The 60,657-nt window shown below is 44.5% G+C and overlaps 3 protein-coding genes, 2 long non-coding RNA genes and 1 other non-coding gene across 8 annotated transcripts; 2 read left to right on the top strand and 4 right to left on the bottom strand.

The window, feature by feature from the left end:
• The first annotated feature begins 1,761 nt into the window (after positions 1-1,761).
• LOC121020515 (tubulin beta-4B chain-like) lies at positions 1,762-2,567 on the top strand. Its single transcript, XM_040460572.1, has 2 exons — positions 1,762-2,071; positions 2,428-2,567. The coding sequence occupies exons 1-2, from the start codon at positions 1,777-1,779 to the stop codon at positions 2,544-2,546; spliced, it is 414 nt and encodes a 137-aa protein (XP_040316506.1). The 5' UTR covers positions 1,762-1,776; the 3' UTR covers positions 2,547-2,567.
• Positions 2,568-10,798: 8,231 nt separating this feature from the next.
• Positions 10,799-12,872, bottom strand: LOC121020549 (uncharacterized). The gene is made up of 2 exons (XR_005786189.1): positions 12,681-12,872; positions 10,799-12,111 (listed from the first exon to the last, which is right to left on the bottom strand). It is a non-coding gene; the product is annotated as an uncharacterized LOC121020549 (long non-coding RNA).
• A 1,106-nt stretch (positions 12,873-13,978) lies between these two features.
• On the top strand, positions 13,979-17,937 carry TUBB2A (tubulin beta 2A class IIa). The gene is made up of 4 exons (XM_040460643.1): positions 13,979-14,135; positions 15,421-15,529; positions 15,884-15,994; positions 16,681-17,937. Exons 1-4 carry the CDS (start codon positions 14,079-14,081, stop codon positions 17,739-17,741), a joined length of 1,338 nt encoding a protein of 445 aa, XP_040316577.1. The 5' UTR covers positions 13,979-14,078; the 3' UTR covers positions 17,742-17,937.
• A 1,083-nt stretch (positions 17,938-19,020) lies between these two features.
• BPHL (biphenyl hydrolase like) lies at positions 19,021-57,330 on the bottom strand. 3 transcript variants are annotated; one of them, XM_040460646.1, is made up of 7 exons: positions 57,196-57,330; positions 49,413-49,516; positions 46,221-46,387; positions 44,529-44,682; positions 33,808-33,868; positions 30,343-30,466; positions 19,021-19,154 (listed from the first exon to the last, which is right to left on the bottom strand). In XM_040460646.1, the coding sequence occupies exons 1-7, from the start codon at positions 57,300-57,302 to the stop codon at positions 19,101-19,103; spliced, it is 771 nt and encodes a 256-aa protein (XP_040316580.1). In that variant the 5' UTR covers positions 57,303-57,330; the 3' UTR covers positions 19,021-19,100. The 3 variants fall into 3 exon arrangements, with proteins under 3 accessions (XP_040316580.1, XP_040316578.1, XP_040316579.1); XM_040460644.1 differs by having other exon boundaries at positions 33,737-33,868; positions 57,196-57,329; XM_040460645.1 differs by lacking the exon at positions 57,196-57,330 and adding an exon at positions 56,866-57,021 and having other exon boundaries at positions 33,737-33,868.
• On the bottom strand, positions 36,781-40,190 carry LOC121020567 (uncharacterized). Its single transcript, XR_005786193.1, has 2 exons — positions 39,287-40,190; positions 36,781-36,911 (listed from the first exon to the last, which is right to left on the bottom strand). It is a non-coding gene; the product is annotated as an uncharacterized LOC121020567 (long non-coding RNA).
• LOC121020646 (U6 spliceosomal RNA) lies at positions 53,219-53,325 on the bottom strand. The gene has a single exon (XR_005786246.1). It is a non-coding gene; the product is annotated as a U6 spliceosomal RNA (small nuclear RNA).
• Positions 57,331-60,657: the final 3,327 nt, after the last annotated feature.

Raw genomic sequence — 60,657 nt, forward strand, 5'->3', positions numbered from 1 at the left:
GATGTGGAATCCCAGTCCCAGACAAAGAGGCTTTACCTTCCTTCCTTGCCAGGTTATGAAGAAGCCTTAGAACAAGAGTCTAGGGGATTGAAGGACTCTCAGAAGGCTTGACTGTCACAGCAGATCACACAGGGAAGATTTTTGCACCTGGAGCTGCAGCTGTGTGGGCCAATGACAAGTGTGCCAGAACTCCTACATGTTCCATGTTCTGCTTCAGGAAATGACCAGAACTATGGACAATCTTACCAAAGACGCCAACATCATCACCAGAGAACCAGGGGAAACTCCAGTGAATAGTCCTTAACAATTGTCTGGCATTGGACAGGATTCTGGCTTGCCAAAAGGGTGCCTGGGCAGTGGTCAGAAGTACTACTGGGCATGTATTCCCATAACGTCTATGCCACCACCAGAAATATTCACTGCACACCCAGAAATCCACCAAATTGCCACTGTCATCTTCCTTCTGCCATTAAGTATGCTTCAAGTCCAACATCTCAGAGCCTTCTTAGCTAACTCCCTTCAAATTTCAAATTGTGGTTGTACTCCCTAACTTAATCCTTAATAATTATTCTTTTAGTGTATTCCAAAGTATACCTCTGTGACACCCCTGATCTCAAAGACCCTCTGACACCTGTCAGTCTTAGGACATGCCCAGCAGATGATAACAACTAGTCTTTCTGAGCCAACAAGAACATGGAAGCCAGCCCACCTCTGACAACCAACTGAACCAACACCAACCTCACAATGACTGTTATTCCATCCCGCAGAGCAGATTGTATGCATGAATAAAAGGAGTAATGACCAAGTGTTCACAATTTTCCACTTCTTACCCTCTACTTTACTTCACCCAAACTTATGTAGGCTTTCCCCTACCTACAACCCATAAATTTGGCTTGCGCCAAGTTTAAACAAGCACACTGGTGAACACCGACCTCCTGAACAGTTCAGTGTGAGAATCTGCTGACTTTGGAGAAAAATATTCCCCACTGCACAACCTGATTTTACACCTGCAGCCCCACCATCTTCCCTCCTCATCTACATAGTCCCTGCTGATCCTGCCCACCTCCCTCCTATAAAAGACAAGTCTGTTCTGATGGACATTGGATGCTTGCAACTTTCTGAGATCAGAATGTTAGATAATTTCCCTAATATGAGCACCATCTGGACATGATGATACATAATGTCAGAGTCTGACTTCCTGTCTGGAAGGCGGCAGGTGACCGTCCTGGGGCTGGGACTTCCCACCGCAGTGGGCGAGGCAGGAGCCAGCGTGGTGCAAGGGTGTGGGCGGGCGCCTGGACAAGGACGTGGTCTCTTTCAGAACCGCCATATTGCCCACCCCAACCTCCCCGCCCCCTTTCCTGCTGCAAATTCACAATGGAGCCTGTGCCCTCAGCGTGCCCTGCTCTGGCCCCTGTCCCCAATCGGGCTCCCAGATTCCTCCTGCCTGCCCTTCCCCAACCATCCCCTGCTGGGGGCAGGGGCGACAGGCCACAGGATGTCAGTGGTAGAAAACTGTGCTGCCTGGAGGGCTGGGTGGGGTTTGCGCCAGGAGACATTGATCCCTGGAGGCAGTCTCTCAGGGTGGGGTCCAAGTGGTCCTTGGTCCTGGGTGGCAGGACCCGTCCTTCAGCTGGGATGCTGTGACATTCAGCCCTGCCTGGGGGTGATGGCCTCCCCAGCATCCATAGCTTTCCCTAGAAGGGGATCTGCTGGGCTCACCCTCCTGGTTCAGTGCCCTTCCCAGCTTTGCAGTCTGTCGCCATAATATGGCCGATGCTCTGCAGATTTCCAAGCCCCTCTGCAGCAGCTGCTGGAGGAACAGGGGCTTGGGCCTATAGGACTCCTCCACTGTCTGACCACAATGGCCACTGTTCCAAGGACATGACAGGGAGAAAAGGGCCATCCTTCTTGATATTTAGGATGCTAGGCCGTCATGTGTTTTTTTTTTTTTCTCCCCAGTTTTGGGAGGTCATCAGTGATGAGCATGGGATCGACCCCACTGGCAGTTACCATGGAGACAGTGACTTGCAGCTGGAGAGAATCAATGTGTACTACAACGAAGCTGCTGGTGATTATTACAGTGTTTTTTGTTTGGTTTTGTTTTTTTTGCCCAGTCAACCTTGCTTTGCATACCGTGGCAGACGGAATGTGCTAGGAACATACAAATGCCAAAGACATGCTTCTTGCATTCATTTTAAATGTCAACTGGCAAAAATACACTTTATAGTTCCTTACGACTCCTGCATGTTTGCCATGACTAAGCATGCCATCATCTCTTTTAAAGCAGAAAAGCACCTCTGCTCACTTTTGCCTCAGATGCTAGAATTTTCTCTAATGATTCTGCCATGAAAGGGACATAGAGCACAGTCTTGCCTGTGATTCCCTTGCCCACTGCAGGTCTAAGTCTGGCTCTGTTCCCCACAGGTAACAAATACGTACCTCGGGCCATCCTGGTGGATCTGGAGCCAGGCACCATGGACTCGGTCAGGTCTGGACCATTTGGCCAGATCTTCAGGCCAGACAACTTCGTGTTCGGTATGTAGTCCTGATCCATGGCAAATGGCTCAGTGAGTCTCCTTTCTCAACACTGTGGAAATCATCGTTCTTGGTGCTGAATGCTAAGGTGGAGATTGTGTGTCCATGGACAGCCTTGGGTCCTGGCCACTTCTCTGGCCCCTCTCTGGGCAGCTCAAAGAGCTGTCAGCCTGCAGAGGGCTTCTATGGTGCTCCTACTACAGAGCAGCCCGTGGCAGTAAAGAATACTGAGCAGTGATGAACCTTCCAACAGGAAGGTAACAGGCTGCCGGTAATGTCAGAGGGCCCGAGACAGCAGGTAACCACTTCAGGAAGCCAAAGGCCAAAGGCACAGGTTGTGACCAGAAGTGGAGACAGCAGCTTGGAGCCCATCTTCTTTTTGGATCATATTGTACCCTTGCCCTTGCTTGTTTATTGATTGTACCTACATTAAGTACATTAAATACTGAATGCAGACCTGTACAAACTGGTCATGAACATGGTGCCTTTATCAGCTCCTAATGGTGCCCAAGATCACCTGCAGACAAAATGTCCTTCCCTACAATCCAAATACTAACAGCAGAGGAACAGGAAGAGTGAGATCTTAGCAACTCCGCAAAGAACCAGGACAGCTTCATATGAGTCACCAGTATGATGAGGCTGCCCAGAAGCTGATGTGGTCCGAGCTGCATTCATAGCTCATAGTCAAGAACAATCGAACTAGTTCTGAACTCAAAATCCTGTTTCATGGGGCTGCAGGGAGGGAGTCCAGGAAGAAACTTGAAATGTTTAGCCAGTGAGGCAATACCTTAGGAGTATGAAAACTGCGGGTATCTGAAAAGTGTGGAGAAGATACACATCTTCAGCTGACGAACCAAACCTGAACCAATGGCTAAATGGTATGTACCAATAGATAGGAAGGAACTTTCTAAGGAACTTTGTAGCAGACACTGTTGGTACCAGGCCATGTTCCTGCGACCTTCATTCTTCCCAGAACCCCTACTGCATGTCCTGCCCACAATGCCCCTTTGGAAGGAGGACTGTTAAAGGACAGACTAGAGGCAAAATAGGCCAGCTTTCCTGGCTCTTGGTGTGACAATTCTGGTCCCTTACAGATCCCCCACTGTGGAGCCCTGTGCCCACCCCAGTAACCTGCTTGCAAATGCAGCTTGGGGACTTCCCTTTCCTGGTTCGGTTCCTCACTACCCTCTTGCTGCTTCCTGGAACCACCTCCCTAGTAAACTTCACTCCCTAGTAAACCTTGTCTCAGGTTGGCTTGTGGGGGACTGACCTAAGACACTCACCAAAGAGGAGATCCTGTCGTTTTTTATTGCTGTGGGATAGGTTACCACACAGTGGCTTAAAGCACCATAATCATCTTATAGTTTCTGGGGGCAAGAGTCATGGGTCTCTGCTCATGTCCTCAACTGACCATCCTGGGCAGCTCCATCTAGAGCCCATGGCCCTCTTCCATGGCCTTGGGTGATTGGCAAAAGTCAGTTCCTCGCACTCATAGGTCTGAGGTTCCTGTTTGCTTGCTGGCTGTTGATCAGAGGCCATTCTCTGATCCTAGAAGCTGCCTGATGTTGCCTGCCACCTGGACATCTCCACAACGTGGTAGCAGCTCCTTCAAGGCCAGCAGGAGAGTGTCTCTACTGCTTCAAAATTCTGATGTCTTCTTCTATTACCAGCTGGAAAAAATTCTTTGCTTTAAAGGAGTTCATGTGATTAGAGGAGGCCCACCCACATAATCTCCCTATTTTAAGGTCAGCTGACTGGAATCTTAATTATATGTGCAAAATCCCTTCACAGTAGTACCTAGATTAGTGTTTGAGTAACTGGGAAAAGGTCGTGTACACCCCAGGGCCAGGTGGCTCTCAGATCTGTGTTAGAATTCTGCCCTCTCCAAATGGACAGTTTGGGGAATGGAAAGCACATGGTCTTTGAAACGTCTGGTTCTGACATTTGAATCTATGTTCACAGAGTACATGATGTTTCTACTTACTAGTTGTATGGCCTTGGGCAAGTATTCATTCTCTCTGAGCCTTAGCTTCTTTTTCCAGAAAGTGATCTTAACAGTATGTACTTCAGAGGGTTATTGCAAGGATTAAATGAAATGACATATGTATAGTACTTGTCACACAATAGTGCAACAGTTGGTGCTGCAGTGAGCATCCTACTAAGGCAGGTAGGTGTTCAAGGACAGGCTATATGACTTCTTGCTAGGAATTCTGCAAAGAGGGGGCAGAGACCAAGATAGATTTATTTTGGAATTTCTTTTAATTTTAGAAAATATGATTTTCAGATCCCCTTTGGCCACAGAAGTCTATGGATCAATGTGAATGTTCTTGGAAAAGCTAATATACTTATCAAAATAAGACCTTAATTGACTGATATTAAATGTTTTTTTGGTACAGATTTTCATAAAGGGATAGAGCTTGTGTGCTCAAATTTCAGGAAGAGTAGCAAGAGGTGATAAAAAGAATTAAAAGGGAAATTTAACCACCCTTACAATTTTACTTAGGACTGGTCCCAATTCAGTAAGTTAAGTTTGCAACTACAGGTGGCTATAGTGGAAATTGCTAGCTTAGGCTGGGCTCTGAGTGGCAACATAAGATTTTTTGAGGCAGCCCTGCAGGGTTGAGGGCCCATTCTAACTTTCCTTCTACATGTACTTCCTGTTTTCCTTGTCTTGCTTTTCCATCACTTCCTTTCAACTCCAAATTAAGATTGGACAGCAGGTTCTGGTCCCAGCATCTCATCAGACTTGACAGTTCATTTATTGACTCAGCTCCTAATCTTGCTGGGCCTTTTCCCTCTCTTACTATTCCTGTACTCAGTGTATAGTGGGCTCTCCCCACTATGGAAAGCCTCAGCCTGTGCACTATGTTCAGCTTCATTTCTCCAATATCAGTATTGGCATCTCAACAGGATCCAAATGCCTCATTCATTGCAAAACTATCCAATCTTAAAAGTCATCTGTGAATCAACACAGTATTCCCTGAGTTAACAGAAATTTGACTCTGAAACACCCAGTACATAGTTATGTCTGGTTGCACATTGCTCCTCTATCCTAAAACTCACCCAAAGGCCTAACCCTCCCCTAGTCCCCCAACACACACAGAGCAACAAAGCTGTGCTTGGCCAGTGCACCCCCTGCTGGCCAGTGAGGGGAAATGACTGGTCCAAGACATCTCCTCCCCTTTCATTTTCACCAAGGTAGTTGTGCACACAATGTGCCCCTCCCTTTCCTCTTTCAACATTCTCAGCTCTTGTTAAATCTCTCTCAGAGGATGCCTTTCCCAACATATTTGTCCCCATACCTCCTTCTTTCTTCTGGTTATCAAAAGAATCTAATTATTTCATGTTTACACTAATTGTAATATTTTTATGTTATGATATAAAAGTTAAGTTACATTTGACTAATTGACTGCTATGTTTGGTAGGTATGCAATTAAACATTTATGAATATTACTATTGTAGTATTCTTTTTATATTTTGGAGTTTTCCTCCCCACCCCATCTCAAACATTTTCTTAGGTCTTGAAAACTAGTAAGTGCTATACTTATTGTGGTAAACTTGTAAAATGGGCAAAATTGGCTTACTGGTAATATTAAAAGAGTGGAAATAACAAATATTCCTCATAATTAAGAAAAACAAAAAACTATTGGTAGCATGTTACACAAGCATCAGACTATGAGTGTTCAACAAAATTTGGTATAGTTAAATAATAAATTTAACAACTTTCATCTACCACATATTTGAAATGCTGCCTATTACTATTTTTGTACTACATGACAATTAGGCATAAAGAATAACTGATTACAGGACTATACAGTGGCGAAGACAGTATAGTCCTGTAGCATGACAATAAATGGTATTGGGAAAATTGGTCAGCTACATGCAAAAGAATGAAACTGGACCATTTTCTTTCATACACAAAAATAAATTCAAAATGGATTAAAGACCTAAATGTGAGACCTGAAACCATAGAATTCCTAGAAGAGAGCACAGGCAGTAATTTCTCTGACATCAGCTGTAGCAACGTTTTTCTAGAACTGTCTCCTAAAGCAAGGGAAACAAAAGCAAAAATAAATTATTGGGACTTCATCAAAATGAAAAGCTTCTACACAGTGAAGGAAATATCAACTAAAAGACAACCTACTCAATGGCAGAAGATATTTGCAAATTATATATCTGATAAGGGGTTAATACCCACAATATATAAAGAACTTACACAACTCAACACCAAAAAAAAAAAAAAAACCCACAAACAAACAATCCAATTAAAATATGGACAGAAGACTTGAATAGACATTTTCCTAAAGAAGACATACAAATGGACAACAGGTACATGAAAAGATGAGCATCACTCATCATCAGGGAAATGCGAATCAAAACCACAATGAGATATCACCTTATACCTGTCAGAATGGCTAAAATCAACAAGATAAGAAATAATAAATGTTTGCAAATATGTGGAGAAAAAGGAACCCTTGTGCATTGTTGGTGGGAATGTAAATTGGTACAGCCACTGTGGAAAACAGTATGAAGGATACTCAAAAAATTAAAAATAGAAATACTGTATGATTCAATAATTCCACTACCAGGTATTTACTCAAAGAAAATGAAAATACTGATTCTAAAAGATATATGCACCCCTATGTTTATTGCAGTATTATTTACTATAGCCAAGATATGGAAGTAACCCCGTGTCCATCCATAGGTGAATGAATAAAGAAGGTGTGGTACACACACACACATACATGGACACACACACACACACACGAATATTATGCAGCCATAAAAAGGATGAGTTCATGTAATTTGTGACAATATGGATGGACCTAGACGGTATTGTGCTAAGTGAAATAAGTCAGACTAAAACGACAAATACCACATGATTTCACTCATATGGAGAATCTAAAAGACAAATGAAAAACGGAATCAGACCTATAAATACAGAGAACAAACTGATGGTTGTCAGAGGGTAGATGGGGAATGGGACATACAGGCTTCCAGTAAAAATAAAACAAAACAAAACTGATTACAAAAAAGTAGTAGTATTTCTACTCAGTCATAGCAAGTATTTCTGGGAATTAGTTGGGAAATCATGATGAGAGACAGTTTAGAGTTTTCTCTGAAGACTCCTGGCTGTATGATGGAGGAGGCCCCGCGCGACTATACTATTCTGTAACTTAAATGCGCTAGGTCCAATAAAGCTTTTAAAAAATGTACCTCAGGGGCGCCTGGGTGGCGCAGTCGGTTAAGCGTCCGACTTCAACCAGGTCACGATCTCACGGTCCGTGAGTTCGAGCCCCGCGTCCGGCTCTGGGCTGATGGCTCAGAGCCTGGAGCCTGTTTCCGATTCTGTGTCTCCCTCTCTCTCTGCCCCTCGCCTGTTCATGCTCTGTCTCTCTCTGTCCCAAAAATAAACGTTGAAAAAAAATTAAAAAAAAAATGTACCTCAATATTGTAATTAAAAACAAAAGGCACTTTGTATTTTGAGTGCATTCTCCCCCTAGGTGTTTTCTGAGTGGTGGCGGTTGCTTGCAAAGACCATTCTTTAGAAGTGTTTTATTTTATATATAAATATTTAATTTATTTATCTTTTTGAGAGAGAGTGGGGGAGGGGCAGAGAAAGGGAGAGAGAGAATCCCAAGCAGTCTCCATGCCCAGCACAGAGCCCTGTGTGGGATTCGATCTCATGACCCTGGGATCATACCCTGAGCCAAAATCAAGAGTCAGACGCTCAACCGGCTGAACCACCCAAGCACCCCCAAAGACCATTCTTGAGACAGCTGTACAGCCCGTGTTGGTGGTGGGCAGAGAGGGGGTGATTCCTACATTATGGGCTAAAACACTGGCAGTTTGCGTTGAGGCACTGAGAAGGCCTGGAACACCTTCCAGGATGGCAAAGCCCGGCCAGAGCTGCAGCCACTGGGCCAAGGACGCCAGGGCAACAGGTCCTGGCACTCCCCGCCTATGAGCTCTGGAAGCCTCTCCCTAGCACGCTTTCAGCAGAAGGTAGAATTATTAGGCTCTGCACAACTTAATGGCTTTCTCACCACAGGGAGGAAAATGCTGATGTCAACCTTTCCGTAATCACCATTTGCCTTGATGGTGAAACAGAACACAACTTGAGCCCTGGAGCTTCCAAGAAAATGACCAGCACCTTTTGTGCACCCGGCTTGGCCCCATGGGAGTCAGCATGGCTGGCCTCGCCCAGATTCTTTGCAACTCTGATTTTGGTGTGAAAAAAAGTCTGTATACAGAAAACAGGTGGCAAGGGAGCCAGAAAGTTGGAAATGATGAGAATAGGTTCTCTTGTGTTCCACGCCTCCTCTAGGAGCTGGTAGTGTCCTGTGGGGGTGCTCAGGCTCAGAGCTTCCTGCACGGTGTGGTAACACCCGTTGACCTGTAGGCCCTTGGGGTTTGGGAGGGGAAACAGCATTCAAATGGTGCCTCAGCTCACTGCTTGCCCAGTTCTTCTGTGTGTTTATTTCTGCAATAGTACTTTTCCTTGCTGTAATTCATCTCAGGGACTAATGGTCAAGATGATAACATGAAGGTGTGTACACAATATTATGAGGTACAAAAGAAGGAGCATCACAGAAAAAGTGACATTGGAGGTGAGCCTTGATTTATGGACAGGAGCTCCCTGGAAGGAAGGAAAGAGGGAAGGAAGGAAATAATACCAATTATAATAGCTAATATTTATATAACACTTACTATGGGGCAGGTGGTATTCTAATTGCTTTCACATATTAATTCATTTGGTCCTTGTAGCAACTCTAAGAAGTAGGTGCTATTATGATTACCACTTTACTGATGAAGCAATTGAAGCACAGAGAGGTTAAGTAACTTTCTCTCAGTCACACAGCTAATGAGTGTTAGAGTAAGGATTTGCACCCACTCCATCCAGGGCCTGTGCTCTTAATTCCATCCAGGCAATGTGGGAGTGGGCTGAATGGGGGAAATTCATTCCAGTCATGTGAACAGCCCTGGGTGTGTGAAGCAGAGTTTGGAGAATCTGGTATGTTCCAGATGCTCTAGATTATGGGGAAAATGGTAACAGTTGGGAGAAGGTTACATATGTTTGAGAATTTGTAAGACTGTGATTTAGGTCGTGGCATAAAAAAATATAGTATTTCTTCATTTCTAATGTCCAAGGTGAACGTAACTGAAATGATGTTAAAAAAGAACAAACAGAAACACCCAAATGACCAGGAAAAGGAAGAAGAAAAGCACATACAGAGAAGGGTAGAAAGACACTCAATGTTCTTTAGTATTTTCTAAAATTTCTAATTTCGTAGTCAGAAAGTATGAATATGTAAAATAAGTTTTCTTACCATAATAAAATATATGTGTGTATATAATGTATGTGTATATTATACACACACACACACACACACACACATACACACACACATATTTGTTGTTTTCTATTTTGAAAGGTCCAGATTGACAATTCTAGTAAAAGTAACACATACTGGGAATGAAACATTCTAGAAGGGGCTAAAAAACATTGCCATATATTTACTCCAAATTATTATTATCTGGTGCAAACATTTATAAACTATAACGTGGTGGAAATGACATTTTCAAAGTAAGTTAAATTGGGGCTCAGACTATTTATACTTTAAGCAGTCTTTTAATTTTTTATTTTTATTTATTTTATTTATTTTTATTTTACTAATTTTAAAAAATTTATTTATTTTGAGAGAGAGAGTGGCCAGGGGAGGGACGAGAGAGAGAGAGAGAGAGAGAATCCCAAGCAGGTTCCATGCTATCAGAGCAGTGCCTGACACGGGGCTCGAACTCACAAACCGTGAGATCATAACCTGAGAGGAAACCAAGAGTCAGACGCTTAACGGACTGAGACACCCAGGTGCCCCTATTTAGTTTTATTTTAGAGAGAGAGAGCACGAGCAGGGGAGAGGGGCAGGGGGAGAGAAAGAATCTTAAGTGGGCTCCACACTAGGTGCGGAGCTGGACCCCACAACCCTGGGATCATGTCCTGAGCTAAAATCAAGAGTAGGATAATCAACTGACACCTAGGTGGTCTTTATAAAGAGGAAGCACTTTAGGTGCTTTAAGTAAATTTCCTCCATCTTCATAAAGAAATGCTTTTATTCAAAAGCGTGAAGATGTGTGCTCACAGCACACATATAGCAGGCAAGGCTATTTTAGACGAGTTTCACAGGAAACAGAAGTGGAAGTGCTTTGTCCCCTGGACCTCCTCTGAGGACACAAACAAATACACTGTGAGACTGTTCCAGAATAATTCATACAACTTTACTGCTGGAATGGCTCTTGGGTTTTCATTATTCTACTGATGCTCAAAATTTCAGAATCCCAATTAAATCTCTCTCAACCAGATCACATGTGTCGCGTTAGAGATGGCATCCACTGAGAGCAATGTTCGTCATCATCCCACATCTCCAGGGTGCTTTCACAAGACTCCTCTCATGGAAGGCAGGAAATAAGAACAGCCCAGCAGAGCGAAACGTGAGATCCTGAGTCCCTCTGTAAAATGCAGGCCCGGCCCAGCCTTCTACTGGGAATTCACTCCTTTCCTTTCCAGTCTGAATTTTGTCATCATCACCCCAAAGTGCCTTCAGGGCAGGGATGGCTCAAACACTCGACAGTGACATCAAGTCCAAAGCAGGAAATGACAGGTGGCAGGAGGATGTTGGCTCTCCTCCCCCACCACCCTGCCCAACAGCCAGAAGATCTGCTCCTTTTTATACAGGAGCGTAGGGGAGAAAACCACCTTTCCCCAAAGCTTGCCAAAAGCCTGTTCCAGGGAAGGGGCGGATCAGTGGGCCTCGTGTCCCCTGTTATCATCTGCATGGGTGCTGTGCAGCATAGCTTTGCTGTGTGACAATGTGGTGGTGCTGGCGACGCCCACATGGAGGAGAGTTGGAGCTCACAGCCATCGGATGAGTCACCTGAGGCTGGGCAGGCATTATTTAAAAATCTGCCTGTGTGCTTCTTTGATTATATTCCAACAGACAACAGGGGCGGGGACTGGGGGAGGAGTGAGCAGAGGAGAAAGCAGGCTGGGTGCAGACTGGGTGGCGGGAGGAGGGAGCCTCGGCCAAGGACATTTGTTGCCAGTAATCCACGGGCAGTCCTCATGTGCCTGGGCCTGCTGTAATCAATGTTGTCATTTATTTATTGACTGCATGTTCACTAAACGTCCAGCTCACATTGTGTCTCACATACACAACATAACAAAAACAGATTTCCATGTTTCGGATATGGTAACAGAGGCTCAGAGAAGGTAGGTGATGTGCTTAAGGACCCAACCAAAACAAAGCAGAGGGGGCACCATCCGTGAGGGTGATCTAGCCCTCCACAGGTAGGGAAAAGCACCCGTGTCAGGGTCCCATGTCCCCAGTAAGGTCCCTATCAGGTCACATCTTCTGCTATTTGGCCCCAAGTCCCCATCTTGAAGGCAACAACAAGGCCAGAGGCAATTATCTCCAGAAAATTTTTGTGGCACTGTGCTATTGGTGAAGTTACCTGGGGCAGGGCCATTCTCTGGAGGGGACCAAGCTTGGCTGGTCATGAAGAGTCCAAGATGTCCTAGTTGGAGGCAGACATGGGGAGAAGGTAGGAGGCCAGGCCTTAGGAACCTGGGAACAGCATCAGTGGGATGGACTGTGTACTGGGGGCCCATCTGCAAGGGGAGGGAGGGGAGGAGAGAGCCTAGGAAACCCATCCCTTTCTGAGACAGGGCATCAGGCACCTGACTGGTTCTGAGAGGACCCCAAAGGACTGGCTTCTTAAAGCAGGTGTGATGAAGCCATGGCACTGCCCGCCTCTGATATATGCCCACTATTAACATGGCAAGCAGGCTTCCTACTTATAACGACAGCATCAGCTTGGTTTTATGGGGGGCAGTTTTGCTCCATAAACTTGACTTGCTTTCATATAGAGCTTCTCATTTCCTACTCACAAAGCTGGCTGCAGGGCACCTATAATTATCATCATTTTATAGTTGGAGAAACTGGCCCCAGAGAGGAAAAGGAGTATGTGCAGGGAAACAAAAACAGTCCCCAGGTCCCTGCTCACCTAGCCCAATGTTCAGGATCATCTTTGAGAATAATTAAGATTGGGTGTTACGTCAACCTGACCAAGCCTTTAAAACTCACCTGGGCTTTGTCTTTGTAGAAGGAATCTAGATGTCCTCACTTACTAGCTTTGTAGCTAGTCAGCTCTTTGAGCCTCCTTCTTCGAGCTGCGAAATTGGGAGAGTCATTACATTTACTCTAGAACAGGGCTGTTCAATAGAAATACCACATGAGTCACAAAGGTAACAAATTTTTCCAGTAGTCACTACTAGTGCAGCAGTCATTTAAAAAGGTAAAGAAAAATGAGTGAAATTAATTTTAAAAATAGATCCACAATATTATTTTGATATGTAATCAATATACAAAAGTAGTAATGGAATGTTTTACAGCCGTTTAACGTGCTCAGTCCACGAAATCCAGTGAATACTTACACTTAAAGCACATCTCAATTTAGACTACCTACATTTCAAGTGTTTAGTAGTCACACGTGGCTGGTGGCCTTTGAACCAGACTGGGCAGCTCTATAAGGCTGCGGTGAGCTCCAGGTGACATACTGAATGCAAGGCACACATACCTGGGCTGATGTGTGGCTAGAATATCCTCTCTGACACACACTCTCGCACGCAGAATTTTCCACATTTAAGTGGTTTTTATGAAGAAGACCCAAAGCAGACTGAGACAAATCCAGCACCCTCCCAAACCAACCACCTTCCTCACAAGTAGAAGGAAAATGCCACCCTGCCATCCTTGGTTTCCTTGAACACAGTTCCCATCTGCTCTCACCGAGAAACCCCTCACTCTTCCCCACCCTGCGCCCCCTCCCCTCGTTTAGACTAGCTGCGAATTCCCACCCTAAATAGAAAAAGAATGCGGCCGGGACTCGGGGACCCTGCCTAGAGAGGCAGGCAGGAAAGCTTAGCGAACAGACCTAGAGCCCACTATCACTCCTAGTCTCCCTCCTCCAAAGGGTACTCGCTGCCTCTCGCCCTTCCGAGGAGGCGAGGACCCCTTTTGGAGGCAGCCCCTCCCCCTGGTTCCGCGACCCAGGTTTCCAGCCCCTCTCGGGTATCCAGAGTGGAAAGGTGGGTGTGGATGCAGTTTACTGAAGGACCCAGTTCAAGGGTGGGGCAGCGTCCGTGGATCGAGCCGACCGCGGCTGGCTGGGCCCGATGCCGCGACACCGCCCTTGGCCGCCGGACGAAGGTGCCGGGCGCCCTCCCTGCAGTCAGCAGTCAGGCCGGAGCGCCCCCGCACCTCGCACCGCGCCCCAGCTCCCCCTCGCGGTGCCGCAGTCCCCGCGGCGCCGCCCCCAGCCCCGCCCTCCATTACGTCATCGCAGGCCAGACCGGGGAGGGGACCAGTCCCCCCATATAAAAGGCTGGGCTGGGGGGCGGCGACTGGTCTCTGCTGCGGAGTCCGCCGGTCGCGCCGTGCACAGCTCCGAGGGCCAGCGCCTCCACCCTCTCCGCAGCCGGCACCATGCGCGAGATCGTGCACATCCAGGCGGGCCAGTGCGGCAACCAGATCGGCGCCAAGGTGGGCGCACCGCCCGGCAGGGGCTGGGCAGGGGGCGGCAGGCCCCGAGGGTGCGGACCCGGGTCAGGGGCGGCGGGACCCCAGGGTGCAGGGAAGGGGCCGGGGGGAGGCGGCGGTAGCCCGCCGGCCCGGTGGCGCATTCTCGGCGCGGCCGCCGGGCGGGGCCCAGGAAGCCACACAACCTGCCACGATGCGCGCGGCGACGCAGTTGTGTGTGCCTTTAATCAAGGCCTTTTGAAATTTCCTCGGACACGGCCCTTCTGCCAGACGTAGTCGACATTACCCTGGATGTATTACTCTCTGAAATTTGGGTAGGGGCAGAGGTCTTATTAATCCAGTGGCCTCATGTGGAATTCAATTTGTTTATTTTCCTTTATAGTTTGAATGAAAAAAATGCAATGTCATTGGGGTGACAAGCTAGAGAGACTTCTTGTCGGGTTACAAAGACGAGGATGTTAGATAATTTCCCTAATATGAGCACCATCTGGACGTGATGATACATAATGTCAGAGTCTGACTTCCTGTCTGGAAGGCGGCAGGTGACCGTCCTGGGGCTGGGACTTCCCACCGCAGTGGGCGAGGCAGGAGCCAGCGTGGTGCAAGGGTGTGGGCGGGCGCCTGGACAAGGACGTGGTCTCTTTCAGAACCGCCATATTGCCCACCCCAACCTCCCCGCCCCCTTTCCTGCTGCAAATTCACAATGGAGCCTGTGCCCTCAGCGTGCCCTGCTCTGGCCACTGTCCCCAATCGGGCTCCCAGATTCCTCCTGCCTGCCCTTCCCCAACCATCCCCTGCTGGGGGCAGGGGCGACAGGCCACAGGATGTCAGTGGTAGAAAACTGTGCTGCCTGGAGGGCTGGGTGGGGTTTGTGCCAGGAGACATTGATCCCTGGAGGCAGTCTCTCAGGGTGGGGTCCAAGTGGTCCTTGGTCCTGGGTGGCAGGACCCGTCCATCAGCTGGGATGCTGTGACATTCAGCCCTGCCTGGGGGTGATGGCCTCCCCAGCATCCATAGCTTTCCCTAGAAGGGGATCTGCTGGGCTCACCCTCCTGGTTCAGTGCCCTTCCCAGCTTTGCAGTCTGTCGCCATAATATGGCCGATGCTCTGCAGATTTCCAAGCCCCTCTGCAGCAGCTGCTGGAGGAACAGGGGCTTGGGCCTATAGGACTCCTCCACTGTCTGACCACAATGGCCACTGTTCCAAGGACATGACAGGGAGAAAAGGGCCATCCTTCTTGATATTTAGGATGCTAGGCCGTCATGTGTTTTTTTTTTTTTCTCCCCAGTTTTGGGAGGTCATCAGTGATGAGCATGGGATCGACCCCACTGGCAGTTACCATGGAGACAGTGACTTGCAGCTGGAGAGAATCAATGTGTACTACAACGAAGCTGCTGGTGATTATTACAGTGTTTTTTGTTTGGTTTTGTTTTTTGCCCAGTCAACCTTGCTTTGCATACCGTGGCAGACGGAATGTGCTAGGAACATACAAATGCCAAAGACATGCTTCTTGCATTCATTTTAAATGTCAACTGGCAAAAATACACTTTATAGTTCCTTACGACTCCTGCATGTTTGCCATGACTAAGCATGCCATCATCTCTTTTAAAGCAGAAAAGCACCTCTGCTCACTTTTGCCTCAGATGCTAGAATTTTCTCTAATGATTCTGCCGTGAAAGGCACATAGAGCACAGTCTTGCCTGTGATTCCCTTGCCCACTGCAGGTCTAAGTCTGGCTCTGTTCCCCACAGGTAACAAATACGTACCTCGGGCCATCCTGGTGGATCTGGAGCCAGGCACCATGGACTCGGTCAGGTCTGGACCATTTGGCCAGATCTTCAGGCCAGACAACTTCGTGTTCGGTATGTAGTCCTGATCCATGGCAAATGGCTCAGTGAGTCTCCTTTCTCAACACTGTGGAAATCATCGTTCTTGGTGCTGAATGCTAAGGTGGAGATTGTGTGTCCATGGACAGCCTTGGGTCCTGGCCACTTCTCTGGCCCCTCTCTAGGCAGCTCAAAGAGCTGTCAGCCTGCAGAGGGCTTCTATGGTGCTCCTACTACAGAGCAGCCCGTGGCAGTAAAGAATACTGAGCAGTGATGAACCTTCCAACAGGAAGGGTAACAGGCTGCCGGTAATGTCAGAGGGCCCGAGACAGCAGGTAACCACTTCAGGAAGCCAAAGGCCAAAGGCACAGGTTGTGACCAGAAGTGGAGACAGCAGCTTGGAGCCCATCTTCTTTTTGGATCATATTGTACCCTTGCCCTTGCCTGTTTATTAAACCTATTCACAGAAGCTTCCTGTTCCTAATTTTAAAACCAGTTGGGTTTTGTTAAACCGTCTTCTTGATCAGTTAATAACTCCATGTGAATAAACTTGCTTATGATCTCCAGTGTTTTTGAAGATCATGGATGTATAGAAAATTTTCTGTAAGAAAGCATATCTAAAAGAGAAGAGTCTGCAATTCCAAGATTAGTCTATAGTCAAAATGAAAGAATTCAGATTTCCTTATGTTTTAGTGTCTAATATTCTCCTTTCCCTCTGGCAGGCCAGAGCGGTGCTGGAAACAACTGGGCAAAGGGCCACTACACAGAGGGAGCCGAGCTGGTCGACTCGGTCCTGGACGTGGTGAGGAAGGAATCAGAAAGCTGTGACTGTCTGCAGGGCTTCCAGCTGACCCACTCGCTGGGGGGCGGCACAGGGTCTGGGATGGGCACCCTGCTCATCAGCAAGATCCGGGAGGAGTACCCCGACCGCATCATGAACACCTTCAGCGTCATGCCCTCTCCCAAGGTGTCAGACACGGTGGTCGAGCCCTACAACGCCACCCTGTCGGTGCACCAGCTGGTGGAGAACACAGATGAAACCTACTCCATTGACAACGAGGCTCTGTACGACATCTGCTTCCGTACCCTGAAACTGACCACCCCCACGTACGGCGACCTCAACCACCTGGTGTCGGCCACCATGAGCGGGGTGACCACCTGCCTGCGCTTCCCGGGCCAGCTGAACGCCGACCTGCGCAAGCTGGCCGTGAACATGGTGCCCTTCCCGCGCCTGCACTTCTTCATGCCCGGCTTCGCGCCGCTCACCAGCCGGGGCAGCCAGCAGTACCGCGCGCTGACGGTGCCTGAGCTGACCCAGCAGATGTTCGACTCCAAGAACATGATGGCCGCGTGCGACCCGCGCCACGGCCGCTACCTGACCGTGGCTGCCATCTTCCGCGGCCGCATGTCCATGAAGGAGGTGGACGAGCAGATGCTCAACGTGCAGAACAAGAACAGCAGCTACTTCGTCGAGTGGATCCCCAACAACGTGAAGACGGCCGTGTGCGACATCCCGCCGCGCGGCCTCAAGATGTCGGCCACCTTCATCGGCAACAGCACGGCCATCCAGGAGCTGTTCAAGCGCATCTCGGAGCAGTTCACGGCCATGTTCCGGCGCAAGGCCTTCCTGCACTGGTACACGGGCGAGGGCATGGATGAGATGGAGTTCACCGAGGCCGAGAGCAACATGAACGACCTGGTGTCCGAGTACCAGCAGTACCAGGACGCCACGGCCGACGAGCAGGGCGAGTTCGAGGAGGAGGAGGGCGAGGACGAGGCTTAAGGACTTCTCAAATACATCGTGCATCTTTAGTGAACTTCTGTTGTCCTCAATCAAGCATGGTCTTTCTATTTGTATACTATGGTGCTCAGTTTTGCCTCTGTCAGAAATTCACACTGTTGATGTAATAATGTGGAACTCCTAAAAATTACAGTATTGTCTAAGATATCTATACTAATAAAAAAGCATGTGTCTAAAACGGTGTGGTCTCTTTTTTCATTTCAGGTAATTTTTATTCCACTAAATGCTTTTTTTGGTTTTTAACTCACTACATCTTATCTTTTTTTTTCTTTTTTAATATTTATTTGAGAGAGAGCGTGCGCACAAGTGGTGGAGGGGCAGAGGGAGAGGGAGAGAGGATCCAAGCAGGCTCTGCACTGTTAGGGCAGAACTGGACACCAGGCTCAACATCCAGAACAGTGAGCTCATGACTGAGCCACCCAGGTGCCCTTCCAGTAAATGCTTCTGGGTTTAGTCATCTTAACAAAATTGGAGTTTTGTTAAGTATTTTTAAGTTAATGGCTTCTCTGCTCTTTTAATAAAGACAGATATAAAGACATATTTTTCATTTTCACTGACCCCAAGTATTAAAGTAAATGAATCCAGTAAACATGTCCAGGAGTGAATCGAGATTTAAGGACAAAGCAAACCTTCCTCCCTTACTTGCTGTAGTTCCAGCAACCCTTGTGAAAATGTAGTATGGAGGGTCGTGTTTCTCTACTTTGAACAATGTGATAAACACAAGTAAAAAGACCAGCGAAAACTTGTACCTCTCAGATAAAAAGTACAGCATAAATTCAAGATTCAATGTACCCTGAAATAACAGTGATAAATACTCCAAATGCTTCACCTAAGATACAAGAGAAAGTAAATCACAACCAGAATTTATTTTAACTAATGGTAGAATTCACAACTTAATGTTTAAAAAATCAGATCTAATTTTTGTAGCCTTTATAGCTACAAGACTTTAAGTTTGTTTGTGTTTATTCATTTATTTAGAGGGAGTATGAGGGGAGGAGGGGCCGAGAGAAAGTATCCCAAGCAGGCTCTGAGCTGTCAGCACAGAGCATGATGCAGGGCTCGAACTCATGAACCACAAGATCGTGACCTGAGCTGAAATCCAGAAGCAGACACTTAATCCACTGAGCCACCCAGATGCCCCTAGAAGACGTTTTAATAGGTCATTATTTGTGTATGTCTGAGAGTACTTTGCAGGGAGTAGAAAGCATGGGAGGCAGGTGAGGTGAGGTGTGACGGGTGTGTTTCACAGGTGGCAACAGGCTGAAGCCCCACACTAAGGAATGCCCAGCTCCCAGCAGTGGGCATTCTTATTGTAAGAAGTCTTCTGCTAACTTATTGAATTCATTTGCAAAACGTAGATGCAGGTTGTGTTTGCCTTCTGGCATCAAATGCAACCTAAAAAAAAAAAAAAAGCACTTATGATTAATGGCACACAATTTAATCAAACTCTTACCCTTTCTAACATTTCATGAAAATCTGAAGTGGAAAACCTCCCCTTCTTTTCGTGACTACTATTGGGGAGAAAACATAAGATACGTAATACAAACTTTCCCCGAATATAGACTTAAGGGTGAAAGCTTCTTGGGCGTTGACTTAACAGAGCACACACATGGCAACTGTTGGAACTGTATCCTGTAACAAAGAGTTTGACTTTAAATCTGATGAGAGTGGGGGATGTGATTTGGTCATTACCTAGGGAGAAAAAAAAATCCATTTTAATAAGGTTGACTTTAAGAAAGAAGGTTGAGGAGATGATAAAAATACGAAATGTCCAGACTCCACTGGATTGGAACAGGTGAGCTTCTTGGGGTTTCCTACAGTGAAAGCCCAAATCAGAAATCACAGCCCCCACCAGCCTGTTGTTTAAGGCTCAAAATCACTCAGTCATTTTTGGAGGATTGACTAAGTCTGGATACAAGCCACCAGACAAAGGGCAAGTTAAGTGTTCCTTAGGATTGTGAGGGCAGCTGGAGGCGGCATCAGCAACGCTTTGTTCTGCAGCTGTCACAACATGTCTTGTGGCAAACCTCACTGTGCTCATGAGACTTCTTTCAATAAGCTTTTGGTCAAAAGTGGCTGGTTGCAATTTCTTTAATAAAAGCAGTCTTCTCTGAGTTCTGCATTTATTGGCTATAAAAGCGCAGAAATAATAAAAATTTTAAACAAAGCTTTTAGGATATAAGCACAAGTTCAAGCTATTTTATATACAGTTAACAATAGGGACATTAAAAGGGTCATACTGGGGCAAATTGCCTAATTCTCTGACCTTTCAGCAACTGGGGTTTGAGAGCTCTAAGAACTTCAGTGAGCACTAAGGAGGATTTGCAGGGAAAAGGAGCTGGGGAATAGAGCTGTCCTTGGACAATGTTGGACCCCCTGCAACTCCACCACACTGGGTGTGAGGTAGGTGTATGTAGATACACATGATAATCTACTTGAAAAAGGATATATTGTTGGCATCTTTCTGAGGTCATGGGGAAAGCTAATAATGCCATTAATAGCCAGAACACTCCAAATTCAATTTTAATGTGGTTCAGGAAATAAAGGATAAGCTGCACCAACCCCAAAGACAGGACCCCAGTTGTGCTACACAAGGAACAAGGGCTTGCAGGGATGCTCAGGGTCTCCATTTTTAGAAGGCAGAAAATAACAAACTGCAAGGATATTGAAAGGTCATAGAAGGACATGTCTAGACTAAACTGAATATATACTAACTGAACTCTGAAGCAGAGGAACCCCGACCTGCCAAAGCTGGACGTTTTCCTTCGTGGGTAGTCAAGCTGGTTATCACACGCTCTACCCTGTTGCTACAATTTTCTCAGGATTCCCAAGGAAGAAGAGACACCTACTGTGAATCTCTTCTGTTTTTTAGCCTGTGCTCCTGCACTATTCATGTGGTAATCTCTATAGGTCTCAGGTAAAGAAAAACTAGGTCCCCTTCATTAAAAATAGTGGAGGCCTGTTTTGAGGCATCTACATTCAGAACTGCACTGGACTGTGGATAGGTGGGTGGATGGATGGGGTTATGAAGAAAATCACTCTTCTCCTTGATACATTTGGGAGGTCATTTCAAGGTCCTTAGTATATCCTTGGCCTTTAGGTCTGACACAGGATTCACTACACTTAACACTTACCAAGTGTACCTCTTTGGGAACAGTCACCTGGACAGGCATAAATATGTAGATGTCAAGGCAATGTAGCAGTGTACTGCTGAGGGAGCTTCTCACCCAAATAACAAAAGGAACTAATCCCATGCTCTGTGTTTTCAAACAACCACATTTTCCAGGAAAACCAGTAGCAAGTCCCCCACAATCAAACACATGGCTCAGCTGGAAATGAAGGGGCCTCCTGCTTGCTGGGGCCGGCTCCTGCCTGCATTTGGCTCCTTTAGAAAAAGAGATGTGATTCTAGATCTTCTCAGCAACAGAAATGTGTCTAATCCCACAGTATAAATTCAGTGGTGGTTTTACCTCTGTTTGAGAACACTCCTTCCAGGATGCTCTTCACAGATGAGGTGACGAAGGAGAAACACCCTGGCCCCACTATATTACCTCTCCTTCCTCAGTCTAACCTTCTACAGCTTTCAAGTTAAGCTCGGAGAGCTACAGACAGGAACAGGCAATAAGTAATGCACTATAGTTTTTTCCTTCACTTTGGATATGATAAACCTCTACATCATATATGAACCCATAAAGTTGTTAGTTAAGTCTAAGCATTTCTGTTTTAACCAAAAACCAAAGTAGTCGTTCTTTGTACCTGGAGCTCTTCCCCTATGAAAACTGGACAGCAATGTGACTCACAGGGAGGCCTTCTCTCTTTCAGGCATTCCTCCCCAGGCCATCCAAACCTGGCTGCCAACAACATCCCCTTTCAATTCTTTATTCTCTGCTTGCTATCTATCAATGTATCTATCCATCTATTTATTATGTTCTTTATTTTGAGAGAGACAGCGTGAGCACGGGGTGGGGGGGGGGGGGGACACAGGGAGAGAAGAACAAAGGATCCGAAGCAGGCTCTGTGCTGACAGCAGTGAACCTGATGCAGGTCTCCAACTCACAAACTATGAGATCATGACCTGAGCCGAAGTCGGAGGCTCAACCGACTGAGCCACCCAGGCGCCCTCTCTGTTCCTTTTAGAGAGCCCATCTAAGAAAAGGGTGATAATGGATGGGCCATAATTCCCTTCAAACTGGTAAAGCAGGGGTGTAGAGCATGGCCTCCCAGCCTGCATCTTCCCCAGCAGGCTCTCTCCTCTCAGCCAGAGGGCAGCCAGGCCCAAGTAGATGTTTGGGAAAGGCGGAAGTAGAGATCTTGCTGCGAAGTTTCTTCTCTCAAATGCAACCTTGTCTCAAGCATTAGAAAGAAACAAAACTTCCTCAGAGGCTGTTTTTCTAGTAATGCCACAGCTAGGAACAGACCCCTCTGGGCTGTCGGGGTCTACCAGATGGATGCTTGTAACTCGTGTGTGGAGACACAAGCCTTGCCAAACCTGGGGGATTACAAGGGCCAAGTAGGGGCCTTCTGACTGGACTGAGAGCTTTCTTTGGGTCACAGCTGCATGTTATTGGAAGTGATACCACAGGGTTAAAGGCATGGGCAGTATGGGGTCAGGACATGTCCAGTCTAATCAACATGGGATCTATACTAGCAAGTTACTTCATCTCCTGAAACCACAATTCCTCATCTGGAAAAGGGGGATGAGTAACAGCATCTACCCCCATAGGATTATTCTGATGACAAAATGCATATGAGGCTCATAGTACGGGATCTCTGGGCACACAGTGACCAATAAATGTTTGCTATTGTTTTCTTATTCTTATTGAATTGTACTTTACACTTTACAATGTGCAAAAGTCCTTACAAAGGTTCTAATTATGTATGGCATATTAATGAAATGCTCTGACTTGGGAGCATAATCTATTTACATTTGGCTAACACAATCCACTCCAGTTGGAGAGATTTTACAACATGTCACGGTAAGTCTTGTCTAGAAAGGATGAGACCCCACTCTCACTACAATGCAAAGGATTCAGCTTTGTAAGGATGAGCCTAATCCTGTTTGGAGTTAATCTTGTAACCTGACCCTAAGTGGGATCTTGAGCTGATTGCTTTCCCTTCAACCACAGCAGCAAACAGTTAGAGATGAGGCACTAGAGGGAGCACCTGCAGGAGGAAGGGATGGGGAGAGCTAGAGAGAAAGTCATCCAGGGCAGTTAGAGGGGAGGGCATATCTCCCCTCCCCTGTCACATATTTGGGGTTGGCCTAGAAGTGGAAGCCAAGGCAGCCATCCCTGCTTACTGTCCACCTACTCCCAGTAACCTGGCTCACTTTACCACAGAGCTAAAAACAAACCTTTGTCCTCAGCATGAATCTCTGTCACCTAGGTCAATTCATCTCACCCCCGCTCATGTGCATCTCCTCCTGGCCTGCACTGGAGGTCTGGGGCCATCTGACCTCTGATGGCCAGACTTGAAGAGCCCAGGAAGCTACAGAGAGAAGTCCCTTCCTCTCTTCTTCCCTTCCATGAGTCAGAGGACAGAACCTGGCCCACTGCCTAGACAACCTAATCACGTGTACCCTCACTGCCAGCCTGCTGGCACATCCTCCAGTGAACCTACCACAGGCCAAGACCTCTGTGGAGAATGCCTGTACCTTTGCCCTCCCCACTGTGATGGTTGGTTTTATGTGTAAACTTGACTGAGCCATGGATGCCCTGATTTTTGATCAAACATTGTTCCGGGTGTTTCCATGAGGGTGTTTTTGGATGAGATTAACATTTAAATCATTAGAATTCAGTGAAGTAGATTGTCCTCCCTGATATAGGTGGGCCACATCCAATCAGTTGAAGGTCTGAATAGAAGAAAAAGGCTGGTCCCCCCCACCCCCCCAGATAAGAGGAAATGCTTCCTGCCTGACTGCTTTCAAACTGAGACATCAACTTTTTCTTGCTTTTGGACTCAAACTGAAACACTGACTCTTTCTGGTTCTCAGGCCTTCGGTCACACTGGAACCACACCATTGGCTCTCTCAGGTCTCCAGTTTGCTAGATGTTCCAGCTTGCCCACTGAAGATCTTGGACTTCTCAGCTTCCATAATTTCACGAGCCAATTCCTATTCCATATAGTAAATCAACCTGTGTGTGTGTTATTTTCTTTTAAAAATTTTTAAAATGTTTTTATTTATTTTTGAGAGAGAGAGAGACAGAGCATGATCAGGGGAGGGGCAGAGAGAGAGAGGGGGAGACACAGAACCCGAAGCAGGCTCCTGGCTCTGAGCTGTCAGCACAGAGCCTGACACGGGGCCCGAACTCATGGACTGTGAGATCATGAGCTGAGCTGAAGTCAGACACCCAACCAACTGAACCACCCAGGAGCCCCTGTGTGTGTGTGTTATGTGTATCCTATTGGTTCTGTTTCTCTGGAGAACGCTAATACACCCACACACCTGTATTGACAATGGTGCTGAAAATCCGGTCGAGGGCAGCTTGCCACTGACCTACTCATAAGCCACACCCCAGCTGTCTCCTAGGGCCCCTGATCACCTGAACCCACAGCAGCATTCCACCCACAGAAGTGGCAGCTACTGCATACTGAGCTCCTATTAAATCTTAAATGTACAAACAAATGACAGGTATCATCACCATCTTACACACAGGGAAACAGAGGTATAGAAACAGATGCACACTGCTGAAGGGCACACACTTAGTGACAGAGCCAGCACTCAGACCTGGGTCCATCTCCTTCCCTGCCAGGGCATGTAACCACTGCTATGAAGGGTTCCAGGACTCCAACACACCAGTTCTGCTTTCCAGGAAAGACTCCATTTTCCACCTCTCCCCTTTCGTTGACATTGAACCCCAGCTCTTTGCACACTTTACCCATCATTCTTTCCCACCTGACCTGGCTCTCTGGCCCTGGTCTCAGAACATGCAGTTGGGACTCTGCACCACACTTTCTGGGACTGAGTCACCAGTCAATGGCCCTTGTGTGCCTCTCATGTTCTATTTCTTTCAAAGTGTACTAAGCACTTTAAAATGCACTAGACCACATTCTGGGACTGGTGCTGACATGCTCAGCAGGAGGAATATTAAATTTACATGCTAACAGCGGTTAAAAAGGACCAGGTGATCCCAAAAAGATAAGTAATTGGAGGAGGATACATCTGAGTTGCTACCTGAGGCATGAGCACACTTGGCCAGGCCACAGAAGGGGCTGAGGGCTGGAAGGGGATTCCAGGCAAGGTGCTGGTCATCTGCAGCTGGGTCTGAAACCCAGACCCTCGTCTCCGCTGGTCCTCTCATTCCCAAGATCGGAGCACCTCCACAGAAACATAGGATTATGCCCTGAACTGTATCCTCTACGAATCCATATGCTGAAGTCCTAACCCCCACGACCTCAAAGTGTGACTTATTTGGATAGAAGATCTTTAAAGAGGCGATTAATGAGATCATATGAGTGGGCCCCAATCCAATGTGACTGGTATCCTTATAAGAGGAGATGAAGGCACATACACAGAGGGAAGACCACGTAAGGATATAGGAAGAAGAACTATCCATAAGCCAAGGAAAGAAGCATAAGAAGAAATCAACCCTGCTGATACCCTGATCTCAGATTTCCAGCCTCCAGAACTCTGACGGAATAGATTTCTACTGTTTACGCCGCCCAGTGCGATACTTGTTACAGCGGCCCCAGCTGACCAGTATACACTGTAAGCACACATGTAGCTTACTCAGCTGTGTAGTCACATCCTCTTCTGAGTTGGCTCAGCCCCACTGCCTCCTGGGGCCCATCCACTGCAACCCCAAAGGGTTCTGATGGACGCCAACCTCTGCTCAACACAAATCCTCCGAAAGCGAGCCAGGGCTGACCTTAGGGTGATGCCCAAGAAGAAGCTAGCTAGCCAGGGAGGTGGTGAGCCACATCAGGGCTTTTCAGTCTAGGAGGGAGGGCTGGATGAACAGGGAATGCACAGGGGCTGAGGCAGAACAAGAAGAATCAAAGGGACAGGTCTGCTCCCCATCGCTGCTATTATCAGAATAGCTCTTATTTATGTTTTGTATCTTGGACTCCTGCACCAGAGTTTATTAGGAGGAACGGTTCAGCTAAAAACAAATTTTAAAACCACTGAACACGAATGATCTTTAAGGCCTTTTCGCTTCCAAGAGAGTCTACCATTGTTCCTCACATACACATACACAAAAAGAGAGACAAATTGACATAGGAAGCAGGCCTGCTGAACAACCCTGCCCTTCCTTTAGCCTCCTTTTTTTTTTTTAATGTTTATTTATGTTTGAGAGAGAGAGAGAAAGAGAGCAGGGTTGGGGGGGAAGCAGAGAGAGAGAGAGAGGGGGACAGAGGATCTGAAGCAGGCTCTTTGCTGACAGCAGGGAGCCCAATGCGGAGCTCGAACTCACAAACTGTGAGATCATTACCTGAGCTGAAGTCAGACCCTTAACCTACTGAGCCACCCAGCACCCCCCATTTGGCCTCCTTCTGAGAGAAAGGCATTTGTTTCATATGTAATACCTGTTGATATAATCTCTGAAGGGATAGACTGTATCCTTAAATTTAATTATAAATGTACCTAGCAAGATAATGAAATATTAAGTTCACTGGGAACCTGCCACTCTAACCTGCTTCCCTGTTGTCAAATGGCTGAATCTCAAAGGACTCTGGTGCTCAAAGAACCCATTTTCCTTTTGTGGGGTCCAAAATAAACCACCTGTGTTCCAGGTGGGTTCATATTCATGTCCAACATAAAGGGGTCTTTTAGCAGACAAAGGTAAGAGGTATAAAATGCAAACTAGTTGAAGACAATCATTGCCAATAACACTTCACCTTCAACTCACTTGTTCCAAAGAATACTGCTCTAAAAAAATGATCTTTCACAAAATAGTCCACTGAAATAATTAACATCTGAACGGGAAGGGAAAAATTTTTTCCCATATTGATGTATTCTGTTGCTAGGAGATGGGTTTAGAACAGAATTCCTAAATTAAACTTTCTTGCAGACTGACTTTTATTGAACCTGGTTTTCTGAGGGAACACACTGCATTTACCATGAGCGTCAGTGTGCAAAACCTGTCATTTCTGAAGCTAGAAGATAATTAACCAGGTCAGCAAGTATATAATCCAGGCATCTTACCATCATATTAAAATACGAGTATGTTTATGAGAGGCAGCTGTGCTGTGGGGGAAAAGTGCTATATTAGGAGGGGAAAAAAAAAATCTAGGATTTGTCATTTACTAGCTATGCAACCTTAGAAGATTGCTTAACATCTCTTAGCCTTGATTTTTCTCATCTGTAAATGGGGACAATATTTTTTCATAAGTTTGTTATGAAGAGTTATTAGATATTGTATGTAAAATGCCCTTTAAAATATATAATGCTATATGGATATAAAAATTATACAGTTTTATAATAATTATATGTTATTGTAGAATAAGAAGCATGTCCCCTACATTTAAATATTCTTTAAGAAATCTGCTGAAATGTATCATGGAATAATATGATTAAGAAGCAGTGGGTGGCTGTTGCACCTGGGTGGCTCAGCCATCTGAGCGTCTGACTTCGGCTCAGGTCATGGTCTTGCAGTTTGTGAGTTCAATCCCCACATTGGGCTCTCTGCTGTCAGGGCAGAGCCCACTTCAGATCCTATGTTCCCCTCCCTCTGCCCCTACCCCACGTTCACTCTTTCAAAAATAAATAAACATTAAAAAAAAAAAAAAGTAGTGGATGGCTTACACCACACACAAAGATAAATTTACAATGGATTAAGGACCTAAATGTGAGGCCTAAAACTATAAAATCCTAGCAGAAAACACAGGCAGTAATTTCTCTGACATGGACATAGCAACTTCTTACTAATGTCTCCTGAGGCAAGGGAACAAAAGCAAAAATAAACTATTGGGACTACATCTAGATAAAAAGCTTCTGCACAGGGGCACCTGGGTGGCTCAGTTGGTTGGGCGACTGACTTCAGCTCAGGTCATGATCTCACAGTTCATGAGTTCCAGCCCCACGTCGGGCTCTGTGCTGACAGCTCAGAACCTGGAACCTACTTCGTATTCTGTGTCTCCCCCTCTCTCTACCTCTCCCCTGCTCACACTCTGTGTCTCTCTGCCTCTCAATAATAATAAATGTTAAAAAAAAAATTAAAAAGCTTCTGCACAGCAAAGGAAATGATCAACAAAACAAAAAGACAATCTACTGAATGAGAGAAGACATTTGCAAGTGATATATCTGATAAAGGGTTAGTATCCAAAATATGTAAAGAACTTATAAACTCAGCATCCAAAAAACAAATAATCCAATTAAAAAATAAGGCAGAAGACATGAACAGACATTTCTCCAAAGAAGATATCCAGATGGCCAACAGACATGCAAAGATGCATCACTCACCATCAGGGAAATGCAAATCAAAAAATTGCAGGGAGATATCACTTCACACCTGTCAGAATGGCTAAAATCAACAACTCAAGAAACAACAGGTGTTGGCGAGGATGTAGAGAAAGGGGAGTTCTCTTGTTCTGTTGGTGGAAATGCAAACTGATACAGCTACTCTGGAAAACAGTATGGAGTTTCCTCAAAAAGTTAAAAATGGAACTACCCTACCCTAGTAATCACACTACTGAGTATTTATCCCAAAGAATACAAAAACACTCATTCAAAGAGATACATGCATTATATGTTTATAGTAGCATTATTTACAGTAGCCAAATTATAGAAGCAACCCACGAGTCCATCGACTGGTGAACGGATAAAGAAGAGGTGGTATATACACACAATGGAGTATTGTTCAGTTGTAAAAAGAACAAAATCTTGTCATTTGCAAGATGGATCTAGAGAGTATAATGCCAAGTGAAATAAGCCAGTCAGAGAAAAACAAATACCATATGGTTTCAGTCATATGTGATGTTTAAGAAACGAGTAGTGGAAAAAGAGAGACAGAGAGACAAATCAAGAAACAGACTCTTAAGTACAGAGAACAGACTGATGGTTCCCAGAGGGGAGGTGGGTAGGGAATGGGTGAAATAGGTGAACGGGGTTAAGAGTACACTTGTCATGGGGCGCCTGGGTGGTGCAGTCGGTTAAGCGTCCGACTTCAGCCAGGTCACGATCTCGCAGTCCTTGAGTTCGAGCCCCGTGTCAGGCTCTGGGCTGATGGCTCGGAGCCTGGAGCCTGTTTCCGATTCTGTGTCTCCCTCTCTCTCTGCCCCTCCCCCGTTCATGCTCTGTCTCTCTCTGTCCCAAAAATAAATAAAAATGTTAAGAGTACACTTGTCATAATGAGCACTGAGTAATGTGTAGAATTGTTGAATCACAATATTGTACACCTGTAACTAATATTTAGCACTGTTAAATCAGTACATCTGAAACTAATATTTAACTATCCTGGAATTCAAAAAAAATTAATAATTAAAAAAAGAAGTTGTAGAACTGTTTCTGAGTCTGCTTTCCCTGATGGGCTGTTGCATGCACACAGGGCAGGGGCCAGCAAGGACCATGCCAAGCAGTGCTGGTCCACAGTAGACATCAGAAATCAGCTCATAGGGGCGCCTGGGTGGCGCAGTCGGTTAAGCGTCCGACTTCAGCCAGGTCACGATCTCGCGGTCCGTGAGTTCGAGCCCCGCGTCAGGCTCTGGGCTGATGGCTCAGAGCCTGGAGCCTGTTTCCGATTCTGTGTCTCCCTCTCTCTCTGCCCCTCCCCCGTTCATGCTCTGTCTCTCTCTGTCCCAAAAATAAATAAAACGTTGAAAAAAAACAATTAAAAAAAAAAAGAAATCAGCTCATGGATGGGGAGCCTGGGTGGCTCAGTTGGTTGGGTGTCTGACTTCAGTTCAGGTCATGATCTCCCCATTCCTGAGTTCGAGCCCCGTGTTCAGCTCTGTGCTGACAGCTCAGAGCCTGGAGCCTGTTCAGATTCTGTGTCTCCTTCTCTGTCTCTGCCCCCCACCCCCCCCGGCCCCCTGCTCATGCTGTCTCTCTCTCAAAAATAAATAAATTAAAAAAAAACAAAAAAACAAAAAAACAAGGCTCATGGAGGGAAAGAAGAGGAGGGAGGCAAAGAGGGAGGGAGGCAAAGAGGAAGGGAGGGAGGATTTTCTCATTACTAAAGCCAATTCCAAAAGAATTCCAAAGATGTCCAGAGTAATGACAGCATCTCTGGAATTAATATAGTTTCCCTAGGGTCGAAAGTACCTTTATAATGATAAACTAACCTGAAAATTCCCAAATATATAAAAGTGTTTTAATTAACAATGATTGCTATAAATCTAAACCGTCTGCAGTGTTACAGGGCTTACTACCTATTAGCAGATATGCCTTTGCGGCAACATGAAAATAATCCACCCAAGAATTTCTTTCCCTCTGGATACTGGTTACCCACAAATCAGGGCTCCGTGTGCGCCATGGTTCTCTGGAACCCTAAATAGAGCAGTACTATTTATTGACATGGGCAAAATGAGGGGGCGGGTAATACCTTAAAAAACCCCAATCTTCATGCTTCCTTTCCTTACAAGGCTTCTTCCACGCATTTCCTAAGGCGGTAAGGCAGAGCGCTGAAGCAGAGACTGGACTTACCGTGACCCTCTCACATGTTTGTGTATGAAGTCGGCATGGAAACGTGGGACCAGAGGATCCTTCTCCCCATGCACGATTAAGGTGGGGCACTGAACCAGGGGCAGCAAGTGCCGACAGATATTCCCTGAAAGACAAATAGCAAGGATAATCTGCTTCAACGGGACCATCCCAGGAGGTGAGTCAGAAAAGCAGAGAACTGAGACAAATCATGCTTCTCTCCGGACCTCAGTGTCCCTGTCTGTAGAAGAGGTGGTTTGCCTTAGATGGGGTCTGAGGTGGGGGCCCTGGATGGCCCAGTCACTTAAGCCTCAGATTTCAGCTCAGGTCATGATTTCACTGTTCGTGGGTTTGAGCCCCACATCGGGCTCTGTGCTGAGAGCTCAGAGCCTGGAGCCTGCTTTGGTTTCTGTGTCTCCCTCTCCTGCTCCCACTCTGTTTCTCTCTCTCAAAAAAAAAAAATAAACATTAAAAAAAAAAAAAAAAGATGGGGTCTGAGGTGTCTTCCTGTTTCTCTATTTTTTTCCCCTCTGCTTTGGAAGCTCTATTAGTAAACAAGAAGTTCACTTGATTTATAGTCATAATTCATGTAAAATAGGAAAAATAAACAAAAAACCCCACAATTCTTTATATTATATAGAGCAGTCTCCAATTTGCAAAGTGATGGTAGATGCTTGGCATGTGAAAGCTTTTCCCTTGAAATAATGTCTTAAATGGTTCTTGGGCTTCCAGCTAGCCCTTAAAGCTTACATACCTTACTGTGAGGTTAAAATTTACACATGGCAAACCAGCTTCTCTTCATCCCTCCTGCTTCCATGACATTCCTGACTGACATGCTTCGGAGATTATGAGGTCCTCACCCCCATTTGTAACAACATTTCTAAGGTGAATGTGGAACAACCTGGTTCTGGTCCTGTCCTGCTGTTTCCTGCCTGTGAAATCTTGGTAGTTCCTTAGTTATGAGTTTTAGCCTCCTCCTTGGTCAAACAGGGATAGTTACAGTTCTCTGGGGTTAACCATGAGGCTAAAAAGAGATGTCATATTGAAGGTTCTAGGCACCCAGCAGGTACTCCATAAAGCGAGCTCCTTCCTCTCCTTCCTCCTCCCTGCCTCTGCCTGCGTTGAGAAGAAAGTGCTGGGGCTCTGAGAAAGCTGTCCAGGCACCTGGCCTGTCCCTCCCCCTCACTTGGGGGTCACTGCCTGCTAAATGAGAAGGTGGTGGGTTGGCCAGGGAAGTATTTCCCTAGGTCCCAGAAGCTTCCCTCTCCTACCCCTGAAATGACACACACCCACCAATAGTATAATCACTTATTACTGAGCACTATGTGTCAGAAACTGTTCAAGTGGTTTGATGCCCATGAAACACTTCGTCACGTGTTTTAACTCATTTAGTATGTACAATTATTTGTAAACCAAGCACTTTTCTAACGACAGTAATAATAACCTTTTATTAAGCACTTACTCTGTATTTGGTACCGCACCAAAGCTGAACGTACAGAACCTGGTTGGATCCTCACAACAACCTTATGAGGTAGTTGTTAGTATCTCCAGTTCCCAGATAGGAAACTGCAGCTTTGAGAGAAGCTCAAATGAATGAATCTGCCCAATTCATTCTAACAGCAAGCCAAGTGGCAAGGCCACCGTCTGACTCCAAATCTGTGCAGTTAACTCCTCTGCTAAACTGAGCATCCATAAACATGAGGATACAAGTAGGAAGAAAAGGGCTCCTGTCAAATTAGTGAGTGTGGAAGGGAGATACATGGTTTGTTAACAGTCTTGCTATAAGATCATTTACATACTGCTAGCTCCTCTATATTTTGGCATTTCCCCTCCCTTCTCTTTCATTTTTTTAAAAACTATATTTAATTTTTTTTAATTTTAGGTTTACAGCGAAATTGAGTGGAAGGTACAGGGATTTCCCTTGTCCCCCTGCCCCCCCCCCCATGCACAGCTTCCCCTACTATCAACATCCCCCACCATAGAGTCCAGAGTTTACATTAGGGGCCACTCCTGTTGTTGTACATTCTGTGGGTCTGAACAAATGTATAACGACATGCATCCATCGTTATGGTGTCACAGAGTATTTTCACTGCCCTCAACATCCTGTTCTGGCCATTCTAATAGGTGAGCAGTGGGATCCTGTTATTTGGCTCATCTTTTTAATCAGGTTGTTTGTTTTCTTATTGTTCAGTTGTAAGAGTTCTTGGCACATTTGGATAACAGTGCTTGATCACATGTGTCTTTTGCAAATGTTTTCTCCAGGTCTGTGGCTTGTCTTTTCATTCTCTTGATGGTGTTTTTCGCAGAGTGGAAGGTTTAAATTTTAACAAACACAGGGCATAGTTTTGAACTGCTGATTTAATTCTGCTTCTACCTTCGAATCTTCCTACCACTTCAGCTCTCTTGTCAGGAAAGCAAAAAAGTTTACATTTCAAAAGTTTGCCTTCTTTAATGGAGAACTGTCTTAGACATCTTTTACGGCATTTTTAAGAGCTGAGGGAAACACATTTCCAAGACCTATTTCTATGGGTGGGTACTTCATTTGAACAGGATATATTTACTGTTTTGAACTTAAACCAAAAAAAGTAACATTTTCAAATGCCCTTTTCATTGTGAAAGTTTTGATAGGTGACTCACTCTGGAAATGATTACCTAATAGATCAAACTGGCCCTTCAACTGCAGCCATTCTGTAACTGAATTGTGCTCCCAGATTAGATCTTAGCTACCCTCTATTCTTTTACAGTTAAAATAGAAGAGTGAGAGAGTATAAATGTAAATAGCTGCTTAAAAACAGACTTTAACTCAGAATTTTCTTAAAGAGATCAATTCTTACTGTTATTGGAAATCGTGTTAAATTTTCAGATAAAGACAGGGAGCTATAGTCATTTAACTAAGTTCTGAAGGTGGGAAGTGAACTGAACACTCTTCCTCATGCTTGCTGGGGCTGAAGGTCATGACAAAAAGGTCCTTCTTTCTTTTTTGTCTTAGTAACAGAGTATGTAGCGGGTAACACGTGAAAAAGAAAAAAATATGCTCTGTGTGGTGGCTTGTTTTCTGATTATCCATTCCAGAATTAGAACATATACACTATCTGAGGCTTCTAGAGAATTATTTTGTCATCATACACACAAGGATTAGAAGGAGAAAGGAACAGTCTTCTATTAAAGACTTAACTATGTGAACCTTGATACAACTATATATTTAGTACAGTTTAAGGCAGATGTATTATACAAGGGCCTGTACTGTGTACAGTCACTAGCATCCTCTATTCACACATCAGCATGAAAACAGTGGGTGAATGTGCTAATCACCAGGGAATTCTGGAACACCAGGGGAGGAACTCAAGCAGCCTCTCTGATTAGCAAAGGAACAGCTAAAACAGTTCACACAACCTACCATCTGAAAGATGTTTAAATTGTTTTATGCCATCCACCCACTTCTCACAGGTTTTGCTAAAGTAGTCATACCCATATAAGGTTTCTAGAGGTTTTCTTGTTCTCTCACTCCATTTAGAAACATCTCTGATACCTGAAAAACAGAAGTAGTGACAAGAATAAATCTAGTCTAATGTTAAGGCTTATCTTTAAATATTGCAAACATAGTCCACCCCAGAGTCATCCTGCTTGCTCTTCTGTCTGCCTGAAATGTTTCTCCAGCTTTCCACCTGGCTTACTCCTCACTTTGTCCAGGGCAGTGAGGCCTTCCCCGACCATCCTCTTAGAGCACCCTCCCCTCCATCTACTCTGTTTTGCATCTTTCAGTGCTTTGTAGCATTTTCTGTGTCCATGGCTGAGTGCCTGTCTCCCCAGGAAGATGAAAGCTCCAGGATAAGGGACTTGGCTTTGTTTTGCCTCCCACTTATGCCCAGAGCCTCGGCCAGAGCCTGGCACAAAAGAGGCACAACATAAATTTTTACTAAGTGAAATTAGATCTGCATTTAATGCTTTCTGTTAAAAGTATAAGATATAAGAAGATATTCCTGCAATTAGGGTTATCTGAGTAAAACTGACATGATTTATTAAAGAGAAGGTATCTTCTACGGGCGCCTGGGTGGCTCAGTCGGTTAAGCGTCTGACTTCGGCTCAGGTCATGATCTCACAGTTTGTGAGTTTGAGCCCTGTGTCAGGCTCTGGGCTGACAGCTCAGAGCCTGGAGCCCGCTTCAGATTCTGTGCCTCCCTCTGTCGGCCCCTCCACTGCTTGCACTCTGTCTCTCGCATTGTCTCAAAAATAAACAAACATTTTAAAAAAAAATTTTTAAAAGAGAGAAGATATTTTCTGAATTGCATTCAGGTACACTGAAAAACATACAAATTATTCATTCTAGTTTCTGTTACTGAAGAAATATGACTGTAAAAGGCTAACTATGAACTTGAAACAAGTACAGATGATTCACTCTTAGGAAATAATAGCTAAAAACCACTTATAAAATGCATGAACAAATTCAATTACTTAGCCCAGTTGTGTCCATATTTCTTTAAACACACTGGTAATTCTCATTTTTCTGAGCATATTACATATGGCTTATGGACAGCTTTTAACACAGTGCTTCTGGTACACAATATACCTCAAAGACAACACATTACTAATGATATGAACTCATATTGCACAATAACCCCTCCACAGTGCTCTGGACAGTGCCAGACCCCTGGCAGGCACCCAGTGTGTACTCAGGGAACAGAAATAACAGAGTGAAGGAAAAATTGCTATTTACAACTACAACTGCCTTCTAAGGATGGCAGACTGCCGGATTGGTTCAAATCTGCATAGGTAAGCCCAGAGGTGCATATGGAAGCTGAGGAGAGCTGACCTGCTCTGCACAGGAGTGAAAAGACTTCACAGAGGGGTGCAGAGAAGTCTGGAAATTAAGGGGGTGGGGAGATCTGGGAAGAAGAAAAAGAGTTGGAAGAGAGGAAAGGAGAGAGGAGCCAGTAAGATGTCATGAAGATGGTCAGTAAAAAAATCCCCTGTAGATATCTCTACTTTGGGCACTATTGTAGACAGCACCCTCTGCGAGGTGCCCTTGCAGTGGAAGGACTAGACCTTTCATAAAACATATGATTTGTTGCATTGCTGGAGTTGCAGCGATTAATGCAAACTAGGGTGTGTGTGTGTAAGATGGAAGAGAACCAGAAAACAGGGCAAAGGGTGGTAAGACTACTCAAAGGCAGGGTTGCTTTTGGGGGAAATGTAACTACTAGCTGGAAGCAGTGGGTAGAGCTGAACCTGAGATTCCTAGATTAAACTGAGATTAAAATGGCCCCAGGCTGTGATTATCCCATGGCTCCCAGGCTCCCAAGAATAGCAAATGTAAATCCTCTCTGAAGGAAAACAGTATCAATTTGTGTTCACGGTCTTTTTTGTGGGTTTTCAGATTGAGAGTAAGCAAATTTCACTCCTAATCAAAGATCACAAAACGACCAGAATCTTTATAAAACTAATGAAAAAGTTAGAACACTGGAAGAGAAAGCTTAACATATGATGCAGACCACCACACAGAGAGACAAGAAGATGAACAAGAGACAGAGCAGAATGAAAGCAAGGCCCACAAAGTCCAATCAGTCCCCGAAGGAGAGGAGGAGGAGGAGAATGGAGAAGAAATATGGGAAGAAGGAAACCGCTGAGAAAGGTTTTCAGAACTGATCAGAGAAAAGTCCACAGACAAAACTCAAGTGTAACCCAAACTGGATAAATAAAAAGGAATTTGCATCTAGACAGAGAAGAGCAAAATAGCAGTAAATCAAAGAGAAAGCAAAAACCTGAAAAGCAGCCAGAGGTAAGACACATCTCTCCAAAGGGAGGAAAGCTCGCTGGCAAAAGTTCACAGCAGTGGTTAAGGAATGCAGACAGTGTGCAGTGGAGAAAAGAATTTCCCATTTATATTTCTGTACTTAGCCAAACAATCTTTCAAGAATGAGAGTGAAATAAAAACTGAGTTGACTCTTAACAGATCTCCCCTTAAAGAACTTCCAGGAGCATCTGGGCGGTTCAGTCAGTCAAGAGTCTGACTCTTGATTTCAGCTCAGGTCATGATCTCATGGTTGGTGAGATTCCAGCCCTGCATCCGGCTCTGTGCTCACTGCATGGAGCCTGATTGGGATTCTCTCTCTCCCTATCTCTCTCTCTGCCCCTCCTGCTCACACTTTCTCTCTCAAAATAAATAAATAAACTTAAAAAAAAAAAAAAAAAGAACTCGTAAAAAATAACTTGAGGAGAAAGAGAAGTGATCCTAGAGGGAATATCTGAGACGAAAGAAGGAAAGGTGAGTAAAGAAACTGAAGAATGTGTTTGTAAATGTAAAAACCAACAAAACTTTCCAAGTGAGAAAATAAAACATTGTAACATTTTCTTACATTAAATTTAGTTCTGTCTATAGAGAAAGCAAAAGGACAAGCAACAAGCTGTGTACCACAACTGACACAATTACTAACCACAAGGGGATAGTCATCATATTATTTAACAACAAAAACCCTGCAAATCAATAACGTCATAATAACACTGAAGTGTTCTAGTCTTGAGTGGGTGGAGAGTCCTTGGGTGTTTGCTTTGTTGCTAGACTTCATAAGGTATCCCTGTTAAACACAAGGTTTTATATTTATCAAATATTACATAAAAGTTTTAAAACAAAAAGAAATGAAAAGACATGAATAGGTACAATACAGAAAAAGAAACCCCAATGATGCATAAGTACATAAAAAAAGATTCTCAATCTTACTAGTAATAGGAAAAGGAAAATTAAGTCCCCCAGTAAGATACCATTTCTTGCCCATTTGACTGGTGAAAGATTAAGAAGTCTGATGATTTCAAGTTTTCGTTGAGGATACAAGTTAAGGAATCTTATACACTCGTGGTGGAAACGCAAATTTATTTAGTTGGAAAATAATTGGTCACCTGTCACATGGTGTATTTGCATACCACAATGTTTAGCAAATTTCACATTTGGGCATATACCCCTAGAGAGACACTGTTGCCCAGATGCCCCAGGAGACATGTATAAGAATGTTCACAGCAACAGTGAAAACAGACCTATAGTTTGTTGATAAAAGAGAGGAAAAATAAAATACATTTGCCCAATGGAATATAATACAGAAATATCATGAATGAATCTTAGAAATTCAACGTTCACTGAAAAAAAGTGAGTCACAGAAGATGATGTATACAGTATAAAGTCACTTTGTACAGCTCAAAACCAAATAGAATTAAATTATATACTGTTTAGGAATATAAACATATGTGACAGGCGTGTTTTCAAAAAGGCATAAGGATGATTGTAGGACTCAGGCTAGAGGTAGGGGAAGCCTGGGGAGGAAGCACATGCATACAGTGAGGGTACAAACAGTGATCAGTCTTATGTTCCATGGTGGGCTCATGGGTGTCTATAATTCACAGTGTCACATGTATTGCATTATATGTATCAAATATTATACAATTAAATAAATTTGAATTAAAAATTTAAATATATAATTACAGAATAAAATTTAAATATATATTATATACTTTAGTATATAGTATATATTATTCATGAGATTTATGTTACATATTTATAAGATATATAAATATATTTAAATATTTAATGTTTAATTTGAAGATGTGATATATTATTAGTACTTTATTATTACTATATTTTTACTATGTTAATATGTAATCTAAATGTAATGTTTTAAAGTTATATATTTTATAAAATTATCTATATTTTTATAAAATAAAAAAAAATTCCTCTGTGATAGTAAGGACAAGATCTTTTAAGAACCAAGTTGGCTAATGTTTAATGTGTAGACGTTTTTTTTGCTAAAATGTAAATTCCTCCTCTTGGGATAGTGAGAGATTCTCAAAGTGAGTTAACTCAGTGAAACCAGGCATTTGAAGAGGCATCTATGAGCATGTAAAATCTGGGGCAAGGCTTTAGACTCTAATGGGAAATATTACCGAAATATCGAGGGACAGGGGTATCCAGCTAAGCTGGGGCAAGCCAGATGTTCACATCAAACACTGTGGTTACACACACAGGCTCAGAAGTCAAGCTGGCTGGGTCTGAATGCCAGCACTTGCACCTGCTAGCCGTGTCACCCTGAGCAAGTTCCTTAACCTCTGTGCTAGTTTCCTCATCTGAAAAATGAGAATTATAACAACACTCCGAGATAAAGAGTAAATAAGTCAGACATGGAATGTGCTAGCAACAGTACCCAGCATGTAACAAACATTCAAAAATATTCTGTATATTTACTTACTTCTGTTAATTTTTTTCCAAGAGGAAGCCAGTTTTTCCCCCAAAGCATAATTTCCACCAAAAAAAAATTTAAAAGCAGCAATTATGTTTTAGTTCCTAAAAAAAACCATTTGAACCAAACTGTTTGCTGATGCAACAGATAGGATTTGTATTCCCCCCAAAACTGATACATTTCTCTTTCTGAGCATATAATTTGTGCTAAGCACCAGAAGAAAACTCATTCGCTCGCCACTAATTAGTGAATTATTCTGGTAGGCATTATCTGAAGCCTGTTGAGTGCCAGTCACAGCAGATACAAACCTGAACGAGATAAGGCCTCTGCCCTCAAGGGCCTTATGGTCTAGAGAGTTGTAACTGACCTCTGACCTCTGTAGAGGAGTGGAATAGAATAAATGTCCCAAGAGAAGCTGGGGGAGGACGGGGGGGGGGGGGTCAATGAGCGGGAGTGGCAGTGGTGGGGGGCTTCCCGGAGGATGCACTGCAGGATCTGAGTCCGTGAGAACACAAGCCAGCAAGCAAGTATGGGAGCAGCACACTGGCAGAGACAGCGAGCCGTGCCCCCTACTGCTGGAACTTCAGGGGTTTTCAGGTACCTGAAGAAAACGATGGGTGTGTGGGGGTAGAGGAGACAAAAGTGGCAGGAGATGGACCCAGAAAGGCCTGGGGTTCTGGTTTCCTCAAACTTTGTAGGCAAAGCAGAGGAGTTTGAACTCTACTTACCTAGAAAGCTATGGGAGACCTTGAAGGGCTTCAAAGTAAGGTACGATGAGACTTACATCGTAGCAAACTCCTATCTAAGCAGTCTGGAAAGCACACTGAAAGGAGGCTGAGACAGAGGACAGGTTGGAAAGTGCTGGTCAATCTAAGTGGGGACAGATGGAGGCCTGGCAGGAGGAATGGAAAAGCTGGGAGGGATTCCAGGCACAGCAAAGGCAGAGCGCAGGCAGAACACGGGGCTGGATCACTAGACTGCGGAGGGGAACAGCCACCACACGTCTGTACCATCAGGACAGGTTTCTTCACTTCTCTGTGCCCTGGGTTGAAGTCATACAGGGCTATGTCAGTGTTAGCTCACAGTAGGTGTTCAATAAATCATAACTATCGATTCACTTATCACAAATTATTTTGTGGAAGAAATAGCATATTTCTGAGCATCAGTTACCAAAATGAGAAATGTAGCAGGAAGAAGGGGTGTAGAGGAAAGATTATGAGCTAGACTTTAGGCATAGTGAACACAAGGTGCACGTGGGGCAACCAGGTAAGAAGCTGAATATCTGGAATTTGGGAGTCTGGTGAAGCCAAGACATGTGAGAAGTTCCTCAAGTGTAAGAAAGAGAAGAGGAACAGAGAGAGAGCTAAGGATGGTGTCTGGAGGAGCCCAACATCACAGGGCCCAGCAGAGTGGGGATGTGTCTAAGCCATAGAACAAGCAGAGATAGGAGGACAAGCTGAGAACATGGGGGCAAGAACTTCAAGGCAGAGAAAGCTTCAAGAAGAGGGGTGTGATTGATCTTACATCATGTGTACATTTTCTTTCTTTTTATGTTTACTTATTTATTTAAAATTATAAAAAAAATTTTTTTTAAGTTTACTTATTTATTTTGAGAGAGAGCATGCATGTGGGAAGGTCAGAGAGAGATGGAGAGAGACAATCCCAAGCAGGCTCCACGTTATCAGCACAGAGCCGGACAGCAGGGCTCAACTCATGAACCATGAGACCATGACCTGAGCAGAAATCTAGAGTCCGACATTTAACCAACTGAGCCACCCAGGCATCCCTTCAAATATTTTTTTTTTAAGCTTATTTATTTCAGTTTATTTGTTTTTTGTTTGTTTGTTTGTTTTTGAGAGAAAGAACAGGGGAGGGGCACAGAGAGGGAAAGAGAGAATTCCAACCAGGCTCCACACTGTCTGTGCGGAGCCCCACGTGGGGCTTGATCCCACGAATTGGGAGATCATGACCTGAGCCGAAATCAAGAGGCTGAGCCACCCAGGTGCCCCACGTGTGTATTTTCACATGCTGCAGCATGACCAAGGAATACAAAGGGCAATAAAGCATCCGACGGGCTTGGCAGCAACAAGACACTGCTTTCATGGGGTTCATGGGTTGGAAGCCACCTTGACACAAGTTAGGGAGAGAGTGGGGCATAAGGATGTGGGACTGATGGCTGGGAAATGGAGCCGAGACATAGCAGACAGTAAGTAAAGGGGAGTGTGGGGTTAAGAGGGAGACTTTTTGGTGTGTCTACAAAAGGAAGGGAAGTCAGAGTCACCAAACATGGTGAGTTCACACAGTATTGACTGAGGTGAGCTGTGAAAGGTGGCATTGCCCAGAACACACGGCCATCGTGAAAGTGTGTGCAAAGTGTTCTAGCACCAAACCCCAGCCCCAAAGACTCAGGGACCTCCGACAAAGGCAGTGCTGTGGGAGCTGGGAATGGCGGATGAAGATGAGTTTGGTGAGGAAACTGGGCTAGAAGGGGGGCCAGTGCAGGCGAGCACATCAGCAGATGCCAAGGCAGAGAGGCACAAAGGAGGAAGCTTGCTTCAGGAATGGCAGCTATTCAAGGTGGGGGACACACAGAAAGGCTGAGGGGAAAGGAGGGGCTGGCTACAAGGACTGGATAGGGCCAGGCTGCCCGGGCCAGCCCAGGTGCTTGAACATCACTGTGAGGTTACTGATGGATTTTAAGTAGCAGAATTAAATGACCAGGTTCTTGCCTTAGCAAGGAAACTCATATGGAAGACAAATTGTCCTAAGAGGCCAAGGGTCTGAAGCAGGAAAAGAGTGGGCAGGAAGAGAGGAGGAGGGGTTACCTTTTAAAGGTCTTAGGAATGTGGTATTATCAGAGTCCACTCACAGCTAAATGAAGAGGGCAGAGAGGAGGGCTTAGTCCTCCAGGGATGACCTGGTAGACCGTGGACCACTGCATGAGACAGAGATTGTAAGCTGGGGTGTGGGAAGAGTCATGAGGCAATGAGTTCAATGTAGACACTCTAGTTATGACTAACTTCCAGGCTATCAAGAGGAAGGTGCTCAGCAAGTAGATAGAAATATGGCTCTAGGCCTCAGGGGGAGTCTGGCTGAATAGGAGTTTAGAACATATCACCCCCTAGTCATAGCAGAAGCCCTAAGACATCTGCTCAAGTGAGTACCGATCTCTTGGGCTTTGGTGCTGGCTCAGCTGGAGCAACGCCTCTCTCACTGATTACAACTAGACTCCAGGTAGAATACACCACAAGCAACTACCTGAGGACTGTCCCAAGGTGTAAGAGTAAGAGATTGAACGGAGCCAAAACTTGAATAATGACCCATAAAAGGGATGAGTTTCATTTTCCTTTTCTTCCTTTGAGTCCCGATTTTGAAATATGGGGTACAGGGTGAATCACACAACTGCATGGCAGGCATTAAAAACAGAAACTGGAGAAGACCCTTAGAGGTAGCCAGAGGACAAGGACCAGGTTGCCCTGCATGAGGGAGACTGCTTTTTCTTTCTCTCTTTCTTCTCACCCTAGTCCAAGCTGTGAAAGTACACAGCCAGGGGCCTGCACTCCTAGTACAATGTCAGGGCAGCTACCCAAAACCCCAAGACAAGGCTGGCTCTTTGACCAAAGGTACCAGAAAAAGGGGCCCCTTGTATCTGAAGACTGTAGGTGAAATCCCTATTATTTTGTCCATCTCTTTTTTCTGGCCGCTTTGCCCTAAAGACGGTTCCAGATGCACAGAACTGTACAACAGAGGAGGGGGTTACTAAAACCTGTCTTTATGAGAGAAATCTTTCTTTCTGGTCATAGGAGCTTTGAAGGGGGTTTCTAAGTCTGCATATGAACTGATGAAGTGATTCACCCCTAGGCTCTGCATGCATGGGGAAGATGCAAAAAAAAAAAAAAGCATAGAGCATAAGCTTCAAGAACTAAACTACCATATAAACCACCGCCTAAGTCCCAGCATAGCCTGAGCGGGGCTTGTGTGGGGCAGACATGAAGAAGCTTTGAGAACTGACCTGATGCTGGAACTAAGACCTGCAGAAGGCTAAACAGAATTTGTAGTATGAACCTAACCAGGTTGACTGCATGCCAAGGAAAAACAAAACGGGCAAAACAAACAAACAATATTTCTCAGAGTTCTAACAGGATGATACCGAAAAGACAGCCAACAAATGCCAACCCCCAAAATGACCCAGATATTGGAATTATCACACAAACACCTCAGGGCAGGCATTATCACATGCATTTCATTCAGTTTAAAATATTTTCGCTCCTCTGAACCCAGTAGGGGTAAAACAAGGACAGGCAAGAGTGTCAATTAGGATGGGTCACTAGATCAGACTCATCACTTAAGAGTTTCATAGTTCTGGGGCACCTGGGTGGCTCAGTTGGTTAAGTGTCCAACTTTGGCTCAGGTCAGGTTCATGAGTTTTAGAGACCCGCATCAGGCTGTCTGCTGTCAGCACAGAGCCTGCTTTGGATCCTCTGTTCCCCTCTCTCTCTGCTCCTCCCCTCTGGTGTTCGCACGTTCTCTCTCTCTCTCTCTGTCTCTCTCTCTCTCTCTGTCTCTCTCTCAAAAATAAGTAAACATTAAAAAAAAAGTTTCATAGTTCATTACCAAATGGTGTAAGGGCTAAGATTCTAAAACAGAGCACTGCCATGAAGTAGCTTCCTTAAATCATGTGAATTGCAGAACAGCTGAATAAAAGCAGACTTGTGATATTCCAGGGCTTGTGTCTGCAAATGCTTTCTGTCAAGGGCCAGAGTGTAACTTATTTTAGCTTTGCAAGCTAAGAGGTAAAATCACAGTTACCAGGTAGGTAGGTTAAAGGTGAGAAACCTCTGACCTGCTTGACCCTGACTGCCTGGGGTGGGCCATCTGGGATCCAATGGAAACACACCCAGGATAAAAAGCTACCAGACTGAAGAGGGTCCTGGTGGGTCAGGCAGACGTTGGTGGGGACCAGGTCACTTTTGCTTTTTGCCTCAGATACCCCCAGATCCCAATGTGCCCTTCTCCTGAGAGCTAAGCAGTTTCAGTTTGGTCAGCTTGCTGGAGGCTAGGCTCCTGAGTCGCTGACTGAAATTCCACAACGGAGTGCCTGGTAATAGCCAACAGTCACCAGTGTGTAAGTGGCCACCAGCACAGGCCCTGGGCAGCAACACTGGGAGCGGAGGAGGAAACGGGGATGGAGGGGACACCCCAGATTGATCTCCAGGTCTTAAAGCGCTAGCCTTCTCGATCAGTGCCTGGCCTTACGAAAACAGATGGTGGGCCGGATTTGGCCCACAGGCTGCCAGGTTTGCTGGCCCCCGTTCTTCTGCCACTAAAAACTTCAAAGATAAGCTTGAAGGACAACCTAATGAAATGTGAATCGCAAAAAATTTCTTTATCAAAATATAAGGTTTCATATTTGAATACAATGTGCATTTTTACACTCACATTATTTTAAATGAGACTTTACATCAACCCCTCCCTCCTTGAAGTTCACTATCAGGTGCAGGAAATGTGAACACTGAGTTTTATAAAACCTTTTCCGGAGTCATGAAAGTGTTACTTTTGGAAATAGAAAGCATTGAAAGACAGACTGGTTAGGGGTGCCTGGGTGGCTCAGTTGGTTAAGTGTCCAACTTCGGCTCAAGTCATGATCTCACAGTTTGTGAGTTCGAGCCCCACGTCAGCCTTTGTGCTGACAGCTCAGAGCCTGGAGCCTGCTTTGGATTCGGTGTCTCCCTCTCTCTCTGCCCTCCCCTGCTCACACTCTGTCTCTCAAAAATAAACAACCTTAAAAAAAAATTCAAAACACAGACTGGTTAAACCATATTACTTCCAAGAATTTGTTACTCTTCCTACTGCAGAGCTGAGAAGTGGAAGCAGATGAGATAGGCCTTGTTAGTACACGTCATAGTAAGACATGAGAGGGGGAGGGCAAAGATGTTACTTGTCACGACATCGCCCGCTTGTGAAACCTACCCTGATAAATGGTTTCATCTTCCTCAGTCACGTAGGCATTGGCTCCCCAGATCACCATCTTATTGATGTAAGATGGATATCTTGCAGCTGCTATGAGTGCTGTAATACCACCATCGCTCCACCCCAACAAGGACACCTTCTTAAACTTCAGTGTCTGTGATAAATACAGAGAAATGCACAGCACAGGTGATTGCTCCTCTCTGCTAGAAGAATCTGATCATTAACAATCATCCAAATCAATACAGTGTGGGGTTTGGAGCATCACTTGATAATTAAAGTCCTAGAGGCCAGCATTTGATGACAGAAATGTTTTTTTCTCATTTAGTTCTGGTGTAAATGTAAGTATCATAAAAACCTAAGTACACAGTATTGTTTTGAATTATGAGGGAACGACATCTTCTGTTTGGATAAAATCTCTGGAAACAGTGGAGATCAGCTGTCCTTAGAAATGACAAATCACATGTGCATGCACACCCACACCTGAGCAAAGACTTTGAGACTAGTAATGTAGATTAGACAGGGGAACTTGATATTTCCTGGATGAAATGAAGTCACTGCATCTGATAAAACCACTGAGGGCAACTGTGGGAAGAAGTGTCTGGAGACAGGCTGGAGGAGAATGGTGTCACAGGAGGTTATGCTAGTCCTTATATCAACCAGGCTCTGAAAATGTGTTTGACAAGGAAACTGAACAAAGATTACATCTGACAGATGTTGCCTAGGGGTAAAACTAGAATGACTTGGAAAATTAAAGATGTAACAAATATCAGTCCAAGATACTGATGGGACTATAAATTGCTAGAAGTCGCATGTATAATAATTTGGCACTATCTTGTCCAACGAACATTTGCATCTTCTATAACTCGGCATCATCCCCTAGATATGTATGGAACTTTTGCACATGTGTACCAGGAGACAGGTGTAGGGTGTCCACACCAACGGTGTTTATAAAGGAATTAAACGTCCATGGACAAAACAATGTTCACTGCCCTGCTGCTCATAACCACAAAAAAAAAAAAAAAAAGGAACTTAAAAATTAAGTTATTTATCTACCATTAGAGATATATGAAATAAGACAGTACATCCCTACAATGGACTATGACTATTATATTTATATAAATTTATATTTATTAACATGAAAGTATTTCCTCGACAAACTGTTCTAAGAGTAAGTTGGAAAAACATTAGATATAGTATGATGCCATCAATACAATCCTGTGTATTTATATGTGTCAGAAGATTGGCTGGAAAGGGAGTCTCAAAGTCATAACAATGATATCTCTAGTTGGATTGTGAGATATTTCTACTTCCTTATTCACACCTATTTGATTGAACTTAAATTTTCTTTTTTTTTTTAATTTTTTTTCAACGTTTATTTATTTTTGGGACAGAGAGAGACAGAGCATGAACGGGGGAGGGGCAGAGAGAGAGGAAGACACAGAATCGCAAACAGGCTCCAGGCTCCGAGCCATCAGCCCAGAGCCTGACGCGGGGCTCGAACTCACGGACTGCGAGATCGTGACCTGGCTGAAGTCGGACACTTAACCGACTGTGCCACCCAGGCGCCCCTGAACTTGAATTTTCTTTAAGAATCACATGGCATCACCCTTGTAGAAATAAAAACAAAAACAAAATAGATGAAGACAGGCCCAGTCATCCTCCCTCCTCTGGGCTCTTCTCTGAGAGACCCACCTTCATCAAATCAACTGCATCTTTTGCATCCCTTTCAAAAAAGTCCAGTGGGAAATCTCGATCTGGGGGTCTGGAATGTCCATATCCTCGAGGATCCCAGGCAACCACTGTGAAGAGCTTTTTATTGAGGTTCTTAATCTGAGGTCCAAAATCAGTCTCTCCACTTCCTAAAAACAGCCACTTGGTTACCCTCAGGTGAAGGATTTCATTATTTCAAACACATTACAGTAAAAGCAGAAACAACTACAATTTTAAAACAAAGTAACTAGTTTCTACTCAAAGTTAGACAGTGGGATGCAGTCAGCAAAATAGTCTTGTGATGATAAAATCCATTTACTGGAAGGCTGACTTCCTTTCCTGGTAGAGTTCAGACCTGCCTTTTGTCTCCTCCCAGTGGCTACTTTGAGGACAGAGGCTCCAATACATTTGGCCCTGTATTATTTCAGCATTTTTGATACTTTTTCAATTAATCTTCCTTAAAAAAAAAAAAAAAAAGGAATTCATGAAATTGCATAGAAATTGACTTATTGATATGATATGTTTCTGGGTTATTTTTTCTTTCCTTTTAAAAAACTGGCTGTTATAGGGGCACCTGGGTGGCTCAGGCAGTTAAGCATCCAACTTCGGCTCAGGTCATGATCTCACGATATGTGGGTTCGAGCCCTGTATCAGGTTCTGTGCTGACAGCTCAGAGCTTGCTTCAGATTCTGCGTCTTCCTCGCTCTCTGCCCCTCCCCCACTTGTGCGCGCGCGCATGCGCGCGCGCTCTCTCTCACTCTCTCAAAAAAATAAACATTAAAAAAAAATGACTTATAAATGAGAGAGATCCCAATATTATCTGTCAACAAATCTATAAGATTTGGTACAAGTTATTCAAAGGAGGATTCTAAATTCCCAGGCGTTTTTTACTAAGCAAATGTGAACAGCCCTGAAGATTTTATTTTCTGGTTATAAATAAATACCAGAAAACTCAACGAAAACACTGAAATCAGGGGGAGGGCAGGATGTGGAGGGACGAAATCAAATTAATTATTTCATTAAAACACCAGCAAACGTTAACCAGCAGAACTATGTTCTTGAGCCTGTGGTGGACCTGACTGGCAATTCCCAGCCCACCTGCGAGGTCACGGCCACTGTGTGCACACACCTACTGCATGTGGCCCCGAAGGCCAGACTCTCAAGGAGCCCAGTCTAGGGACCAGTCAGCATTTCATTTTTATTTTTATTTATTTATTTTAAATTTTTTTTAATGTTTATTTATTTTTGAGACAGAGAGAGACAGAGCATGAACGGGGGAGGGTCAGAGAGAGAAGAAGACACAGAATCTGAAGCAGGCTCCAGGCTCTGAGCCGTCAGCACAGAGCCCCGTCGGGCTCGAACTCACGGGCTGTGAGATCATGACCTGAGCCGAAGTCGGACACTTAACCGACTGAGCCACCCAGGCGCCCCAGCATTTCATTTTTAAAGTAAGCAGAACTTGTAGCTCTGGCCACACATGGATACTGAACATCTTGCTTGATAAACAAGCTACTATTAGAAAATGTCTTTCAAGATGTTGCAGGATTCTGTTACAGGATAATGTTAATTATTATAGGACTACCATCCTTCCTGGAAAGATCTATCTTTCTCAACATCAGGTAAATAAATCATTCAGGAAACCTAAGGCAAAAATATAAATGGATTTCAAGTGCATGTCTACTGCTCTGACACACGAAGCATCTCTTGTGGTCCCTGGACTGAAGAGACTTCCACATGGGAACCACCCTGAAGGAGGTGCAGGAGGTGAGAAGGTGGGAAAAGGGAACAGTTTATCTCAAGACCAATTTCAGAAATGATGAGACGCTTCCTTTCTGGCACACAGGTATACATCTGAATACCAAATACTAAATACTAAAGAATACTAAAACCTTTAAAAAGTTATTTTAAGGAATAGTTACCAGTATATGATACCTGAGAAGGAAACACAATACTGGTTGCCTGTGGGGAAGGGTACTGGGTGCTAGGTGACAGAGGACTGGAAGAGAGAATCTCACTGTTTTTAATTTGGGGATCAGGTTAACGTTTTACATAAAGAAATTAAGTTATGAAAAGTGTTTTATACCTGGATCACAATCACAGTACTGAAATAATGGAAATTTAAGTCGGTAACTTGTTCACTACTTTACAGATACCTTTAGACCTACACCAGTCAATAGAGTAAATCTCCTCCTTTGTTACAAAAGCTTAGGAGGAAAAAAAAATACTAAATACTATCTAGACAAAGATGCTTCAATAGCTACAATAGTACCACAATAAGCTAAGGCTCAGTCAAGTGGAACCAACAAGTAATTGAAAATTTTAGCATTTTATTTTAGAAGAAAAAAGTCGTAAGGAAATAGTATATATTGGGATTATTTAACTAAGTCAAAACAATATTGAAGCCCTTAAAACCAAATCTGAGATGTCCTGGGATTGCTGGAAATTATCCGCCTAAACTGTCTACATGTAAATTACTTATCTGGAAAATGAGACAGATTCAGTTGGCTTCACCATGCTCCATTCATGCCAATTTAATTTTGATTTACAAAAAGGCTTTAAACTAAGCTTGTTCTTAGCTCTTATTTTAATTGAGCATATAATCAACTGCAACAGGGCAATCCATGTTTTAGCACTGGAAGTCTTGTATCCTGGAACCCCTCAATTCCAGGCACACTGGGATGGTTGGTCACTAGCTCATCTTCTAGCTTCATCTATCCCTTCTTCCCACACCCCTTTCCTCGACTCCTATCATCTTCCCAAATTGTAGGCAACTACACAGTATGTCTGTAGGAGAAAAAAACCCGGGTATTTAAAAGAATAAAGACTACATAGAGTAAAATGTTGCCTTTCTTTTCTGAGTCACTTAAATTTGTAGCAAATATTAAAGCATTTAAGGGGTGCCTGGGGGGCTCATCAGTTGAGCGTTTGGCTTTGGTTCGGGTCATGATCTCATGGTTCATGGGTTCAAACCCCGTGTCGGGCTCTGCACCGACAGCTCAGAGCCTGGAGCCTGCTTCAGATTCTGCGTCTCCCTCCCTCTCTCACAAATAAATAAATAAAACACTTAAAGCATTTCAGCAAAGCACTAAAGTTAATAATCAACATTTGGCATCTACTATTGTGAATGCATCCTAGCCTACACAGCATGCAAATTCCATGAAAAAACTTCCAGACCCAACATTCCAGGAAGCAGCAGGACCGCATGCTCTCCCTCTCCAGTCCGCTGATAATGCAAGTGGACACCATTCACAGCCACTTTGGCAGAGGTTACTGAGGTGCTGGAAGAGAAAAATCCCATCCCCAAAGAAAAATTACTTAGCACAAATGTTAATATGACAAAATCGTCCTTTTACATACCCGCGTCAGCTCCAGGACCCTCCTCAGGCTTCTTGGATTACTCTGATGTGTGCTTAAGTTTTTCCAACCTGAAAAGGGACCTTTCTAGACTGCATATCTGAACTGTGCCTTCATATGTGAATATCCTACAACACCAGCCCAGGACTTACCCTACAAAAGTACTGACATGTTGCTGCAACCAGTGGCCACACAGGTCCCATGGGCACATGCCTGGTGAGCTGGAAGCCAGGAGGCCAGTGTGCAGGCTGACACAGGAGCTCCACACAATGGAACATTAGGGTCAGCAACAACAGGGCAGACCTTAGAACAGATCTAAAGGGATTACCTGAACTTCAGCTGCATCGACAGAGTTCCTAAAGGTGAGATGGTCTCAGGGGTCCCCAGGCAGTCCTTTAGGAGTATGGCCTCTCATGTTCTCTAACCAGCCACAGAAGCATTCTTAGCAGGAATGCCTGTCTGCACTGCTATGGCCAGACCAGTTTTTAACATGTTGAAATATTTGTGTTGTTAAACAGCCAGGTCCATAAGCTTCCATCCCAAGAGCCCTCCCCTGTACCGTGGACCCTCCTTGGCCCAAAACCTCCGACACAGGATCTAACTGGACATGTTGGCACAGGAGTGCACCTTGGGCCAGAATCAAGGCCAGGGTCTGCTCTGACTCACATGTGTACCTTACCAAGGGTCCTTCTCTGAAGAAACTGTCCTCTCCTGCTCTTCCAGAAGCTCTAGAACGACTATGCAGGCATATATAGCAATAGAAGACATACATGGCTCCTACATCAGGCCCTAACAGCCTCCCCACCAATTTCCCAGACAGCTGAGTGACACACGGAAGGGACATTTTGGTATGCCAAGACAGATGCGAGAAGGAGGTGCTCCTCTTCTCCACACAGAATATTAAGGAATTTAAATTAACAGCTGCCTCTCTTTTTCTTTTACATACTCTTTACCCCTATTTCTGCAGTTAGTTAAAATGCTTATTGAAATGAAGCCCTTTTTACAAAATGAGGTGCTCTTTCCTCTTTGGGTTTCAGGTCATCGCCCATTTCAAATGAGCATGCAGAAACGGATGTGCTGAATGCAGGTACACCAAGTCTTAACACAACTTCTGCAAATACGACAGAATTGGGTGGTAATAAAGCCGGGACATAACCATAAGCTCATTACCTATAGGAAAATTATGAGGAGCAGTAACAAAGCCACTGAACAAGCGTGGTGGCATACTGACACTGCCATGTTACTTATCAATGTCCTATTCTTCTGAGTCATTCATTTTTACTGTTCAGATGGCTCTAGGATCCAGATAAAAGCAAATAACACTCTAGTAATAAAGATTCATTTCCACAAACATTTATTGACACATCTGTTTTGCCCACAATCTAGTAGGAGAGAAGATAAAAGACACAAGAGATTTGCTCTGCAATCTGTCGGGGAGGCGTAGGTTATGACTGAGACAAGAAGCATGAGGAGCCCGGTTGGAGCAAGTTATTAGTGTTTCCTATATTCACCACACAGGAATGAGGCAGCTCCCTAACTAGAGGTGACTAGCATTTGCATGGCTCATGTTAGTGATAACATGTACCTTTATTACACCTCATGCCCTAAAGATCTTTGAGGGTCTCCCTTCCTTGGCGGTATTCAAGAATGCTTGTAAGAATCATCTTGTGCCGTGAGGAGGTTATGCACAATATCTTTCTCAACGTCCAAGTTTTCATGGCTGGGTGTGCTCTCACTAGGTGCATCTGTTCAGGGGCCCCCACAAGGGCACTGCCTTCCAGGGGCTTCCTTTCCTTCAGCTTTCATGATCATTCTGAAGTCTCTTCTGCAAAAAACCTCTATATTCCCTTTGCATTTTGCTATACCTGTGTTTGGATTCCCTGTTCCAAACTTTTCCTCTTAATTAACCCCATCCCATCTTTTGGTTGCCTAAAATGAATGTAAAAACCATGTAGTCTAGATTTGGCATAATGGAACTCAATGTCAGGGAAGGGTTTACTAAGGCAGAAGATGGTTTTAGAAGGGAGACAGGGGCACCTGGGTGGCTCAGTTGGTTGAGCGTCCGACTTCGGCTCAGGTCATGATCTCGCTGTTCATGGGTTCAAGCCCCACGTCGGGCTCTGTGCTGACAGCTCAGAGCATGCAGCCTGTTTCAGATTCTGTCTCTCCTCTCTCTCTGCCTCTCCCCTGCTCATGCTCTGTCTCTCTCTCAAAAATAAACAAACATTAAAAAAAAAATTTAAAAAAAAAAAAAGAAGGGAGACAGAGACCATTATCAGGGTTGAGTAGAGGTATCTGAAGAGGAGTGAAAAAGTAGCATTTGAATTAACTTCCAAGAGGAGTAAAATTTTGAAAAAAAGAATGTGGTGGGGAGGGTGCTCCTAGAAGAAGAAATAGCATGATCAAAGGCCCGGAAGCAAGGGACATATGTCGGGGGAAAGGCAGTGTTCAGTCTGGCAGGGGTACGGGGGCAAAGAGTGAGCAAAGTTTGGGGCCAAATGCCAAGGGGGCTTGAAGCTAGGCTGAGGGGAAAGAAAATGCCCCTAGTGCCTTGTCATCAACATCCTGTATGTCACCACACCAGAGGTACATGCCACTATCATATCAGCCCACCCACTGGGGTTAATGGAGGCTGCCAAAAACCTTTCATCAATCTCCAGGTGGAGGAAACAGGGCAGAGAACTGTTTATGAATGAAAGTAAATCAAAGCAAATCAATTACAAATACAAGAAAAAGCATTTTATTAAAAAACAGAATTACTGATTTATTTTCACATAAATATAAGACCAATGAAATGAGTAAAGCATTTTTTCTCCAGCTTATCAAGGGGCTCTTGGACAGTAATTCAGGCCTCACGTTATGTGTGTTAAAAGAAAAATCAGGCTGCAGAGACCAGGCCTTTGATGGCCCTGAAATGTGCTTATTACTTGAACCACAATCAAACTCTCACATAGGAAAAAGGATACAAAACTTCAGAAAATTTATAAAGACCAAAAATGAATCTTTCAGGTGTCAATCCATCTTTACCACCACTTTCTCCCTAATAATCACGTTGCTTCTCTAACCCAGGTGCTCTTAAGCAGGTGTGCTCATTAGAATCACCTGTGGAGAGTTAAAACCATTAACTGTCTAGTGGGTGTCTCGGGTGGCTCAGTCAGCTGAACCTCTGACTTAGGCTCAGGTCATGATCTCACAGTTCAGGAATTCAAGCCCCCTGCTGTCAATGCAGAGCCCACTCTGGATCCTCTCTGCCCCTCACCTGCTTGCACTCTCTCAAAAAAATAAATAAAACATTTAAAATATATATATAAACTGCCTAGGACAATCCTGGGAGAGACTATCACTCAATGACTGGGGCAGAACCCTGACAGGTGCTTCCTTTTTCTATTATTTTTTTATTTTTATTTATTTTTTTAATGTTTATTTATTTTTGAGACAGAGAGAGACAGAGAATGGGGGAGGGTCAGAGAAAGAGGGAGACACAGAATCCGAAGCAGGCTCCAGGCTCTGAGCTGCCAGCACAGAGCCCGACGCAGCGCTCGAACTCACGGACCGTGAGATCATGACCTGAGCCGAAGTCAGATGCTCAACCCACTGAGCCACCCAGGCACCCCTCTATTATTTTTTTAAATATGAGAGGTTTCACAAATTTGCGTGTCATCGTTGCACAGGGGCCATGCTAATCTTCTGTGTATCAGTCCAATTTTAGTATGTGTGCTGCTGCAGTGAGCACACTGACATGTGCTTTCAATAACACCAAAACTCTACTGTACTATTTATTCATTCATTCATGTACTTCCTAAACTCCTATTGCTTTGGGCCCTCCATGTAGTTTAGAGGCTGGCAGGAAAGACAGATAATTAAATCTGCAACTAGCAGGTACTATGCAGTTTGCCTAGTATTATGACAGAGAAGTTGGGGGGATACAGGAGATCCTGAGGGTGCAGACATCAGACACTAAGTTCCCCACACCTTAACCGACATCTACACAGCTGCTAATCAGCCCCTTTTTATGAGAATATTTCCAACTTCCCACTATATCAGTGAGGGTCAAACTTAGATTTGCATCATCTGGCAAATTTAAATCTCCAGATGCCCAGACTGTACTAAATCAAAATCTCTGTGGTGGGATACAAGCATCTGTGTTTTTTTTTTAATTTCCCAAGAGATTCCAATAAGCAACCAAGGCTGAGAACAACTATACTGAGTTAATTTCTTGTAGAAGGAAAAAAAAATTCCTATCTCCCTATTGAAAACAGCCTATATAGGAAGGCACGCTCACCTAGAATAGCCTATATCTTACCTCATATTTGTCCTTGACTCTCTTTTTCTGGGTGGCTGGATAGGCAATTTTGTGAAAGGGTTAGAAGGAGGTCAGGAGCAATACAACACAATATCTTCCGACTGAGGGGGCTTGAGCTGCTCCCTTCAAAGAAGGAAAGTTTACTGTGGTGGAAAGCAAGAATTTAACAGCTTGCAGAAAATAAACTAAAACTCACATTTAGTTTCATTATTAAGCTAAATAATGAACTCTACTAGAGCTTACATTATATTTACCCTAATTTTACCTTTGAGGAACCTGAAGATTGGAGTGTTTAGACAACTTGCCCCAGTCACATTACTAGTTATTTATACCTGAGTGTATGACATCAGAGACTTTGGTATTTTGCCCTTCGCTTAGAAATAAAAATGGGGTAGGGAGACCTGGGTGGCTCAATCGGCTAAACATCTGACTTCAGCTCAAGTCATGATCTCACAGTTTGTGAGTCTGAGCCCCACATCAGGCTCTGTGCTGACAGCTTGGAGCCTGGAGCTTACTTCGGATTCTGTGTCTCCCTCTCTCTCTGCCCCCGCCCTCCGTCTCTCAAAAAAATAAATAAATGTTATAAAAATTAAAAAAAAAAAAGAAAAATGGGGTCAATTAATAAAACACATCCTCGTTTTGAAAGTCCTACACATTCTCTGTATCTCTTATGTTCGGCTATTTCTGTTGTATATTTTTTCCAAAGTAACCATTAGCTCTAATAAAGTATTAGCTACCCCCTAGGGCTTGGAATTAAATGAATTTTGAGGACTTATTTTGCATCTTTTACACACTGCATTATTAGATTTTCTTATCTGTATCATTACTAATTGTAGCTACTATTTAGTGAATTATTATTATATCCCAGGACTTGTACATTTATTGTCTCAAATCCTCAGAAGTGCAAGGCACTTGGCTCGGAGAGGTTAAGTAACTTGCTTACATTTGTGCAGCTAGGAAGTAGCAATGCAGCCTTGTAAACACCAGAGGCCTTGTTTTTTCTGTAACCTGGAAGCTGAACAAAGTCCCCAACAGGGCTCTAGCCCTGGGGCCACTCACCCAGACTGCCAGACAGAAGGAACAAGGCAGTGCCAGGGAAAGGAGCGTCTTTGATTCTCAGGCAGATCATCCCAAGGTTGAACTCAGAAAACAGTTTTCTTCCGACAGCTTGTTAGGTTCTATAAATTACTAATACTGTAACTGTATGTGACATACAACTGCAGGTAGAAAAGCCTTCTTACCCGGTCCTGGAACAAACCACTTTACAGACTACAAAATAAAAAAGAGAGTTCCAAACAACAGACTTACAAAAACAAGCTTTTGGAACACAACTCAAGTGTAGGTTGGGCACCAGCTGTTCTGAGGCAAAGGTTTTAAAAGCAGCTCTTTCACCTGCTTACATTGGGCTGCAGCCTCATTTCAGGATTAACGAATACCACTACTGGTTTTCTCTGATTACATGTAATGTCAACTTGCAAATGCATTTATGAAATGGCAGTTTGAAATCCAGAGAAACCGGTTTTTCAGAGATGTTTTAGGAAGAACGATTTACATTAAATGGATGGGGCCTTCCTGCAACCATGAAATAACCTATCTTAACTTGGGTACTGGCACATAGTAACCTTATTTCAATCTCTTTCTGCAAATTGGAAACTGGATAAATATCCATTTTTCCATGTAGATTTATACAGCTGTGAACATTGACATATTTTTCCATCTGTATTAAAATAGTCCCAAAAGTCTTCTAAAAGTTCTTAAATATTTAAAAAGAATTTAAATAAATCAAATATGAAACTCAAGAACTAGTTAATCACAACATAAAAATTTAAAGCTGGTCAGATTTTTCCCTTCTCCTTCCAAATCAAACTTTCAAATGAGAAGTTTCCACATTAGATCAATCAACTCAAATTCTAAATTTTTTTTAACCTTTATTCATTTTTGAGAGACAGGGTGCAAGCAGGGGTGGGGCAGAGACAGATGGAGACACAGAATCCAAAGCAGGCTCCAGGCTCTGAGCTGTCAGCACAGGGCCCAATGTGGGGCTCGAACTCACAAACCGTGAGATCATAACCTGAGCCTAAGTCAGTTGCTTAACCATCTGAACCACCCAGGCGCCCCAGATCAACTCAAATTCTGAATGCCAGGTATCCATCTAGCATTTGACTTTTCCTATAAATGGAACTGATCCATCAGCAGTTAATTGCATATATATCCTGTGTACATTTGTGTACAGGTAGAGAGAATAAAGTAAAGCAAGTTTCATGCTGCTCTAACTACATTTCTGCTTAGTATCTCTTGGGGCCAAGGGCACCCATTTTTAAGACAGGTCAGACATTTAAAAAAGGGGGAGGGCGCCTGGATAGCTCAGTTCGTTAAGCCTGGGGCTCTTGGTTTTGGCTCAGGTCATGATCTCATAGTTGTGGGGTCCAGCCCCAAGTGGGGCTCTGCACTGAGCGTGGAGCCTGCTTGGGATTCCCTCTCTCCCTTAAAATAAATAAATAAAATAAATAAATAAACATTAAAAAAAAAAAGACGGTAGGTCAGAGATTAATCTAGCTGTTTTTGTTGTTTTATCTCGAAATATGCATGAGGGATAGGGAGGGTCAGAAAAGAAAAAGGCAGATTCTTGGCTTTCTCCACCTACACCATAAGCTCTGAGAGTCAGGCCAAGGATTGTGAATTTTCCCAGGTTCCCAAGGTGTTTTGCACATTACAGTTCAAAATAAGGCGGGAAAAAGAAAAAGAAAAAAGAAGGAGAACAAGAAGGTGACAACGATGACTCAGGGGCTTGGGCCTGACTACAACAGCTCATAGGTTAAGGAGATTCTCAGGCTGGTTTTTGATATAAGAAGCAGGAGACACTGGAGCCCTGAGGGTGTGAAGACACAGGGCAGAGCAGCCAACTAAGAATGAAGGGTTTGAGATTCTAATCTCGGTCATGAGTGTGTAACTATGGGCAAATTACGTTACCTCCCTGGGTCTCTCGTCTCCACAATGAGGGGCTTGGACTCCATCACCCAAGTCCTTTAGGGCTCTCGAGTCACAGAACTGAAGCCGACGCACGGCTGCAGTGCCAAGGCCAGGAGCAGCAGAAGTGGTTACTTCCACCGCCTCCCGCGCACCCACGTGGGACAGGCTCCGGTCTTGGAGCAAAGGGCGAGAGGGCAGCGAGGCTGCGCCCACGGCAGCAACCCGCACCGCCCTGCCCGCCCGCCTCCTGGCTGGCGCGTTGCCCTCCCACTGCCCCCCAGCACGCAACCCTGGCCGCAGGGGCCCCCGGAGGGAAGCGGGAATCATTACCCGAATGCGGCTGCAGGCCCAGCATACGGGACGTAGTTCCCTGGCTTCAGCACCGACAGGAGTAGCCGCACCTGCCGCACTGCGCGGCCGCCCAGCACTTCAGCCATGGTCACAGGTTTCGCTGAGCCCCGGAGCGCGCATGCGCCCGCTCCACCGACCGCCCCGCGTCCACCCCGCGCCCCCCCACCCGCACCGCCTGAGAACAAGCCTGCGCCCCGCCCCACTACGTCCCGCTACGCCCCGTCGCCAGGAAACATGCAAGCGCCAAGGTCTAGCAGCCGCCCTCAACACCCTCCGCCTTGCCCCGACAGAACCCCGCTGCTCCTGAACTTCCGGCCAGAGCCTATCGCCCGCTTCGGCTTGTCGCGCCGGGATGCTAGGACCCGTAGCCCGCCGGGCTCTTTGTGACCCTTGTCAGAAACGGGGCTCGAAGTCCCAGTGGTACCGCAACACAGATCGTCTGCTCTCGGGGTGCCAGCTCTGGCTCACGAGGGGTACGTCCCAGTCAGCTTTGCCCTCCCACCGCCGCGGTGACCAGTCCCTCCAGAGAGGCGAGGCTGCACCCCTCCCCCATTCCGCCCTTCTCAGGGAGTGGGTGGTGAGGAGGGACCTGAGGAGGGACCTGTGGACGGACCTGTGGACGGAGAAGGAGGCTTCAAGGCTGGCTGCCGTCGGTGGAGTGAAATGCATTTGCTTCTAGGAATGATAGCATTATTTTTTTTCCCTTCATATTATCTCATACTCATTGTTTGGTATGGCTATTGTAAAAAAAAAAAAAATAGTGTTGGTGAGTATGTGGAGAAATTGGAACCCTGTACGCTGCTGGGAATACAAAATAGTGCAGTGGTGGTGGAAAATAGCATGGCGGGTGCTCAAAAAAATTAAACGTACAATTATATGATCTAGCAATTCCACCTGTGGGTATATACCCCCAAAGAATTGATAAGTGTCTCAAAGATATTTATGGTCATAGCATTATTCACAATAGCCAAAGTGGAAAATTGGAAAGCAACCCATATGTCAATGGAGGGATGAAGGTTTAAACCTGTGTATACCACGTAATGGAATGTTGTTCTTTAAAGAAGATGGAGGGACGCCTGGATGGCTCATTTGGGTAAGCCACCAACTGTGGCTCAGGTCCCGATCTCAGGGTTTGTGAGTTCCAGCCCCACATGGGCTCTGTGCTGTCACGTCAGAACCTGGAGCCTGCTTCAGATTCTGTCTCCTTTCCTCTCTGCCCTCCCCTCCCCCTTTCAAAAATAAACGTTCAAAGATTTAAAAAAAAAAAAAAAGGATGGAAATTCTGACACATGCCATAATATGAACTTTGAGACATTATGTAACATGTTATGGCCATGGGGGTTCTGATACCTGCAGTATCCTCACTGGCCCATTTGAGTTTCTTGGGCAAAAATTTTCTTTCAACATAAATCTACTACATCAATTTCCTGTATAGAAGGAAAGAGAAATACAGTTCAGCTGTTATCATCTGACTTTCAGAAATCTTTGGTGAGTCAACGTTTCCTTATTTTTTCCTGAGAGGTTGACTGGGCTTTATCAGAGATCATGAGAGTTAAAAATAGTTGTCTGTACAATTTTTAATACATTATCCCACTGATAAATCAGCAAAAATGGTAGCACTGTGAAAAATGGTAGATTTAGGTTATTGGTTACAATTTATTTTTAAGTGTACACTTGAGAACTAGTCCTTTATGTATAACACTATTGTGCAGTTTTGATTAAAGAGTAACTTTGTGCCAGGCACCTTATGATGCATTATTTTAATCCTCACATCAACCTTATTGGCCTATTTATAAAATGAGGAAACTGAGATTAAGAGAGGTTAGGAAGCTGGCCCTGAGTACATAGCTAGAGTACAGAGGAGAATTTAAGCCTGCTTGGTTTCAGAACCTGTATTTGGATTGTTATGTGTTGTGGAATTCACTGTAACAGCATTAGGACTTCAATGATTTCTTTGTAACCAGATGCTTCTTTGGGGGTGCCTGGCAAGCTCAGTGGGTAGAGCCTGAGACTCTTGGTCCCTTGATCTAGGAGTCAGGAGTTCAAGATCCAGGTTGGATTACTTTAAAAATAATAATACAAAAAGTAAAAATAAAATATAAAAACACTTTCAGATGCTTCTAAGATCTTGAACATATAAATACCTAGTGTTTTGTTTTGCTTTGTTTCACTTCAGTCCTTTTCAGTGAAATTGCACTTTAACCCTAGCTGATCGCAATGGGTAAAACCATCAGTATTTCACTTCTTACTCCTCCTAAAAAATTAAAACCAATGGGCCAAATAAAGTAAATTTAAAAATTAAACCATGATTTTGTATTAAATTCAGTTTTGGCGGTTAGTAGATATTTTTTATCCTACAACAGATGTGACAAAAAGAATTGATCTCATTGACATGGTTACCCTTGTATCGAGAGAAATTAGAATTAATATCATCTACTTTTGCACATTGTGGCAAGGAAATTTTTACCATTCATAAAGTCAGCTTGAGCTTGTTTTCCACTGTAGTGTCACAGCCCACTTTTTTTTTCATGTTTATTCATTTTTGAGAGAGAGAGAGAGCGAGCGCATAAACAGGGGAGGGGCAGAGAGTGAGACACAGAATCCGAAGCAGGCTCCAGGCTCTGAGCTGTCAGCACAGAGTGCGACGCAGGGCTGGAACTGGCAGACCGTGAGATCATGACCTGAGTCAAAGTCGGATGCTCAACTGACTGAGCCACCCAGGTGCCCCGTCACAGCCCACTTCTGATGGAAAACACTTTTATCTGAAATTGGCTAAGCCATTTATCTTAGTAAACACCTAGTTTTATTTATATTATTATTAAAAAAACTTTTAGAAGTAGTGCACATTAAAATGTACATCAGGGGCGCCTGGGTGGCGCAGTCGGTTAAGCGTCCGACTTCAGCCAGGTCACGATCTCGCGGTCCGTGAGTTCGAGCCCTGCGTCAGGCTCTGGGCTGATGGCTCGGAGCCTGGAGCCTGTTTCCGATTCTGTGTCTCCCTCTCTCTCTGCCCCTCCCCCGTTCATGCTCTGTCTCTCTCTGTCCCAAAAATAAATTAAAAACGTTGAAAAAAAATTAAAAAAATAAATAAATAAAATGTACATCAAAATACTATTTAAACCATTTTCTGAGAAAGAAAGAACTATTCCTGAAGACCTAATTTCATTTTATGGAGCCGAAACAAATACTGAAACCACAGCAACAAGTGGAAAATATACTGATATCACAAAGCTGTGAGAGCTGGAGGTGTTATTTACCAGTAGTAACCTTAGGGTCTGAATATCTTTTTTGGAACAAAGGTATGGATAGGCTTCTCTCTCATCTTGTAGTCTGTGTCATCTCACTTAATTGATTTTCTACCCAATTGATTTTCTTGTATTGAAACTCCTTAGATACAAATTTGGCTCTTTTCAGCCCAGTTTTGACAGAGTGGGGGCTGGA

The sequence above is a fragment of the Herpailurus yagouaroundi genome, unplaced genomic scaffold (genome assembly GCF_014898765.1).
Source record: "Herpailurus yagouaroundi ecotype Mexico unplaced genomic scaffold, PumYag 250, whole genome shotgun sequence".
In the NCBI taxonomy this organism is placed as follows: Eukaryota; Metazoa; Chordata; class Mammalia; order Carnivora; family Felidae; genus Herpailurus; species Herpailurus yagouaroundi.

Excerpts from the sequence above, each read along its gene's own strand:
- BPHL (XM_040460644.1), bottom strand. The coding sequence starts at position 57,302 with ATGGCTGAAGTGCTGGGCGGCCGCGCAGTGCGGCAGGTGCGGCTACTC. Across the intron at positions 46,388-49,412 it reads GCTGCTTCCTGGAATGTTGG|GAAGTGGAGAGACTGATTTT; the intron begins GTCTGGAAGTTT and ends GGCTGTTTTTAG. Across the intron at positions 44,683-46,220 it reads ATGCAGTTGATTTGATGAAG|ACACTGAAGTTTAAGAAGGT; the intron begins GTGGGTCTCTCA and ends TATTTATCACAG.
- TUBB2A (XM_040460643.1), top strand. The coding sequence starts at position 14,079 with ATGCGCGAGATCGTGCACATCCAGGCGGGCCAGTGCGGCAACCAGATC. Across the intron at positions 15,530-15,883 it reads GTACTACAACGAAGCTGCTG|GTAACAAATACGTACCTCGG; the intron begins GTGATTATTACA and ends TGTTCCCCACAG. Across the intron at positions 15,995-16,680 it reads GCCAGACAACTTCGTGTTCG|GCCAGAGCGGTGCTGGAAAC; the intron begins GTATGTAGTCCT and ends TCCCTCTGGCAG.
- LOC121020515 (XM_040460572.1), top strand. The coding sequence starts at position 1,777 with ATGCTCTGCAGATTTCCAAGCCCCTCTGCAGCAGCTGCTGGAGGAACA. Across the intron at positions 2,072-2,427 it reads GTACTACAACGAAGCTGCTG|GTAACAAATACGTACCTCGG; the intron begins GTGATTATTACA and ends TGTTCCCCACAG.